At 40.1% G+C, this 65,844-nt stretch overlaps 1 protein-coding gene across 1 annotated transcript; it reads left to right on the top strand.

Moving 5' to 3' along the window:
* The first annotated feature begins 5,152 nt into the window (after positions 1–5,152).
* On the top strand, positions 5,153–54,195 carry LOC137262184 (uncharacterized). The gene is made up of 3 exons (XM_067799971.1): positions 5,153–5,292; positions 42,116–42,600; positions 47,365–54,195. Exons 1-3 carry the CDS (start codon positions 5,277–5,279, stop codon positions 47,482–47,484), a joined length of 621 nt encoding a protein of 206 aa, XP_067656072.1. The 5' UTR covers positions 5,153–5,276; the 3' UTR covers positions 47,485–54,195.
* Positions 54,196–65,844: the final 11,649 nt, after the last annotated feature.

Genomic DNA, 65,844 nt, shown 5'->3' with positions numbered 1-65,844 from the left:
CAACGCCTGCATTATCGATGAAATATGCTCGGAGACAACGTTTAATATATCAAGGGGAAAATTGTCTTAAGAGCACATCTGGGGATAAAGGAATTATTGCTTTTTTGAAATATCAAAGGGGACTGCGCATGTGTACAAGAGTGTATAGCTTCCAGTGGGATATCTGGTTCAAGTACGGGAATGAAAAACTAATGATCAGATATTGAATTTTGAATTATATGCCCAAGCCGAAGCAGCTCTGTGACGTGATATTGACTGTTTACATTTTTCTAGCATGATTCGTAATTAATTTAGTATTTGACGTAGTTCGTCTTTTATATATTTTTCGAACATTGTACGTACGCCTGCGAATTGTGCCATATTGACAAAATTAATAATGACGATAATGAAACGTAAAGACGATGATGAAGACTTGCTGATCTTAGATGCGAGAGCAAGCACGTATAAACATTTATCTTCGTCTTTCGTTCTGTGTGACTTTCAGAATAGATTTACATTTATCACTTGCAACGGAAATTTGATTTGTTGTTACTGGTTATCCCAGAGAGAGACGCTCGTGAGTGCTTCCACGCTGCTATGACTAGACAGCTTCCCAGTATGTATCTTGGGGTCGTACGGTTCATGATTCACAGATTGATTTTTTGAAGGTTCCTAAAGTTTTCGCATCTTGCATAACAAGTCTGTTGAAATATATATACGCCTCCGCTTAACTTGTAACGTTTTTAAACGTTCAGAGTAAACAGGATTTGCAGGCAATCGTCCAGTGCTAATTTCACTCATGAAAACTCAGCTCAGCACCTTCTCTGCGTGAGATACTGCACAGGATTCTTTAGACATTAGTAAGCGATGTGGAGATTACTCATAGTCCCGGATAGGTTCAGAGGACCTCTGAGAGAGCGGTAAATAGACCCTCGGTTGCCTGATAATGAAACGCACTACTTACACAGGACTTTGTGTTCGTCGTTGACTGTGGCGGTGATGTTGATGTTGATGTTGCGGCATCGGGGAGTGGATGTTGTCGAGGGTGTGGAGAGTAGGGGTTGTGAAGGATGGGTATGGGGGTGAGGGTGTGGGGGAGAGGGGTGAGTGTATTGTGAGTGTATTATGAATTTGTTGGGTGTGGAGTGGTTGAGACACATTGTATTGGACAGACTGAGTTAGATCGTGTATGAGAGGCTGTGCTGTAAAGTGGTGGAGATTTGACGATGGGATATACAGCGCTACCACAGAGGGATCCCGAGAGACAGGGAATACAAGGTATGAGGTGTTACCCGGAGACGGTCACTGGCACTGGGAGAGTGTGTGTCGAAAGAGTCAGGGGTAATCGTGGGGTCAGCCGAGTAGACTGAGGTTCAGGTAGTCCTGTACGTGTTGACTGTGTACGTGTCAGGTGGAGAAGGGGAGGTGATTGGGGTGGGAGAGACTGAGAGTGCCAGCTAGGTACGTGGCCTTCAGTGGACTGCGTGTGAGATAGTCTAAAGTAGACTGTGTCCTGAGGAGATTGTGTCAGGTGTCCTCAGAAGATTGTGTGTCCGTCGTCATCATGAGATTGTGTGTCAGGTGTCCTCGAGAGATAGTGTATCAGATGTCACCATGAGATTGTCAGATGTCCTGAGGAGATTGTGTGTCAAGTGTCCTGAGACGATTGTGTGTCAGGTGTCATTATGACATTGTCTCGGATGTCATCATGAGCTTATTTGTCAGGTGGTCCTGTGTTGATCGTGTGTCTGGTGTCTTCAAGAGACTGTATCGGCGCAATACATTATATTCCAGATGGTCTGCAGAAGACGTTGTTTCATATGCTCTTAAGCAATGTGAAGATCGAAGAACATGAACATGTGTGTAGACCGGTCCTTAGTCGATTGTGTTTCAGGTGGTTCTAAGGATATTACAAGGGGGTGTGTGGGAGGGTATGACAGGTGATTTGGGTTGGAAGCGTGGTACTGCTGATGCAGAGAATATATGTCACAGGCTTTGTGAGCACAGGTGATTGTATTCCTCAGTGTTAATGTCAACACAACGTGATATGTAAAACACGCATGTCATTTAAGAGTTTAGACACATTGCGTTGTGTGAGAACTGCCCCACAGTGTACTACAGGATGCATGACATTTCAAAACACGTATGACATGATTATTTGATTATATATAATACCATCGATTACCTGAAAAACGACACTGCGTATCGGTTCTTGTTAATTGTTCTGAGCACATACATCCAGTACAAGAAGATATTAATACCTTTTGTAAATATTGGCACCACTAATGTCTTCATCACAGTTCAGTTATCCATAAAGGTTGCTCGAATGCTAAACCATTCATTATAACCTTGGTGAATTCAACACCGCATGTGGTACTCTCCGATTGATTATTTCAACTGAAGAGTGATTCGTGGTTTGAAAACATAGCTCGCGGTATATCGACATGAAGAAGTAAAAACTACCCTGCAAATCATTATCGATTTACTGAAACAAGATTAAGTGACGACAATAGATTTTGAATTAGGGACTTTCTTGAAAACGCTAACAGCTTCAGACGTTGTACAAGTCGGTACGTTACGGTAAATATGTAAGTGTTAAAAAGCCTACGCTATATAACAGCGTTAATGGTTTTACAAGCATCAAGTTTAAACTAATTTACCAGAAGTTAGGCACATTAATTGGAATTTCAGTTCCTGAAGGCCATATTCCTCTCTGTTAGTTGTGTGACATTTACCTGGATATATGAAGGATAAAAAATTAAAGCTTTCGCAAACGCAGATGGATTGTATTTATATTTGTCGTGATGCAATACTCGGTCTTGCATTGCGTTAGCTGCGATTTTATATTTATCTTTCTCACTTCAATGCTCGTAACCTTCATTTTACCAAGTTGCTTAATAAATGTCGAGATTTGTGTGTGAAACCCTCATGGATGAAGGAATAATGCGTGAACTGGGGTAAAACACTGTGAAAAAATTAATTCATTGAATGATGCATGACAAGATTGTGGTGAAATCACCACTACATGAATTATTGCTGCATGCTGTATATATTATCACAACGGCAAATTGTGGCAAAAAAAGTGATACTGTAATGCAGCTTCGCAGTGAATTATGGGACCACCTCAGGTAAATGTAACACTGTAGTGAATTACGTCACCAACACAGTTACATGTGATGTTAAGGTGAATTAGGACACGATCGCGACCACAGTTAAATGTAATTAACTTTGTAGTGAATTAGGTCACGACCACAGTTAAATGTAACTTTGTAGTGAATTAGGGCACGACCACAGTTAAATGTAACATTGTGGTGAATTAGGTCACGACCACAGTTAAATGTAACATTGTAGTGAATTAGGGCACGACCACAGTTAAATGTAACATTGTAGTGAATTAGGACACGACCACAGTTAAATGTAACATTGTAGTGAATTAGGTCACGACCACAGTTAAATGTAACATTGTAGTGAATTAGGTCACGACCACAGTTAAATGTAACATTGTAGTGAATTAGGACACGACCACAGTTAAGTGTAACATTGTAGTGAATTAGGACACGACCACAGTTAAGTGTAACATTGTAGTGAATTAGGTCACGACCACAGTTAAATGTAACATTGTAGTGAATTAGGACACGACCACAGTTAAATGTAACATTGTAGTGAATTAGGTCACGACCACAGTTAAGTGTAACATTGTAGTGAATTAGGACACGACCACAGTTAAATGTAACATTGTAGTGAATTAGGTCACGACCACAGTTAAGTGTAACATTGTGGTGCATTTCATCACATCACAGTTGTAACAAATGTCACAAATGTAACCAAACACCATACAATAGATTATATGGTCTCTGATGTAACATTGTACAGAATCAGGTCACGATCACAGCTACCTGCAACGGTGTGGTGTGTAATGTAAACACCACAGTTAAATGTAATGTGTCAGCCCCAGAGATATTAATCAGAAAACCCTCGATTTTCAGTGTAAGCAATGTTAAAGCACGGCCGTACTACGGAGTACTATAGCAAAGAGTGACGGTGTGTCAGTTAATTCGCGGTATCCCCGAAACTATAACACATGCCCATGATATCAGAGCCTCAATTTATAATCTTGTAAGCCACTATAGCTCTCTGTACGCCTTTAAGAAATGTACAGATTTCGTCAGCTTTACTTCTTAAATCTATTTATATACTCTGATGTAACTCTGTTTGTGTGTATTATGTTTATTGCACATTCACATTGGTGTCTATCGTATGTAAGTATACAGAACTCCTGTAATCAGTACGTTATTTTAATATAATAATAGTTTTAACGAAATCTAGAGTCGCCAAGTCCTGGTGGTCGAATGCCGTTTTAGTATATGAGTTTGGTTTGTGCAAATGCATGTTGGTAAATCGGTAAAATACAATATGTTTCTCATCCTCCCTGCTTCTCTCCTCCTCCTCCTCCTTCTTCCTCTTTTTCTTCTTCACTATGGCGGTGTGTTAGTCTAGTGGTTACAGCGTTTGCTCGTCACTCCAAAGACTCGGGTTCGATTCCCCACATGGGTACGATGCTTCAAGCCCATTACTGGTGTACCCCGCCGTACTATTGCTGTAAAACCATATTCAATCACTCACATTTTTCTCTATACATAGCTAGGCATACGCCATAGGAAAATAGTTGCTGCTATTTTAATGCATGCATCTCTGAGTCAGATGGTTATTCAAGCGTGTATAACGATCAAACCGTCATCCCTTTTCGTTCGATATATCTTAATCATCGATGATGTCACAGATTAAATTATTCTGCCTTCAAACACTAATGCAAACGACTAAAATCTCCTCCTATCCCCAGGAAAACGATTTCATTTAGTGTTCAGGACAAATAGCTGTGCATGAATGAACTTCTGGACGTAAGTGATTGCACCAGGTGTTTGCGAACAGTGTAAGCATTTTGCTGTTCGACCAGTAGCATCCGCATACACCGAGGGGACATTGAAATGTTAATTCATTAAAAATCTTTCGATTCCTAATTGAAGAATTTTAATTGCGTTTACATTGTCCTCAGTTCAAATCGTCACGGGGCACCTGTTCTCTGTGGCAGTCTACTGTTATTACCCGCAGTGATAATTTACGATCGATGAACCAGCCGCTCTCCCACACAGTCCCATAATGCCTTTCCATAAACATGACCTACAAGTGATATCGCGACGGAGTAGCGGTGGTTTTGGTCGACTCGGGGGTGATGTGAGGGAAAACATATGTAGCACACGTTGACTGAAGAACCATCTGAATGTGGGGCACCCACACATATGTCCCAAGAAAGAGGTGAGTTCTCTTCACTCGTACTGTAAACGTCTACGGCTGCTCGTCGAATTATCCAGTATTAGCATAGAGTCAGTCTCGCGCGGAGGCTGGTTTGCGAGAGGGAACGCACACTTTCTACTGAATGGGAAGCGGTGCGTGTGTTCGTACTGAGAGTATTGATCTGGACCATCACATACATCATGAGGTTTGATATTTATTTCATTGATGTTTGACTTTTATTGCACCAGTGGGACGATCGTGGTTCTTCTGGTAGCCATGGAGGTGTTGGTACCGATTCTAGTGTCATCCATTTCTTGATCTCCCTTGAACTTTGGCATGCTTGTAATTAGTAGATGCAATGCAACCCACTGGTGGATATGTTTATGTAAGACCGCGTGTCTACAGTGCTCCCTTGTGTCCAGAAACTGTGGGTTTCGACTACGCGGCTCTGTTGTACAATGCCTATTTTGCAAATGTTCCAACATTGTAATGACATCAAATCTGGTATGGATTGACACCAATCTGGTACAGTGAGTATTTGTTAGACTACGAGTTACGCCCCTTGCGTATCGAGACCGCAGCCTTTCCTACTAGGATTATTGAAACCAAAGATGCTTCATTAATAATGGCTCCTGTACCTTCACAGCTTAAAGAACGACCCGGAAATGATTTAGTACACAGCCGAGCAGAAAACAGTCTATGAATCATGGTTTCCTCCTCTGTGCTGCCTTGGTAATTGATATAGGTATCTTTAAGCTTAGCATCTCATCAGCATGTGGTGTCAATTGGTTTCTATAGTAACTGTGGATAGCATCGTGGATCTTCCTTGAAACATAGTACAGGAGATGTTTTACCCAAACTCTTTGATATCACTAATATTTTTAAGACCGCTAATATATTACAGGTGCATCACCATATCTTGGTTAATATAATTCCCACAATTATTGTTTCGATACCATTGAGGAGATGGGGATGACGCACTCCTCATTTAGGGAGACGCTTCCTGGCTAGCGTGCCCGGTATGAAATGATTGCTGAGGGCTTTAGGTCATCGATACGATGCACTCAAGATAAGGCGATTCATGAATAAATCATGAATGTTATGGTTGTAGCCAGGTTGAGTTGTAACTGGCAGTTCCAGGTGTTCACTTAAAGTATCCATTGTAACCATTTTCAACTCGGGTTTCCCACATCTGTAACAGCTGCTGGTAGGTCTACATCCCGGTCATCAGCTGTTCAGGTGTTATTAACACGGTTATCCCCAGCTAATGGAGTTACAAAAGCTCGTTATTGGGGTTCAATTAAGATTGCTGGAAGCTTGCCGTTCGCGGGGATATTTACATAACAAGTTTCCCTGCTAACACCTATAAGCATTTGATGAATACCGGTATCAGGTCATGACCTCGTATGACGGGTTCAAGTCATGTCAGTGGTATAGCAATTCCACACATGTTCATCTTGATATATACATGCATTTCGGATACATTTTTCACATATTTCGTATCTTGATGTATTGTTTCCAAAGTATATATATCACAGGTATATGTATATGTGTAATATATCTTGATGCAGTGCATATTTCGATACGCCTCGTTATCAAGGTATGGAGGTATTGATGAAAGCAGTCTCCAAATATTGATTGTCAGGATATGTTGTTTGTGTTTCATATTCCTCAGAATATTTTGTTCATCAAGATGTATTGTTTATCTTGACACATTGGTATACGTGAATGAAAACCTTTATTCGTTGTCTGTCAGTATATTATCAGAATATCGGGAAATATATGGTTCACTGGACATAACATTCATTAGGCCTGGGTACTCATCTGAGTAACAGGATATTATATTTTAATAGTGTTTATTGGGATATATTGTTCTTCAGGGTATATTGTTCATCGGAATGAATTATTCATAACATGGCCTTGCTTATTTGGATTATCAGCGTGTATCACTCATTAGCATATATTGTTTATTAGGATACGATGCTATTATTGAAATTCAGACTTTATTTGTCGTTCTTATAGATGTGTTGTTCGTCTAGACATATGTCTTTTAGGTGCATGATCAGACTGCGTGTTCGAATCCCAGATTCTCTATGATATTGCCTGTGAACTATGTTGCGAGTTTCATTTAATTCTTTGAGAGAACTAGGCCTTTTGGTAGCGTCATAGCTATGAAACTCATACTGATCACTACATCTAGAAGAAAATATGAAAGAAAATATTAAAAAAACATCTCAACCTTTTGATGGTGAAGAAAAATCACAGCAGATGTTTATCTCGAGATGAACAGTATTTACCAAATGGTGATCACTGAGTCAATATATATCTGTACAGCTTTCGGGAACCCAGCTGATGCCCATGGTGTTGTGTTGTGCATTTCGCCATTAATTGATCAAAATGCACTTCAACTCGTTTTTCGTTTCGTTAGGTTTTACTCCGTAGCACTTTTTGGATGACCACCACAATCCAATTTTCGTTTCGTTTGGATTTTATCGCTTTTTGCATGACCGTCTCATCACAGTGTTCACCGTTTTAATGAGAAAAGAATGCTAAACATCTCTAAACTTCAAATCACTCATGTCGTCTAATTACATGTGCTTCTACGATCCCTCTCAAACCAAGGATGGTCTTTACAGAGATGTGTGCTTTTCAAGACAGCTGCCTCCTGGAATGTCGATAATTGTATTAACGGCTTTTTGGTTAGTATAATCCGTCTTTTGGAAAATATCTAAAAAAAAGTATCACGAAAAAAGTGTTGGAATCAATAATGTGCATCAACTTTTGAAAATCTGTTTTTACAGTAAAACAGATACGGCTTTCTTTGATGTATTTTAAGAAAGGCGTTAAGAACTAAACTAGAATCGGTTAATTGACAGAAATAGAGTGAAAATGTTATTTTGCTGTCAGTGAAGGCGTTTAGACATATATGTATGCAATGTATGTGTAGACTCCAGTGAAAATTACACTGATATCAGTGAAGAGACCAGCTGTTGACAACTTGTAAGCAAGGTAGTGTAAGCTGTAGGGATATCAGTAAAGCTAAGCGAACCACTGTAAACACGTGGTGTTGACACCTTGTAGACACGTGGTGTAGACAACTTGTAGACGTGGTACTGTAGTGATTTTAGTTGCGAGACTTGGTGTTGAGTGTGAAGTGGGGAGGTTTCAGTAAAGAGAACTAATGTTGGCACTTGGTGCTGACATCTTGTGGGTAATATTAAGTGTGAAGTGCGGAGATTTCTGTGACGGAAACTAATGTTGGCACATGGTTTTGACAACTTGCATTCATAGTAGGTTTGAACTATGTAATATCAGTAAAGAGAATAAATTTTGTCAACAACTTGTAGGTATGGTACGTGTGAATTGTATTGATTACTGATTTCAGTGGAGCGAACCACTATTGACACATGGTGTTGACACCTTGTAGACACGTGGTGTTGACACCGAATGGCACGTATGAACTGTGGTTGTTTTAGTGGTCGGAACCTCTATAGACCGACAGCGGTTGTTGTAATCTTGCTGGCATGTGATGATGATGATAATTATGATGATGATAGTGTCGTTGTTCATCATGATGATGATGAAAAGCCGTTAATATGATGATGATGGTGATGATAGTGTTGTTGTTCATGATGATGATGAAAAGCCGTTAATACGATGATGATGATGATGGTGATGATAGTGTTGTTGTTCATGATGATGATGAAAAGCCGTTAATACGATGATGATGATGATGGTGATGATAGTGTTGTTGTTCATGATGATGATGAAAAGCCGTTAATACGATGATGATGATGATGGTGATGATAGTGTTGTTGTTCATGATGATGATGAAAAGCCGTTAATATGATGATGATGATGATATTGTTGATGAGAATACACATGTGTTCTACTATCGACTATCAACACACAATGTGTCTACTGACGTGCCAGTTAGCTGGCAATACCAGTATGGAAACACTGTATTGTAGACACTGTATCCAGCGCTTGATAGCGTATGCATATGTTGGGTAATTTCACATGGCCCATCTCGTCAAAGAGCATTGGCTTTAACCTGTGGTAGAAATGTCACGCTTCCTTTATTTTCATGTAAAAGTCATCCAATATGCACAAACTGGTGTACTGCTTTTTTAAAATTCCACTTGCATTGCGTAAGTTACGGCGGTTGTGTAAAAATGGAGATTTGCGACTATCTGTGTTAAAGGGGCGAAGCTACGAACTCAGTGTCACACGGGGAAATATACGAAAGTCTATACATAATGATTAATGGGTGTGTATTTCGAGGTGAAAGTTACGATGGTGTGTGAAAGGAGAGCTTTACGACAGTCTGTGTGTTAAAGGGAAAACTTACCAACATTTACGTTAAACAAGGGAAGATACAAAACCATACAATTTAACGTTACGTCGGTCTTCGTTGAAAGGGGGAGTTGCGAAAGTCTGTATGAAAGGAGAGATTTACGACTGTCTGTGTTAAAGGGGCAAAGTTACGAAACTCTATGTTAAACAAGTCTGTGTCTGGGAAATTTCCGACCGTCTGCGTTAAAAGGGGGAAGTTACCACCGTGGATGTCCTTGGGGAGAGATACGACAGTCAGTGTTGAAGGGAGGGAGCTACGAAAGTGCGTAACGGCGGAGAGTTACAATACGATTAGCGTACACAAAATCTCCGTCAGTCTAATGTCATCACACAAAGATAACGACTGTCGCGTGTCTGTGTTCAAGATTGGTTGGGTATCCATCTGTTGCCTATCTAGGATCGCGTTGCAGAACACGTCTCCAACTGGCGAGAGGAACTATTCCAATTACACCAGAATGTGTAACGACTGACGTTCCTTCAGCAGATGCTACGATAAGATGTCACATAGCTACGTACACAACCAGGACTGTGAGCGATGCTGGAGTCTCTTCGTGCAGTTGCACCGCTTTTATACACACTCGACTGCCAGGCACAACGAATGACAAACATTCGTGTAAGAGTCCTTGTATAGCGGAACGGCAAACCAGAGCACTTAGTGTGTGGGCACAAGTACATACCGAACCAACAGTGCAATGAAACGAGTGCGTTTCTGCTAATTTTGTAAAGATGTGTGTAAGTCTATCGTCACGTGGTCCTCCTTCGTGCTTGAGTAAATAAACATAGGTATACAGGAAGATAGGAAGACAGGGTTAGACTGTCTTCAGCGACCTGAACGGACAACTGTACTCTGTCTCAGAGTCCCTGAACCGCATTATTTTCCCTTCTCCCTGTCCGTCTCACAATCCCTGAACCACATTATTTTCCCTTCTCCCTGTCCGTCTCACAATCCCTGAACCACATTACTTTCCCTTCTCCCTGTCCGTCTCACAATCCTTGAACCACATTATTTTCCCTTCTCCCTGTCTGTCTGACACTCCCTGAACCACATTATTTTCTCTTCTCCCTTTCCTTCTCACAATCCCTGAACCACATTATTTTCCCTTCTCCCTGTCTGTCTGACAATCCCTGAACCACATTATTTCCCTTCTCCCTGTCTGTCTGACAATCCCTGAACCACATTATTTCTCTTCTCCCTGTCCGTCTCACAATCCCTGAACCACATTATTTTCCCTTCTCCCTGTCTGTCTGACAATCCCTGAACCACATTATTTCTCTTCTCCCTGTCCGTCTCACAATTCCTGAACCACATTATTTTCCCTTCTCCCTGTCTGTCTGACAATCCCTGAACCACATTATTTTCCCTTCTCCCTGTTTGTCTGACAATCCTTGAACCACATTTTTTCTCTTCTCCCTGTCTGTCTGACAATCCCTGACCTATATAATTTTCCCTTCTCCCTGTCTGTCTGACAATCCCTGAACAACATTTTTCTCTTCTCCCTGTCCTTCTCATAGTCCCTGGAATGGTAAAGTCCTGAATGAATCAAGTCTAGATTTCCCCAGGTCTTAAATCTCCCATCTCATCAGGGCTCCTTTTCGTTTCAAACAGGCTCATTTGATACTATCAGTAGTACATATATATTAAGCAACTAAACATTTCTCTATCTTTTCCCTTGCCATTTTCTTCAGTGTGAAAACCGTAAATGAAATGTGTAATATTTCCTCAGGTTCTGAATCTCCCATCTCACGGGGACTTCATTTAATTTTAAGAGGAATTGTTTGTTTATATCACAGACTAAGCACTGGTCTAGGAAAACTGGATGCAGCCACTCACAAACTTCTGGGTCCAGCTGCATTCCGTTATTAACAGACCGTGCTGATGTTTGCGTGTCTTCTAGTAGCTTTCAACCATCATATGATCAGTGCCTATGTACCCTACACTCGTCCAATCGAGTCGACTTAAAGACAGACCGTCTGTGCAGTCTGGGCGTGCATCCGTTCTAGGTCTAGACCGTGTGATTAGTTTCCTGTGTGAACTGTGTTAACTATCTCCTGAGTGATGGTAACCTCGAATTGCATGACCTGCAGGCTTAAGGAGTTGAGTGTCACGATGGGGAAAGTGTAGCATGGGTAACCTTGGTTCGTGTGACTATCCTTTCATATATTGCCGCGGTGAAAGTAGTTTTAGGGTTGAAATGTTTGTGGTGACTAGAATGTACATGTGTATAGTGTATGTACTCTTTGTAGGTATTTCGAGGAAAGCTGTGGTCTAGGAGTAGAGGAAAAAGATTTGGAATTGTGGGTTGACTGTTGATGGAAGAAGAATGAGGTTTGCTATTGACCGATGGTAGGAGAAAGTACCGCCTAGTACAATGCTGAAGGTTGTCTATGGATAACTGTAGAAGGCAGAACGTGACGACTGACTTTTAACCATTAAAAGTACAAAGTTTACTTTAAGTTTACCTTTCAACGGTTAACAGTAGATGGCACAGAGTTGTTGCGGAATTAACGTTGATGGTAAACAGTGATGACACAATACTGAGGACTCATTGATGACTGTTAACAGTGATGACACGATATTGAGGACTCACTGATGACTGTTAACAGTGATGACACGATATTGAGGACTCACTGAGGATTGTTAACAGTGATGACACGATATTGAGGTATCACTGATGACTGTTAACAGTGATGACACGATATTGAGGACTCACTGATGACTGTTAACAGTGATGACACGATATTGAGGACTCACTGATGACTGTTAACAGTGATGGCACGATATTGAGGACTCACTGATGACTGTTAACAGTGATGACACGATATTGAGGACTCATTGAGGACTGTTAACAGTGATGACACGATATTGAGGACTCACTGAGGGCTCACTGAGGACTGTTAACAGTATATGGTTAACAGGTTAACAGGAGATAGCACACTGTGGAAGACTGTAACGGTTACCTGTAGATGGTACACTATTCAGTACTCACTACTGATAGTTAGCAATAGAGGCACAATGTCGAGGACTCACTGACGATTATTAACAGTAGGTGACACAATGTTGAAGACTGACTTTGAACGGTTAACAAGACATAGAACAAAGCTGACTTTAAGTTTACATGTTATAGCTTGAAAGCTGGGGGTGTTTCCCCGATGTTAGATGGTGGTGGTTGGGTCGAATGTGGGGCGTACATGTTAACATATACAAGTGCAATTAGAAGTATTCACTTTCTGAACATCATTTATTCACGTCCATCATTTTTGTCGGCTTCGGTTCCACTGGCCCAGATTTGCTATCTGAAAATGCCATTATCCCATTCTCCCGAGACAATTAATTGTCCGGTCATAAGTGTCGATGATAATATAAAAGGGGACTCAAAGCCCCTTGCTCATGTTCGGGAGTGATATTAAGCCATGATGATGTATGGCTTGCCAGTAGACGTGGGTTCTTAATGAAAATGAGTAATAACACGGTGTAATGGTTAATTAATATCACCAAGACGTATAAAACTACGTGAAATGCCAACCCAAGATATGAATGGATAGTTGGATCAAATCACGTTTTCCACCTTGTCGGATTTTGTCATTATCAAAGTAAGGTTCGATGTGAAATAGATTCTGGTACTCCGGGCCTTGTATCCTTTTAGACAAGCCGCTCGGGCTCATTGGAAATTAGAAAACTGATGTCATATAGCAATAATTAGACAAGAAGATAATAAATGTATTATTAGTTAGTTGTACCACACTGTCGAGGATGTGAGATGAAAATGAGTTAATGTCGATTTGAGATCAATGCAGACTACATGGTGAGTGAGTGAGTTAAAGCTTATAGTCAGAGCGGCAGTATTGCAGTAATGTCGTGACTGAAACAGTGATCAACTCATGATAAATTCACAGATTTTAAAACCCTGTCGACGAAGGGCAATAGAAGTAACTATCACAGAACGAAGAATTTAAATATGATTTTAAATTACGACAATACAATTTAAAAAACTGGAGAGAGATGGAGAGAAGGAGGAAGAGAGGTAGAGGGAGGTTGAGAGAGAGACAAAGAGAGAAAGAGAGAGGTGGGGGAAGAGGATGTGTTTGCGTTTGTGCACGTGTGTGTGTTTATATGCGGGATTGCTATCTTACTAATCTGGATGTGCGTCAAGTTTATAGTAATAGCCCACAGCGATACCCCACATTTTACCAGGATTGATGCACCATTCAGACCCAGTATACAGGCCGATACTAGTACGTGGTCTCGTTATTCATAATTTACATAACCGCAAACCATGACCAAAACGTGACAAGTGTGACGTTAACAATTTGCCCTGCGAGCGAGATCTAGAATATATTACATATAACATATGCAAGTTTGATATGAAAACGTTTGACATTTACTTTTCCAGTACGACGTAACGCGTGGAAAAAGATTGTTTCGATGATTCCATGATAACTGACGTTATCATAACGCATAGTAAAACCCAGTCATCCGATTGGCTGGGTGACGTCATCTTCTTACACGTCATAACTGATCATCTTCGCACATGGGTGACTGTACCGACCATACTAGCAGTAACAAGGTAGATCGATTTGTCTGCAACGCGTGGCTAGGTAGTGATAATTCCAGACCTGTGTCATGTGTGAAAAGGCAGTGCTAATTTCGCCACAAATATCTTTAACATGTGAACAAGTAGTGATAAATTTGTTACACATATCTGTAACGTTTGAAACCTATGTGATAAATACCTTCGTCACACACCTTCTTCAAATGACAAGTGTAATTCACAGAATCCGGAGGCAGTCAACTTTGACAAGTGGACAACAATTCACTTCTTCGTAATGGTGTTTTTCGGTCTTCTCAGTGTAAGTGAGTTTAGGTTTACGACGCATTTAGCAATATTTCAGCAATGTCTCGGCGGGGGGCACCACACATGGGCTTCACTCTTTGTACCCATGTGGGAATTGAACCCGGTTATTCGGCGTGACAAGCGTACGCTTTAACCACTAGGCTACCCCATCACCCCTTTCGGTGTTCAATGGTGCCGCAATGACTTCTAAGGAGTTGCGTCCCTTGTGAAACCAATGATCTACGTTCCAACACGTTGCGCATTGAACATGCTTCTGGCATAACACCGATGCTCGATGGTTTCACCACGCCCGTGATCGTCATTTCTTTGATCTTTCATCCATCATTAATCTATCACGATATATTATGACTGAATGCCGTTTAAACCGACCTTGAACTAAACTGACTCACTCACTAATAATAAAGGTAAAAACAAGTCTTCACACCGTTACTGTGCGTGTTGGATTTCTAATAGACATGCCCTTCTATTAAACTGTCCTTGACATTTGTTTTGTGGTTATGGTGGCAGTTAGATTCCACAACTGAAAACACCAGCTCATGTGTGGTGCAGCAGAAACATTTCTACGTATCGCTGACAATGTCATGCCCAGTCCTCTCATTATAATCAAAATAGTTTAAAAATCAAAAGCATATTCTCTTATAAATCACGGTTTTAGTTTTATGATCCTTGTTGAACTATTCATAGTATTGGCTAATTGTTTTACAATATCTGATAGGTTCAACTCCGATGTCGGTGCAGGTACACGACAGGGCAAAGGAAAGTTTATACATAAAGCTGGATATGACCCTAGTCATAATGTAACGTTTGTAGGCAGGCGCCTGTATAGAATAAAACCACTTTCCTCATCCCATTTGTTTCGTCAGCCTCCATGAAACATGGGTATGCATTTCCAATCCCCAGGCAATGCATCATCATCCACCCAAGGGCATTGGAACATCAGCAAACACTAACCATTCCCTGAAGGATTTTATCAGATTCAACCTATACTCTTTCAAACTATATCCCCTCAAAAGTGCTTGATATCTTTACGTAAATTACCAGAACCCTTCACGTTCTGTGTCTGTTCACTGACGCCAGAGCATATGAAGACATGTAGATCAATAATGGATGTTCAACTAGAGTGTGTGTCATATCTAACAAAACACTATCTAGGATAGATGGAAAATGTCTAAATCGATGTGCGAATTCTTGACATTCGTGCAAGCAGTTTTTCAAGAGAATTAACGCCTTCGCGGTTGGTGTTATTCGTTGTGTTGAAATATTAACATGTTTCCTCTAAAGGCACTTCATTTGTGGAAGAATGCATGATATGCACATATAGTTTCAACAACTTGGCCTTGAAGTACATCTACATGCATGGGTCTGTAACGAAATGGCTAAATAATGAACCATAATATCTTCTTGCCAGCACGCCATTCATGGAGGATGAAATCACCGCTTACTAAATATATATCCCGCGTTGTGTGGGGCTTGGAATTGAAATGTTAAGCTCAAATATTTATTTTTGTAAATTATGGCTTTGAAGAGGTTCTTTCTGGAGTTGTTCAAGTAAACGTGACCAGGTTTCGTTGGAGCTATCATTACCGTGGGTGTGTATTACTCAGCGTTCACTGACTGAAGGATTGCCGTGATTACTCCTCGGTCCAGATGCGTGTTGAAACTTTTGGGAAATAAAGAGTTGCTGGGGTAGCAGTACGTACGATTACTGTGATCCAATATTTGAATATTCATACAAACACAGCTTATTCAGCAGCAAGTCATCCTCAAGATCTAGAAATAATGGACAATAGTGCTACCACAAATTCAAAAATACAATTCCTGTTATCACCATCTTCATCGTTACTGTCACCTTTGGCAACAGTATCTGTTGCCTAATAATGATTTCGTTCACTATCAACCGTCATCACAAGCCAAATGATTATCACTGTCACCATTCTCCACTGCATCACCATCGTCACCATTTCTTTCACTTCAAACCGTTATCACAATCAGGTTCACTATCACAGTCGCCATTGTCAACTGCATGATCATCGTCGCTATTTCGTTCTGTATCGACCGTTATCACCATCATAATAGTAACATCCAATAGCGTAGATCGATGCTCATGCTGCAGTTCACTTGTTGTTGTCTTGCCAAGAATCTTTCATTTACAGATCGCTTCCATTTAGCTAAAATAGTGTTGAGTGCGTCGGAAAACTAAACTCACTCACTCACTGACACCATATAGGTGACATATATAAACTATCATAACGATGAAACAGTCATCACAATCATCTCTCACTACAATCAAATCCACTACCATAACAATTATTTGTCGTCAAGTTAATCATCACCACTACCGTCTCAATTAAAGGGACCCGTGAAGGTAAGGGATAGAACAGACATTCAGCAAACCATGCTTGCTATGAAAGGCGACTATGCTTGTCGTAAGAGGCAACTAACGGGATCGGGTGGTCAGGCTCGCTAACTTGGTTGACACGTGTCGTCGGTTCCCAATTACTCAGATCGATTCTCATGCTGTTGATCACTGGTCCAGACTGAGTTATTTACAGACCGCCCCCATATAACTGGAATATTGCTGAGTGCAGCGTGAAACCAAACTCACTCAATTAAAGGCCACTGTTACCATAGACGCACATATAGATAAAATACCATGCTCACTTCTTTCGGGCAAATTAGGAAATTAAAGCGAGGCCGTATTTGACATATAAGGTGGTACTATAATCCAAATCATTTGCTTGAGTTACATCATTGTGCGAAGCTGTCACGTGTTTGTCGTTCTGTTTGCTAATATGGCGAAGTTTATCGAGGTTTGCCTGCAAAATGATTACAAGTCAGTTGTTCCAACTACCATTATCGTCCATGTACATACAAGTCACGATATGGCTGAAATATTGCCAATTTGACGATAAATATTAACTCACTCACCCATGTATGTACAATGTGCGCATTGATATTCATGAATAATTGTCAATACGCCATGCAGCATTGTATTTCAAAATGTGAATGTATGAACATAATTACTTTTTATTTTCCTTTCTTTTTGTATCCCCGAGGACGAAGTGATGTATATTTATACGTTATTTTAAAAGCCTTATGAATAGGACCTTAATGAGTTTCTCTTTTAAGACTCTTTCTCCGGCGGGGCGAAAACAATAGCATTTCAAACGTACCCTAATCCAAGAGACTGTAGGAGTACTGCGTTGTCTGTCTGTAGTCAATAAAGATGCCATGTTTCAGTGGAAATGGCTACATTTCAAGTACTACTCCGATTCGAAATACATGAAATATATCAAACATGGACGGACGAGTGTCTATACTTACTGATGTAGGGCCGTATTCCATATCGATTTTATCCTCACCATTTGGAAAATATTTTTTATCCTGTTTTATTTGTATAACCCTGTAGACATGGAAGCTCTTGCAAATCTTCCTTGTGCATGATTCACCTTACATTAATGTTATCGGCGTCAGCTGTGAAACCAATCGGTTGTGTGAGGTTGAAATCGGATTATCATTGCATGCATTATCTATGTTCCCTCCTTAATCAATGAGATCTCTTGTTGGCAGCTTGTCAATATCAGTGACAGATGGAATATGACATATGGTGGACTGCTTCTTTTCTCCTCTGATATTGATGTGATAAAAGGGTTCAAAAGACACCAGCACAATGCGTATAGAAGTACTGGGTTATGTACCGTTACTGTTTCTAAACAACAGTTACTTAAGTGGACGCAGCGCTTAAGATCACATTGCAATATTGTGTGTCCAAGTCAAAAGAACAAATAAAGCAATACTGTTTTTCATTAACTGCATTGTGGCCAATAATTGATAAATGAACCGAAAGTGTCAATCGAGCATTTTACCGAACCAGTGCTAACCTGTGTCTCCAAATGTTGCAGGGTGTCAATATATTACAATGACTCCTTTCGTACCTTGAATACTACAACGCAAGTGTCATAAAATGAATAATATATCAAATGGAATCGTCTATGGCATCGATGTATAAATATATTCGAAGTTGTAATTGTGGTTTCACAACAACTGATAAGGTCTTATTCGTTTGATGAAATAACAAATACATGACGTGGCAGATAATATGACGTAAAGTTCATATGTAATTCAGCCTTTTGTTTCTTGAAAGTGATGATATTTTCCTATACCCTGTGTCCTTACTTCACTGAAAAGTGAAAGTAACTTGCTATACCCTGTATCCTTACTTCACTGAAAAGTGAAAGTAATTTGCTATAATCTGTATCCTTATTGCACTGAAAAGTAAAAGTAATTTGCTATAACCTTTATCCTTACTGCACTGAAATGTGAAAGTAATTTGTTATAATCTGTATCCTTATTGCACTGAAAAGTGAAAGTAACTTGCTATACCCTGTATCCTTATTGCACTGAAATGTGAAAGTAATTTGCTATAGCCTGTATCCCTACTGCACTGAAAAGTGAAAGTAATTTGCTATAATCTGTATCCTTATTGCACTGAAAAGTGAAAGTAATTTGTTATAACCTGTATCCTTATTGCACTGAACAGTGAAAGTAATTGGTATAACCTGTATCCTTACTAAACAAAACAGTGAAAGTATTGTTTAAAAACCTGTATCCTTAATGCATTGAAAGTTGAAAGTATATTTTCTATACATGTCCCCTTACAGTGCTACACTCCAAAGGTTTGTTTCACTAACCTGTAGCCTCGCTGTACTAAAACGTAACTTTATTGGTGCTATAAGATGTTGGAAATATTTATATGTGTCGTTTCTTGTGACTTGCTTGTGACTTGTGACTTATGTAATAACAGAGATGCAATCCAGGTATTATCCCAATTACCTCTTACCTTGAAAGCATCTTACTGTGACCTGCAGCCTTATTGCACTGAAACCTTTTCCTATAACACGTAGGACATATGGATGTCGTTCCTTGTAACGTATTGTAACATAACCATTAACATATAACCCTTAAGCACTGAGCTGAACAAGTGCTGGGTCTATAACAGATGACACTAAAGCACTGAAAGGTAAAGGTATCGTTGATGTAATATACGTATGTTATAACCTTATAATGACATCATTTTGAGTTAAAATAAATGTCATTCTACAAACAGCTATTGATCCTAAAGAAACAAATGTATACATGTGGTAATTTTCCTGAAAGCAAACTTAATTAGCAAATTAGGATCATGATTAGCAATGACAAAATTATTCCGTTTCAAAGAGGCTTCAGATAATGAACAGCTAATTTATTCGTCCTTTGGCAAAATGCCCACACGTCAATAGCAAGTTATTATATTCATAATTAGAGCAACCAGATTCCTCGTGACGAAGACGCATGAAGCATGAAAGATCATTATTTGTGGACTGCTATATCCATGTTTGATATACTAATACTTTTAGATTACTAAGCCTGGGATTCAAGGCAGTATTGAGGTATGCATTAATGCATTTTATAACATGTATTTAATCTATATTCCTGCCTCACTCTGAGATGTTCTGTAACAATCATGAAGTTCAGAGGACCTAGAAAATGGACACCGATGAGTCCTGGTATCTTAGATAAAGACTGAAAGATTGAAAATATCAAGCCCGCATTTTCTCATAATTAAGCCTTTGAACAATGCACGATAAGATCTGCTTTCGGTTTCTGAGATGGACGATTTATTTATCAAAGCTTACCATTCTGGAACTTTTCCTTTGACTTCATGTTTTTCTTCTAATAACGTAATTACATATAATTTGCCTTGCTAGAGACAGGTCCTGGAGTAATTTGCTCCTTTCAAGATCACAGATGCTGGTTAAATATTAACATTTTCATCATCAGAGTTCACGTGAAAGAAATTAATTATTTAGAGCTGAACGTGCAGTGTAAATTAACCGTTTTGGGGTGTAAATACGGTACGGGCCGTTCATCAGTCTCCATCCAACGTTCAGTCTCCACATACTTGATCTACCCTGTTTCACCTATGTATAGGGACAGGCTCGTGACTTATAATTATCTCTTATTAGGTGTAGACCTAGAAAGCTAATTTGATAGCAAAGAGATCTATGGAGCTGCATGCATGGCCTCTGAAGTCTCTCGGAGATGAACGGAGTGAACGGAGATGGATTGGGAATTTCGTAGGCTTGACGTGAGTGTTAGGGGGAATAATCAATTTGTTTGACCTGTTTTTACAGTCATGAATATTCAGTTTTTGATTTATTTTCATGTCATGGTTAATGTCTATCCAGGATGTAGTACACAAATAAGTATTCCTATTGTGTGATGACAACTAAGGACATCGTTTTGTACACAGACGTATATTCTTATTGGTTTCAGAATATGGAATCACCACAATACTTGTTCCTTCAATAAAACATACAATAAACCAAGTTTTAAAGACACTTCCTTAAAACTATTTGACGGATATCACGAAGTGGACTTTAGTTGCCTTGACACTTAGCTTGATGTTAGTCGAAATATAACGAACTTCAGATATAACGAACTAAAATCTGAGGGGTTGAGCTCGTTAAGACCGTTGTCTACTTATTATCTGAAAGAGCGGAAAACACGATTAAGATATCACCGCAACAGAGTTGCTTCCCTTTGTTGTGTCAGGATGACGTAGGTAGTCACTGATTCGAATCCCAGTGGATCAATTATTATTTCCACATGGACGTATGTTCCATCATGCGGGTTATGGATACTCGTTGTAATGTATCAATAAATACTTTTAGTATCGTCATATAATATTGCGGGATACCCATACAATGCCCATTAAATTGTGATGCAGAATCTGAAGTGCATATAGTCGAATTTACGCAGAAGACGTGCTTTTAGAAGAGTTAGAAGAGCTTTTTGTCAGGTGTATTTGATGAAGCACGCATTAATTAACGAGACTCAGCTGTTCGAAATGTTTTTTTTCGTGCAAGACAGGCTTATTCTTGACATCCTAGACATAGTCCAGGCGTAGAGCTAAGGTTGCTTTGGCCACACGGTGCTTCTTACATTTAAGAAGATTGTGGGTAGCCTAGTGTTGGAAGCTGTGGTTTGTCAACCCGACGATCCGGGTTCGAGTCCCCACATGGGTACAATGTGTGAAGCTCATTTCTGATGTCTCCCGCTAAAAATGTTGCTGGAGTATTTCTAAAAAGGGGCGTAAAACTAAACTCACCCACCCTTCAGTTTGAGACATATGTACATCATAACATTCACGAAATCAGTACCATGTGTTTAATGGGTAATGCACCTTGGTTTGTCCTTTCCAGAGATCATTTTCATAAAATATCGAGCTATGTAGTGAGGCAGGGAAGAGATGCAGGCAACAGATCACGAACGAGCCAATTTTCTGCCAGCATTAGCTCCAGTTGATGTCAGTGGATCAAAGGTCTTCTTATATTACTCTGTCAGTGGAGGAGCAAAACCCGTCACCCCTGACAGTGGTATGGGAAAATGAATCATCATCTCCACATGATTAGATAGGCTATAGTGAGATCCCCTTGTTCTCTGGGGCGTAGAACTAACGGTAAATTATGTCCTCGGCTTTATTCTGGTTGGATCATTGCAGGATGGTAAGGTGACGATTATGAAATGGACTACTCTTGAATTCGACCTAGCGGTTTCCCCACTAGGCATGTTTAGTCATTTTATTAAATAACTCTCGTGTAAATTGTTCCATTGTCATTAATAGAGACAGAAAAAAACGGAATTATTTTATATCATACGACGAGGTAATATAATTCGTGTCCGTTGTCCCATAGAAGGAACCTTTAAGGGTCTATTCCCAGCACCAGACAGTATGGTACAGTACATTTTTATACTTGGTGGCCCCACTGTGACATTTAGCATTAAAACAATTTCCAGACCCTTTATTATGTATGTATACAAGTAGATAATGTGTTAAAGCATACGTGGGCTGGTATTTTTTAAAAGAATGTTATTGTTTGCTTTTTGTTCAACATTTCACTCAGCAACATTCCAGCTAAATGGTGGTGGGGGCAAACATTTGAATCTGGATTAAACAAAGCAGTGATTGATAACAGGAGCATCGACCACGTCTACCAAATGGGCACCACCAGATCATAGAGACTAACCTTGCTACGACGATATCAACCAAATCACAGAACTTGACCTCACGTTCGTCGCCTGTTACAAACATCGGTTGCTAGGCAACACTGTCAACCAATTCACAGAGCCTGACTACCCAATCGTGTTGCCTCTAACGACAAGTATCAGTTGTTGTTGAAAACATCATACTAGGCCCCACCAGGACTTATAATGCTTTTCAATAATATGGTACATATTGAATGTGCAACTTCATGGCATCTTGTGTTGAGTAAATTAAAGGGATTTCGCTGTTTTCCGACACATGCTGGTATTAACACTCGCGAAATGCCCCTGGCATTTTTGTCTTTGTCGTGATTCCAAATGACGTTGAAAGTGTTTCCATGTTCAGCTGAAAAGCGATGCTTCGACATTATTCGGAAATCGCAGAATTTACGAGATATGAAATGAAAGGCCCTAAAGAAAGCGGTGTTATCTGTTGATGTAAAGATATCTCCTTTTATGCAGATTCGGTATGACATTTGCGCAAACATGGCTTCCCTTGAAAGAGTTTCCTTAGGACAAACAACAGATGAATACAATAGAATGAGCTAACTCTTTCGACTACATCATTGATGAAAGCAAATATTTGAAAAGGAGTCCCATTAAGATAGGTGCTTCAGAACCCGGAAAATATAGACTCGTTTCATGTAGGGCTTTTGCATCGACATATGGGTTAGTGTGAAGGATGATGCAGTTCAGGAATTTGGGAACATGGCAATGAGTGAATGTACTTTGTTGGTGCAGGTGTCGAATCCGGCGTTAACAAACATATATCCATGATAGTCACAATTGTACAGGGGCTGTGGGGTAGCCTAATGGCTAAGTTGTTTCTTCGTCAGGCCGAGGACCTGATTATCATGTGTGGAGCCCATTTCTTGTGTCCCCTGCCGTGATTTTTTAAACATTGCTAAAAGCGACGTAAAACTACATTCACTCACTCACTGACTCACAATACAATTGTACATTCGACTCTGCTTTCAGCAGATATTACTTATTAAAAAGTAAAGAGCTTTGTCGTCTGTATTTACGAAGGGATACGGAGGTATCAAGTTTCAGTTTTGAGACAAACACGGGTTCCACACTTGCAAGGTCGAACAAACAGTCTGTCCGTCAGATACAACATGTTGATGTACTCTAGGACAGAATCCCCACGCAGCAGTGTTACGGCTAGATAACGTTTCATCACAGATACCATTTCATCCCGAAAACGTTATATTTATGTTAATCACGGGTATATGGAATTCATAGGTCTCCAGCAACCAATGCGTGTCGTAAGAGGTGACTTTTGAGATTGGGTGGTCAGACTCAATTCTTTGGTTGAAACATGTCATCTTGTCCTAAGTACAGACGACTGGAATATATACTATCCTTTAAAAGTATATACACACACACTATATAATATATGGTTATATCTAGAATGAATTATGCAGATGCGTTGCACGAGGATCATGCATCAAAACGCTGAAAAGTATAATACAAATATCGTGCATGTGAACAGCTACGTTTTGGTGTAACATTTTGTTAAGAATTTGCCAACTGTCACTCAGTTTCATCATATTTTGAACTCGTGACAAAAATCCTTTCAACGTTACGAATTTGTTTTACGATATATCAGTTTATGTGTAAATAGTATCCTGAAAAAGTATGGAATATTTTACAAAATCTAGTTTAGAAGTGTTGACAGTAGTAAATGGCTACATTTACACTACTGAGTCTAAACTTTGATGTGCAGTATAGTTGAAGTGTTGCGTTGAACTATGAACAAACTGGAGTTACCAGCCACTGAAACATTCTCAAACGTTTAGCGATTATGAGAGGTTTTTCCAAATGCAATCTACATTCGGTGTGTTGAAATGAACACTGTCAGTGTTAACCTGTCGACATGCAACAGCGGACCTATGGCTGGAAATAACAGTAATTGAAATATATTACAAAGTATTTGCTATATTACCAGCAAGTAGAACATACATACACAATCAGACACACATTCTGTTTTTCTCCTCAGTTGGTTTGCTTCACATACAGCCCAGTGAACCAAACGTTAATGCCAATCTGTTTACGCATTAGAACTGCAAAGAGATATGTTGGGGAAACAGGAAGGGGTTTCAGATGATGAAGTAAGTATGTAAATAAACCACACGATAAAAGGAGCACCGCATCGAGTAGGCTTTCTCTCGGGGGAGCTTTCAAAATAAACAAATGTAATTTCAGCTAATATGTTGTCTAGGATAATGAAAACGCACGTGGTAATATACATAACACATACCTGTTCACAGAGAACAACTATATTCGCAGGTCCATGCAGCAATAATCAGTCCAACAATGGTTTACCATGCGGTCTAGTGTTATTTGTTAATGTTATTCCAACAATTTATATTCAGTATGTTATCTGAAGTGGATCTGTAAAGGGTAAAGCTTAATCCTGGATTTCATTCTCCATAATATGTTATTTTATTCTGCGGAAAACACCGTTGCCACCATGCCTTGATCCTTGCTTGTTTTAATCATTTGATTGTCTGATTCAAGACTTAAAAAGGCTTAAATACTACCAAGCTGCAGCAGCGTTACAGAGCAAAGTTAACAAAATCATTAGTGCACAGAAAGAAATTCCTCTTGTCATCAATTATTGAAGAAAAAGAAGCTATTCTAGAATAACATCGCCGCAAGGAAAGACACCCCTAAAGTGATGACCAACTGCAAGTTGGGTTATTTCCGTTAAAAACAATCTATTTTATTAGTGCAGGAAAGCCACACTTACGTCAGTCTTCACACCGACTCTAGAATAAATTGTATCAGTGAAAGCAAGAAATAAATTCTTGTACTAATGAATACAGACCGTTGTTTTAAGACGATAAATCAATAAACGGAGCCCTTTTTCCGATGTTAATTACTGTAAATCAATACAAAGACACCTTTCTTTTTGTGTTTGTTATTGTTTTATCAACATCGGAAAAACTTTATTCCTGATTTTGTCGCCACACGAGTGATTGTGTTTAGGTCACGGTGGATGGAACGGACAGTTTAAGTGCTACGTCTGCAGATAAGAGTGAGTAAGTGAGTTTAGGTTTACGCCGCACTCAGCAATATTCCAGCTATACGGCGGCGGATGTTATTCTAGAATCGAGTCTGCACCAGACAATCCAGTGATCAACAACATAAGCGTCGATCTGCGCAATTGGGAATCGATGACATGTGTCAACCAAGTCAGCGAGCCTGACCACCCGATCCCGTTAGTCGCCTCTTACGACAATCATGGTCGCCTTTTATAGCAAGCATGGTTTGCTGAAGGTCTATTCTACCCCGGACCTTCACAGGTCCTGCATATTCTGGCTGCCTGCAGTTAATAGTGTGCAAGTAGAGAGTGATGTGTATCACATGAGTGTCTCATTATTACATATACCAGAAGATGTATGTATGTCTTTGCAATTATTCCTCAATACATATATGTGATCATCAATACTTTTGATAGTTCATCAGTGCATGGACATCCGTGTGAGTATCAATACCTTTACGTGTTAAATGTAACGGCGCAAGTGTGTTCGTCAAGATTATAGATGTTCGTAAGAGCAAGGACATGTGTGTTCTTCAAGACCTTTAGATGTTCATCAATACCAGGACATGTGCATTCTTCAAGACTTTGGAAGTTCCTCAATACAAGGAGATGTCTGTGACCATGCAAGCTCATATGTGGACTAAACACGACACGTGGAAGTGTATGAATGCATGTCATTTGTGATCTTCAGGACTATGGACTGACCATGAATCCAAGGGCGTATGTGCAGTCATTAAGACGTGTAGCAGGGTGTCTGTGTGTTCATGAATACTTATCGGAGTTGATCAGTACAATGCTTTGTGTGGTGATGAAGACTTCCTCCAAGAAGGCACATGCGTGTGACCATTAAGACGTTTGTGATTCCTCCAGTGCGTGATGTCATGCATTTGTTTCTCACGATTTGGGATCCCACAATGTAACGACGTGACTACGTTCATCAAGAGGAGTACACAAATGAAAAGACATGGACGTGTTGATCAAGACGTTTGGAATTTGTCGATGCAAGGCCATGTGTTTTCATGAAGACTGGTAGTTGTTCCTCAAAGTAAGGCCATATGTGTGAGGATCAATGCATTGCGGAGATCATAAGTGAAAGGGCAATTGTTAGAGACTATTCTCCTCATGAATGAGTCAGTCAGTGGGTCTAGTCTAACGCTGCTGACACAGGATTGAAATCTGGTGAAGACAAGGCCAGAGGACAGTAAACGCCAGTTCAATACCTCTTTGTCAGGAAGTACTGGAAATCATTCCAAAATAGTCTAGACATATCTGTGGTTCGTAACAAGCGGTTTGACCACCCGCAGGACGAAGTTCCATATAGATTCTGAAGAATCCAAGCATTTTATAGTCTTAAATCATCGGTCTATGAGGTTCACATATAATTATATATTGTTGTTTAATTATAAGTTAATGGTTCTGTTTATGTACACCCAAACCCAGGCAGCTTGCGCCTCCAGTATTCACTGACACAGATGATGTGGGTTAAGTGATGAATATTGCTTTGTTTCTGGTTGAATCACCAGCTAACTGAATAATACCAAACCCCGTAGTATACTGTGTGTCCTAATTATGGCACAAATTAAATTTGCCACAAGCTGGTCCCAGACTCCCAAACACTAGCGCTGTATCCGCCAATCACAAAATATGGAAGAGGCGTTCTAATGCGAAGCGACCAGTCTCGCACTGTGTCTACGCTGAATTTAGAAGTACTCCGCCGATCCCAAATGATTTCTACATAGGAAAATATATCGATTCACGTTCACGAGTGACTCCATCCCGCTTTCTTGATATAGCCGACCCCCTTCAGATCCGAATCTACCAACGACCCAAGGGCCATTCTCGGCGTACATTGGCTTTCAGCGACAGTAAGCAAGTGTTGGGTATGCAAATTGACTAGTCAGAGATGCCTGTGGAGCGCCGGGAGGAAATATACGAAACTATGCAACAAGGGTGTGTGATCATTTGGGAACCCCTTTTATGATGCTGTGAATTACCAATTTTACAACAAAATTACTCAATTCCCGCATGTGTTTCCTCAACTTCTCGAACTGCAAGGCATGTACAGATGCCCTTGGCTATTTGCGAGGTCCCTTAAAGAATTGTCTCGAATGACCTCATGACGGGTTATGTTCACTTTTCAGAATTAGTTTCGTACTCTGGGGGTCTAACTCCTCGCCTATCATAAAAGTTCAAACAAAGCTTCGGGCACATGCGGCAGTGCAGAAAGGCTCCCTACTCTGTCATAGAATTTTAACGACCGACTTCTCCCACAACCAAGATACTACATCCGAACGCAGGTGCTCTAAGGAAAGGTGGAGCAGATTAAGCTACTTATACCAGTCTCGTGTGCTGGTCAGCTGCATCGTCGTGCAGGGGAATCGATTCCTCGAAAACTTAACGCGCGAACGGTTTATTCTGTGTTAAATGAGCATTCCCCTTGATGTTCACAGTGGGGCGATGTTAGTGTCTGTTATTATGGTGGTGTTAGATTTTGTGCAATGTCATGGTGTTTTGATGACACATTGAGTCATGAATTAATCATACATAGGCTTACCTTGTTTCACAGAGAATATTTAATTTTAGTGAACCATTGTCATTGTCATTGTTACTAATGGTATGTCATGCTTGTCCTTTTCGTCAACACCCGATGTTCTCGTGGAATTTCAGTGTTCATTCGTCCGATTATTTTCTTTGCGATGGAAACAGACTATTTTGGCATATCTCGATCACTGGTATTGTTCTTATCAAGCTCCTGTAGCACATATTACTTTATAAGGTGTGCGTTGTCATAATTGTCCATGCTTGATTTAGTCTTGTGTTTGCATGTGTCTGTTATCTAGGTGCCACTTCTAAACAAAAGGGGAGGCTGGGCTCATTTGCTTCACATGTATACTCGTTTTGGAAATGGTCCTCCATTTACCTTGCATAATGGTCCGCCGTTGTATTTACTAAAATTTAGATAATTACTAACAAGAGACAAATACTTACACACGATCATCGCGCAAGAACTTTTGCTCATCCATTTAAGGGGACGGTGGGATAGTTTAGAGGTTAAAGCGTTTGCTCATCACACCGATGGCTCGTGTTCGAGTTCCCATATGGGCACAATGTGTGAAGCCCAAGTATGACGTCCCCTGCCGTGGTACTGCTTGAATGTTGCTAAAAGCTGCCTAAAATCCCACTCACTCACTCACTCATCCATCGGAATGAACCAATGTGTCTAAAATCTGCTTTCTAGAACACAGATAGTTTTACTTCAGGTAATATATGTAATATAACATATTAAATCGAAGACTGCGAACCAAAGAAGTGATACAGAATTATGGCATCGAGAAAGCAGACGGTGCCTTTATATCTAAGCACAAAACGTCAATATGAAATGTGATTCAAGAACATACTGTATGCTATACGCGTTCAGATAGTGTTACTATTAGTTTTTTCTAGTGTATCTAGTTTCTAACTTATGAATATAGGGGATGCATAGGTTTCAGCATCGGTCTATGTTTCTTTCTTCATATGTACGAGTCTGTTTTTATTCACCCTGTCATGATTTTATGATAATGGACACATAGACTCAGTAAGTTTAAAGTGTTCTGTATACAGAAGCAAGGGAGCGGAAAAGCATTCATATGCATCGATTCGTCGTGGACTCGTAGTTCGACTTAAGCGGTTTGTGTCAATCTTCGACTTAAAGAGTCCAAACCAAACTTTGACTTAAACGGTTCTTCTCAAACTACGACTTGAACGGTTCTACAAAACTTCGACTTAAGCTGCTCTACTCGAACTTCGACTTACTTGGCTCTAGAAAGACTCTTACGAAAGACGGATTCTGTTCATACTGTTGATAATGTTGTTTCGTGTGAACAGAAGTTTAGTTACTAATGTTCGAGTTAACAATATGTGACTAACATTCCCGATGTCGAATGCTTACTCAACCAGTGTTGCTATTCACGACCAATATCAACACCACAGTGAATGAAATGTTAAATCCTATTATAGTACACACGACCTAAAAACATAGCCTACCCTACTGAACCCACACAATTATATCCTCGAAGTCAAACGCCCTATTTTTAATCAGATGTTAGCAATGCGATCAATGGCAACAGCAACATAAATGGTCAGTCAATGGCTGACCAACACATGACCAGAATCTACCTCACGCCGCAGATGATTATCTGGCGATCGACCTCCACATACTACAGTCACACTGATATCGACTATATTCAAGGCACGACGTTCAGTCCGTATAAAATGCTGACTGGTACTCTGCCACTGTTATATACATTGATTGACAGCTATGTAAACGCTATTTACTAGATGTGTAAGGTTTTATTGAAGTGTTGAGCCCCAAGGCATATATTTATTAGGGTGTTTATGCCTTCTTGAGGTTTTCCCCGTTGTGTTTATCTTGTGCTAAGGAACGGACGTCTTCACATTTCCCACTGGCTACGCGGCTGATGTTATTCTAGGCTGAAACTGATAAGAAAAGGTAAGGCTGAAAGTTAATACTGGAAGTGCCAACATGGAAAGAGTATACGACTCAGTGTAGGTAAATGAAACTGTACATGTCAGTGTTAGGGACGAAATTAGACACATGGTCACTTATCGAGGAGGCAATGGAAGAGGTTGGGTTCCGAGTAACCATTCAACTAATGTATAGTTAAATGGAATAATCATTCTTGTGGTAGATCTGCCCGTTCGTTTATTGTGGACATGCTACGCGTTTATTAGGGACAGAATGTTTCAAACTTCAAATAATCAAACGGATGATAAGCTGAAACAATGAGCCCAAGGCCCAGATCCACTAAACATACATGGCACTACGACTGGTCGTAACGTTAAGAACGCTTTGTGGATCTGAACCCATGAAATTTTGCAGTAATAATGTGTGCAAGTATATTGACTCTATATCCAAGGCACATGGTCCATGCGCTTACATTATCACCTAGGTTAACGGGTGAGTGTGTAATCGATTTACCTTTAAATTTGTTCTTAGTGAACTACCTAGGCTTGATTGGGTTGGGGAACAACAACCACAATACTAATTATGTCAGTTCCTGTCAGGTACCCTTTTCATTACTGGGTGAATGGAGGCATGTTTGAAACAGTCTCTTGTCTAAAAGCACACCACATGTGATAATGAGTGAGTTTAGTTTTACGCCGCACCCAAGAATATTCCAGCATATGAAGGCGGTGGGTAAATAATCGAATCTGGACCAGAAAATCCAGTGATCATCAGCAAGATCATGGATCTAATCAGCTGGGAACTGATAGCACGTGTCAACAAAATCGGAGAGTCTGACCACCCGATCATCCATGAAATCTCCAGGGTATACGTTCCGATAAATCTCCTCTGTACCCTGGAACACTTTCTACCTCTTTCATAGTTCTTCCGCATGAATTGTGTTGCCTAGTTTAAAAGATTACATGATGTAAAAAGCGAAATTGAGGTGTGATTGTTACTCTAAAGTTCCCAGCGTAGACACCTGACCGGATGAAAACGAAGCCATAGATGCATCAAGGGTATAGTGAACATTTATCGGAACGCCCTTGCGATAGTTTGACAAGCACGAGCTATGGAAGATCAAATTTAGCCCGATCCTTCACGGGTACCACATGTGATAAATGTACTTCACAAGAGTATATTTGGTTTATCTTATTCAGTCGTGCGTAAATTCATTGGATAAAAATAAACTGTAGTTTCGAAATTGAATGACGTCATAACAGTAACAAGACTATATGTCCTAGTGTAGTAATCTACACAGAAAGTATCATGCATAAAGAACGCTTTTCTTCTTCAAATTCGACCAGCGAATTTCAAACAGTTAATAAGCTGTTAGATTAGAACGTTTTCCTGTACAAATAAATTCATTACCACACTGATGTTTCAAGAGACGGCAAGGAGGTTCAGTGGTCCCAGAGATACCATGAGGAGTTGCTTCCCTTGGTTTCAAGTGTCCTTCGTTGGTTTGGAATCCCAGATTCGTACCGATGATAACTCTTGATCTTCAAGTTATACAAAGTAGAGACGCCTATCCTCTCACAAATTAATTATATATAGCTATACCCCAAAATAGCCTCCAAAGAAAACATGCAAATTTCAATTACGTATCTTTTATCATCCGAAGGTCGTTTTTGCGCGTCACCTAAAACCTGGATTTTGTAATCATGATATTCCACTGCCAGAGATAGAGTCAATGTTGTGTTCAGTCAATTGTTTTAGCATGCACTGAGTCAATATATCATGACAACTGAGAAACAGAGAAGCTTTTTACCGGACATGATTAACAGGATTCTCCTTTCTGTCTTCATTATTATCAGTTCGCTGGCTTCATCTCCCACTTAAATCAGAGAGTTGCGTTATATCGGTTACACAGGCCTGTAAAGTCTGGGCGCTTAATTGACAATTTCCAAATTTACCATTATTGGATATAGAGCAGTGTAATCAGTCCAAATGCCGTCTGTAGTAGTATCATTTACAGAAAGTCTTTGGAGTCATGCAAGGTGCTTATTAAGTCGGGTTTTATTTCGCGTGCGAGACTGTGACTCTCCATCAAATCTGTAGTTGGTGAAATTAGTCACTCTTAGTTTCACTAAATAGAACCAGCTATTGTTTAGAGGAGATTGATGACTCTACTCCCATATTTTGATATATGTGACATTTGGTAGAGAACGTTCTTTTACCTAAGAACAATGATCTAAACATCAATACTTCTTCTAAAGTAACTTGCGTACATTTGATTTGTGTACCATTAAAGTTGTATATACCAATATTTATTACACTTTTCTCAAGTGTACTGCACGGAGTGTATTGGTACGTTCACGTGTACTGAAGACGCTCTGGTCATTTCTGATGCACAGGCAGTAGGGTCATGTGTATATCTGACACATTTTACAAAGGGACCGCTAATCACTTTGATCTGATACTGCTACAGTAGAACGCTAATCCTGTATGAATATGATGCATTTTACAAACAACCGCAAATGGTTTTGATATGATACATGGTACAATGGACCACTAATCCTTTACGAATATGGAACAGTTTACAAGGAGCCGCTAAACCTTTTGAACTGATACATGCGACAAGGAACTGCTAATCCTTGATTAATATGGTACATTTTACAGGGGACCACTAATCCTTTATTTATAAGTATGGTACATTTTACAAGGGACCAATAATCCTTTATAAGTGTGGTACATTTTCAAAAGAGTATACGCTATTCAAGGAGTTCATGTCAAACAGAGAGGAACAGTTTCCAATTGGGACGTGTAGTGTGATACGTTATACACAACACAGGCAATGCTTATAAATGATGCAGGTCATCAAAGTTGTATAGTAATCTTTTTTTTAATTTGAGCGTGGACGGCAAGATTACAGTCGATCGGGCGATGACAAACACTGAAGGAGAAAATGTTACCCTTACGACGATTCGGGGGATATCCCAACTCCGACAACGTTGAGATTAATACACTTTGGTACAGAGGAATAGGTTATGGGTACCGCTTCACAAGCAACCACTTATCGGACTTCATAATTGACTGTAATTTATTACTCTGACAAGACAGTTTACTCTCCAGCATACATCATTGTACACAACCATGTTCTGCTGTGATGAGAATTTTGCATGCGCAAAGGGATTCCCCCACTCAACGAATGTACGTGCTACAAAAATACGTCTTCATTGAATAACGGTAGGGATGGACGACTATGTAGTTCGCTGAACAATAAAGTGTAAACTGCTATCAGGGTTCGTAAAGGACAATACATTTCATTCTACTGGCATCGTCATGTCGTGTTTCATGGTGTGACGAATGCTGGTTCTATTAACGTTGTATTGACACTGTCAAGCGATAATTACAGGCACAATGATGCACAGGATTGATTGTTAATCCGTTGGTCTATGTAAACGTTTCCACCGTCCATCATGATGTGAAATGTAAGCATGGTTGTTACTGTAGCCTGTAAGCAACTGTTGTTACTGTGTGCCTGGTGATTAATGAAATCTACGGGGCTGAGTGTTGTCGTGACGTTGTACAAAACCAGATGCTTTCCCATTGACTTCTGTATGAACGTAGTATTCATTTTTATATCAACCAAGCCCACATGAGATGTGACATGTTCCTGAGTCATGCATCAAAACAGAACGAAATATACTCACAGCCCAAACCATTCAGTCAAAGCTGTCAGATGATTGATTTACCTCTGGTGATTGCTAAACGACTGATTCTGAATGTAGTTTGTTTGTTTGTTGTTTAACACCACACTCAACAATATTCGAGCTAAATTACTGTAAATAACTGAGCCTGGACCAGGCAACACTGTGATTAACACCATGAACACCGGTATACGCAGATGGGATGCACTGATAGTGTCAGCCACGTCAGAATAGCTGACCACCCGATCCCGTTAGTTGCCCCTTACGACCAGCATGGATTGCCAAGACCGGTTCTAACCCTGGTCTCTGTACATGTATTGACATCTGGATACAAGGCATGCTTGTTGCATTAAGGGTTTGGCACGATCACACCGTTCAAGCAACGATGAACGGATAGATAAATTAACACCTGTAAGCTCAGAAATAAGATCTGTTTAACTAAAAACGCTTGTCGAACTGTTACATTTTGTCGTTGTTGTTGTTTACTATTATGAAGGTGTTGGAATTCTTATGGAATGTTTTTCCGAATTTGTCTTGATGGAGAGTTTGGTTGGACAATGTTCAGTGTACATGTACATATGTTTTACAGGATGGGGCACAGTAGAACTGTGATAGGTTCAATTCAGCACAAATAAACTGTTGTGTGTTCTTTTCAGAATGCATGCATCATCTGTGACCCTTGCGTGAACAAAATATCACCCACCACCCACCCACGTCGGCAAACCCCATCCACTCCCCACACACCCGACATCCTCATCATTTGTATCCACACAGGTCGAAATGAAAATCCGCCTTATCCTAATACCCCCCTCCCTCCCACCACCCCTCTCTCTCCCCAGCTCTCTCCCCTTCTCCTTTCTCTCTTTTTCTCTCTTTCTCCAGCTACCTCACTCTCTCCTTTCTCTCTCTCTCTCTCTCTCAATACCTGTTTTGTGTTTGGTCTTATGCCGCCAATTATGCATCACAAGCGAGCAGGATCAAACTTGCCGAAAACACTTCAAACAGCACGTGACAACTGCGTTAATAAACAGAAGGTCGATTAATTGCCACGCAGTGCATATCTTACTCAACCAGTATGATCACTTTCCAAACTGCTATGAACGTTACACCCATTATTTCCTCATCTGGAGAGCCTACTGGGCTGTGAGAGTGTGCAAGTTAATCACTTTACAAACACGTGTTGTCAGCTAAACATTTCCCCCTTAAAGAGACCAATTGTAGATGCGCGTGCGCGGCAGACGAGAGCTGCAGCAGCAGACGACATTAGAAACAGGCATTCTCGCAGCCGACACTTGACGACGAGAGTTAGGTGGGGTTATCCGAGCGCTGACAGCTCCTAAGGAACACTTTTTCTAGTATTCACATGTTGAGTGTAATTCCTGAGAATATTCGGATCGAACTGAACAGAAGAATTTAACGTGATACCCTCACGACAGCCAACAAAGACCGCTGTTCTAAAAGGTAGGTCTGAGGCCTATATTCAACCATATTAACGTCATGTGCTGTATTTATATCCACCGTGTGCGTAGCGCTGATGTCTTAGGGTTATTTTGATACACTTTCTGGAAGCCCCGGAGAGCGTGTTCTTGTATTTGGTCGTGCGAGGGCTAGAAGATGTTCCACCAGAAGTGTTGTTATGCTTTAGTTGAGGTCAGTGTGTGTCTGTAATTCAGGGCAAACTTGTTCTCCTGTCACACCCGACAAGACTCTATTTAAAAACCACGGGAATTATTCAGTTGAATTGTCATGTTGTGTATCTACACCAAACAACTTCACCATATTGATTTATAAAGAATGTAGATCTATACACCCCATTAAAAGTTTTGAGTGACTAGTTTAAACGTAGCCTTTTACTTCAGTGAACTATTCAAAACTAGATTTTGCACAATAGTCCATATAGTTCAAATATACTGTTTACACATGAACCGATGCATTATAAAACAAAGTCGTAATGTTGAAAAGATTATTGTCATGAGTTCAATAATTGATGAAACGCATTAAAAATTGGTGAATTCTTAACAAATCTTTACACCAAAATGCATCTGTTCATATGCATGGTATTTGCACATGCATTTCAGCAATTTGATGCGTGATCTTAATGCTATTCATTTGCATAAGGTTTGCAGTTGGTTCACTTAAGTTAGTGGAAAACTTCAACTTCTATTTAACCATATACATATGCATAACATATAGAAAATGTTTTAAGCGAGTCTAAACTTTTGATATTTACTAGTACATGTATATATGCTGCAAATATCATCTAACATAGATCATTGTACTCAGTTCCATCAAAGCCTTGGTTTAATCTGGGGATATTGTGAAATCCACTGCGCTCGCAGATGTGTGTTCTCATGTTAATAATGCATTGGTCTGTGTGTGTTTCTCCATCCGTGCTGTGCCGAGTCCAAATTAAGAAGTCTTTATTTCATTAATATGTGATTGTCTTGCTGTGAATGCACCCATTAGGCGTTCCTAGGTGTTTGTGGCTTGTAATCGATAGACTCTGGCGTTGAGATAATACACAAGTGCTGAAGTACCTTGAACAGGTATAGACTGGCTTCCTATATGGGGATATAAATGTAGAAGGAAAACCTGAATATTTGATTAAGGGTTGTACAATCGCGACCTCGCGGAATGTTTGTGCCCCATTATTAAAGCTGTGCCGCATGAACGGTTCGACAAAGCTTATGAAAATTGGTTTAGACTGAATCGTTTTTGGAAACAATACACCCCTGTACCCACCTCTACACCCCTCCATTGTAAATACACCAACACGGAGCTAATGTGGTGAAATAATGCGTTTCGGAAATCAATCAAATCATTACGGAAAATGAGACCGTGACAATATATGCTTTTCAACTTCCAATGACAAATTATTAACAAGCTGAATAATGAAAACGCCCTCTGAGCACTTCGAAACTGCAGTCGTTGAGATGTGGCTTCTAATATCTGTATGGTAGTAAATACTGTATGTAAACGTCTACTGAATTTAGAAAATCAATGCATATATTTGCTTCAGCTTATATGAAAATGTCAAGCCATGTTTGTACATGTCACCGTAACTGCAGTTGTGCCTATGATACGTTTATACGAAGTACTCCATGGATGCTGAGTAGGACGAAAGTGTTTGTGTATAGTCTAGCGTTTGAAATCTTCGCATGTTATTGATTGAACTGCCATAAAAAAGAGTTATTTTGCGTCACAGAACAGCGTGTATGATGTAAGCAACGTCGCAACTGTCTACATCACTGTCGAGTACGGCAAGCTGGACAAAATGAATATGCAAACCAGTCCTAATGGTGATTGTTTAGACGAAATCTTTGTGAATGATAGGGACAGTCAGGACTCAATATGACGTCATAATATTATGACGTTATACAGTCATTCAAAACTCATGAAGATCCAGCTTATAGTTATTCTTCAGTAACCCATGCTTGAGGTGACTGACGGGATCGGGTGGTCAGGCTCGCTGACTTAGTTATCGTAATTGCATCTGTGGATGCTCATGATGTCAGTCACTGTATTGGTTCGTCCAGATTCTGTTATTTAACACCATATAGGTGGAATACTGCTGAATGTGGAGTTAAACAACAAACAAACACGTAAAATGTAACACTAATACGGCGCACCGTCAGTATCTGCGATCTTGAAGATGATCTGCTATAGAGGGACGACATTAGATCAACTCACTTGCTGAGGAATGCGGCTGGTTGAAAGACTGGTAGAAGCTACGCAAAGGCCTGATTCACACAGATACCAAAGACTTACTAAACCTACACTTCCACTGAACACTAATTAAACTACGTTGTAAGGAAGGAATAGCACTCTTACCACTCTGTACCCGGGAATTAAAGATTAACTGCAGACTGTGACGAACTGGACGCGATAACTGAGCTGATCAGCTTCTCTACTGGAACCACTTTTTATGATGTGGTCGATAGGTAGACCAATGAACAAAGGTGGTAAAAGTGCTGGCATTTCTCATGTGAAGGTGCGACGGGGTACCCTGGTAGTTTTTAAGCGTCCTCTCGTCACGTCTGGATTCAATGTCCCATGGAAACAATACATGGAGTCAATTTCTGCTGTACCTCCCCTGGGCCCACTTGCATAGAGCGATCTTATCGCTACCATGTTTGTAATTCCCATTCTCCAACATAGGCTTAAGATAGTCGTAGCGCTAAGTTCGCTTTGTGCAAATGGACCAGGGAATAAAAAAGCGTCGTAAAAGTAAACTCACTCACTCACTCACTCACTCACTTACTAAAGCTTTCACTCAATCACTCACTCTTCGTGTAAGGTGCCTCAAATGGTATAGAAGGATGACCGCTTTTGTGTGTGTTCAGTTCCTAAGTAACCGGGTTCGAATCCCCAAATGTGATGTTTGGAAGACTTTATCAAACCATCAGTTCGAAAGCCGCTATAGTAAATGCATTCCATGTGAACATCATCTATCTATTGCAACGACGTGCACACAGACCTAATTTTAGGACAATGACAAGTGTGAAGGAAAACGTGGCGATCCCTACTCACGTGGCTGCAACAGACATTCTCTCATCACCACGTCTCCAGGCCGCGGAGGCTGCAAATTGAATGTACAGTCATTAAATAACTGTTGTTTGTTTGTATAGTACAGCAGCTTGAAGGCATATTTATATAACATTTCAAATGGCGGCAGTACACTTCCTCAATTATCGATATGATTAATGGAGGGTTCGAAATCCTCTTCACGCATAACCTGAACCGGTAGCATCAGCGGTTTGTTTACACACATCACGTAAACCTTCAAACTCCGTCCACATAATTACCAGTTCTACTGGGGTTGTAAAAACATGATTAAAAAGTATCGACATTTGGTCTACTCAGCGCAATGGTATGGCTTTGAAGCTGAGAACTGACATGTGTTACAATGAGGAGGTCATGTAAACAAACCTTATTCCGATTTCATGACTAGGGTGTTCATTTTGTTAGTTTTGGAGCAAACTGTGATAGCGTTTCGACGATGCATCAAATTTACTACACATGTACCCCCATACAAAAATGCATGTGTTATAACGAGGGCTGCTCCGTACGCTGGCATCTATTTTAACAAGGAGATTATTTTTATCTATGGACATGCGTCATACTTTGTCCATTGCGCACGTTCATTAATGCAGTTCGTTAGAGTTATGCCTTTGTGTTTGTAACATACGATCGGTAATTTAAGCACTACTATGTACATGAAAAATAAGCCCTTCATGTTTTGGATTGGTGTTTCTTACACTGAGGAGGTTTATTAATATACCGAGGAAGTTGTGGAAAGGTTTATTTATTTTGAGAACGCTTGAAAATGACTTAGAGCTTGGTAAGTTCAGGCTGGTGTAACGACGGGTAAACGCGGAACTACTGGAGGTAAACACAATAAGCACTGAAAAACATAAATATTTGGAGGAGGGGATTTGTGGAAATTTGAGTACTGAGCAAATTTTGTATCCTAATTTGAGATAAAATGTGAACCGTAAGTAGTCTGTGGAGGGGATGAAAGGAGAATGTGGGTGGATAAGGGTCCTAGGTAGGGGGTTGGGGGACTGAGGGAAGAGAGAACAGAGCAGACATTGTTTTTGTGTTAATAAAGAGAAGTTACAAGTCATGTAGTTTTGCTGATTTGCAGATGTTCATTGATTATGCGATCCCCGTAAATGACAACAGTCTCGTTTGCATCAGATTCCTTTCAAAAACCCTTCATCCAATGTCATATTGATACCTTATGCCTCTTTTCTTTTAGCAACCTCTTTAATTCTCTTTAAACACCTATATCAAAATGCATGCACTCTGTGCCCTTTGCACTCTTCTAAACACCTGTCACCTCAATGCACCCGTGTCAGGTCACCTGGATTTCGATCTTGCAAATTATCACCACAGTTGTGCTCCAGCAACCAATGGACACCCCCACCCCAACCCCCCATCTCACCCCACCCCCATCCCCCACTGGAGACAAGATCAAGTACGGTTTATCGCTCTGTTGAAAGGGAACTAGCAGAAATTACCCTTTTATTGTTAGAAGTCATGACGTAAATGGTCAGATTGTATCTTGGTTGACGTCATGACTCGGGAGGTACCACACCAGATGATGATTGTTACGATAATGTTGAAAAGGGCAAAGTGGAAGTTGTACCTGGCCTTCTGTCTGCCCTTACCGCCTGGCTAGGCAGCACAGTGGTAACCCTACACACGAGGAATGGGAATTGCAGCAAGTTCCTCTATGTCGATGTACTCTGCGTTCAGCATGGTTCCTGTGCAACAGTAAGAAGTTCGTTGCTTAATGGAATTGGTGAGATGATATGGTAGAGAGACTGAAGAGGGGGTTCAACTCGACTAGAGCAATGAGTTTCCCACTCTAGGACGCTGATGATGTGTTTACCTGAGATAACAAAGAAGTTTTATATGTAAGCTAACCTGAGAGTTCCTTACTTTTTCAGGAAGCTTTCATCATCTTCCCGTCTTCGAAAGTGCTACGATTGTTGTGCGGTTGAGTCACTCTCTGTATGTATTTATAGAGTGAGATTGGATGGGGAGGGGGATAGATCAGATCAGCCACAATCTTCCAGGCTAAATATCTCACCGGGAGAATTCATGCGCTAAATATTAAGGGGTTCTGTCGTGAGAATTCCCTCACGTGCGCTGAATACTAAACACTCCCTCTGTGAGAACTCAGTCACATGCTCTGAACATTAAGAATCCCTGCTGTGAAAATTCTGTAATAGGAGCTGAACACCAAAATCTCTGCCGTGAGAATTCCGTCACATGAACTGAACATTGTGGATCCCCCCTGTGTCACCTCAGTCATATGTGCTGAATACAAAGGATTTCAGTTGGGAGAATTCTATAACAGGCCCTGTACACAAAAGGATCTCCGTTGAGAGAATTGCTCCACATGAGCTGGGCACTAAGGATCCTCCCCGTGTCAACTCAGTCATATGTGCTGAACACAAAGGATCTCCATTTGCAGAATTCCGCCTCATGCACTGAACATTAAGGATCTCCGTTCTACATAAACATGCTGTAACCTGTGCGGTGCGCAGAGGATCTACGGAGTGAGAAATTCCGCTATATGCACTGTATACTAAGGTTCCTCGCCGTGCGAGCTCTGTCACATGCGCTAGAGTAAAAGTATCGCGTTGATTCAGCCAGTGTCACACCCTTGATTGACATTTGCTATACAACTTTGTGATGGTGTAATATGTATGTCATTGCGTGATACACTGGAAGGTTCAACTTGACTTAATGTGAATGTTGTTCCTGGCCAGTAGCCAACTGTCTCTTCCATATTTAACTAACGTCACAGTGTTTTAGGTGGATATGAAAATATAAAGCTGTTGATGGGATTTGGATTTCTTTGTTTTTTTAATATAATGGCGATGTGTAGGTGGACTGATATCTGCGTGTCGTGTTCATGACGTTCTGCTTCTTGAAAACAAGACCAGAAGGTTAATTCTGTTACTGCGAGGCCGTTATTTGGGATTGTCTGTGAGTACCCGTGACCAGTAAACAATATCCAAACCATTACGGTAGTTGTCATATTTGTACCTTGTTCAAGTGCTTATTTGTGTACAAATAGAAGTGACCATTTGATCCACGTGCTTGTTTTGTATACAGGAGTGAGAATTTGATCACAGTGGCTCTGATTGACAAAGAAGTGTCCCAGCATTTTTCGAAATGAAACTGGAAAACGGGTGATAGGGTACCCAAAATGTTGGTTGTAGCCAGTAGCATTCTTATCATGTAAGTGATCGATTACCATGGGATGTGAGTGATCGATTACAAGGATGCCTCTAACATGAACAGTTATTGGTGGCCACCCGCACGGTGGGTGGCAGATGCCTCACAACAACAAGCGAGTTCTGCCGATCCATTCAGTCAGTGTTTTTCTACAAGAAATTATGTATCAGTGTTTGACTGATTAGATACCATAGTGATGTAGTCAAGTGATGTCTTTCCATGGTTTCTGGTAAGAATGAATAGCCGGTGACATGACAGTAATTTCACAGTGATTTATGTGTGGTTCCTTTATACGCCCCTTGTGACCGATACGAAAGTGATCAGTCGAAGGCTTTATGGCTTATCGTTGTGTTTCTTGAAGACATGCATAGCTATATAACGTCCAGGGGTGGTGGAATGGCCAAGTGGTTAAAGCGTTCGCTCGTCACGCAGAAGGAATGGGTTTGATTCTCCACATGGGTACAATGTGTGAAGCCTATTGCCGGTGTCTCCTGCCGTGATAGTGCTGGAATATTGCTAAAAGCAGCGTTAACACCATCTCACTTACTATTGCTTCATATACCAACCTTTGTTCATCTGTTTGCAGGACCCGCCACTCAACAATCTCCACCGACGTACAACGAAGCACTGAACTACCCCAAGTTTTCATTTGAGCATGTGACAACATTTCCTAGTGCCGAATCGTGTAACTGGTCACGCTCCACCGTGGAGCCTACACAGACCCCCCTAATCAGCTCCCTGGAAGACATCCATGATGAGAGTCGACCCCACGACTCGGACAATGGCGGGACACATCGCTCCTCAGCCATCAGCCGGGGGTCGAACAGCGGGGAGACAACCGCTGAACTCCTGCTGGATGTCCCTTCCTCGTCCAGGACGGACTCCACGGGGCTGGAGGATACAGGGAGCAAAACATCAAGTGGGGAGACGAAATCAAAACTTAAATATTTCTGGAAAAATGGGAAGATTCAGAAGAAGAGGAATGGGAAGAAGGTGAGCCAGGAGGACGAAGTTCGTTACTGCTGGAGGAATGGAAAGGTCATTGCAATACGAGGAATTGGGGATAGCTATGTAAGTAGAGTACTGTGTCTTAGTGTACATCTTAGTGTTGGGCTTAATGCCCGTATAGTGACTGCGAGAGTTTAGTTTTATGCCGCACTGAGCAATATACCAGCTGTATGGCGGCGGTCTGTAAATAATTGAGTCTGGACCAGATGATCCAGCGATCAACAGTATGAGCATCGATCTGTGCAACTAGGAATCGACGACATTTGTCAAATAACACAGCGAGCCTGAGAACCCGATCCCGTTAATCTTCTCTTTCTACAGGTATGGGCTACTGAAGGCCAATATTCTAACCCAGACCTACAGAGGGTCAATGTCAGTATAGCATGTTTTAATCACATGTCGACAGTCCCTTTATTGTTGGAGAATATGAATATTGTACAAGCATTTAACGGCATAATACCGTCTAACACGGTTGTGTCGATGTCGAAGGCATGTCAATGCTTCAAGTTATTCACTGTTCGAAAGATAAACAAATTTAAAGAATTCAAGAAACTATGATTTGGAGACAGTTGAAATTTCGACACATCAGACTTCGACTCAAAGGTGTTTGATCCTCTTTACAACCGAATATGAGATATATTTTGGTCCACAAAAACGTAACTGTAGGAAAGGTTTAGATTTGTAAAAGGATTCACACATCGGCAATTCTCTGTTACACAATAGGTAAACGAACAAGTTGGTATCAGTGTTATTTGTTTACCTTACTGAAAGTATTTCATTCTAGTTTACATCATTTACACATGTCTATTCTTTCCTCCATATTTAAGAGCCTCGTTTATGGAACTAATCACCAATGATATGTCCAGATGTATTTTATAATTTACTTATGTGTACTATCCTAAAAGTATACGTCTCAAACATACAAATTAAGATCGATTTGAAGTTTTCATATCACTGCCATTGCCAGTTTAATTAAATTATTACAAGTTAACTATTTAGCATTACAGGGCCAGATAGATGGATCAAGACCTTTATAAGGGTATATTTGCACTGAAGGCAACCCTTTTGAAAACAATCTCAATCAACATTTTTTTGTTCAGTCCATTTCCCTTTGAAGACGCTGACCTGGCCTCCTGATTGGAAGTAAAATTGCTTCCTTTGTAGTGAGTGAAAGAGTTTAGTTTTACGCCGCACCCAGCAATATTCCAGCTATATGGCGGCGGCGTGTAAATAATCGAGTGTGACAATTCAGTGATCAACAACATGAGCATCGATCTGCGCTATTGGTAAGCGATGATATGTGTCAACCAAGTCAGCGAGCCTGACCACGCGATCCCGTTAGTCGCCTCTTACGACAAACAGAGTCACCTTCTGTGGCAAGTATGGGTTGCTGAAGGCCTATTCTACCCCGGGTCCTTCCCGGGTCGCTTCCTTTGTAATGCTGATAGGCAGGAGTCCATCATTAGAAAACTAAATTGACTTGATAGCCGTTCTGTATAAACCATCACGAGCACGTTGTGTGGGGAATATACGTAATGCAGTTGGTCCTGCAGACGTCAGCAGAGTCGTGGTGAACGGCAGTGCGTCTGAGTCTCGCAGGGCGCTCTATCTCCTGGCAGTAAGAAATGATCGGCACATCCCGACTGGAACATCACATGAACACAGCCGGGCTGTTTATTCTGAAAACAATTAACTCGGAAGACTTATTCTTTCCGGAGTTATATTGCTGGCGATCGATATGTCTGTGATAGTCACATGTGGTGAATGTTTGTTAGGTTTTCGAAGGGGAATGTAATAATATGCAATATAGCTTCAACAAACACTTTGAAGTCCACAGTTGGAGCGAAATGCACAAACCGGTCGGGGTTGTCATAGTGATAGGTCCGGCAATGGTCATCTAGAGTTACATACAAAGGGTCACCTATTATTGTACATTGCGGTTCACCCGTAGTTATATGCAAGGGTTCACAGTCAGTTACATACACGGGTTCACATGTAGTTACATGGGAGGTGTCGTCTTCAGTTACATAGAGAGGCTCACTTTGAGTATATGCGAAGGTTCACCTTTAGTTGCATACAAGAGTTCACCTTTGGTTACACAGAGGTTCACCTATAATTAAACATAGCGGTTGACCTTTAGTTATACTCAGCAGATCCTAAAGATATTCCTTATTCTAACATAGCTGTATCGACCCGTGAAGATCTGGGATAGAATAGATCTTCAGCAACCCATGCTTGCTATTAAGGCAACTATGGTTGTCGTTAGAAGCGACTAACGGGATCGGGTGGTCAGGCTCGCTATCTTGGTTTACACGTCATCGGTTCCCATATTGCGCAGATCGATGCTCATGCTGTTGATCACTGGACTGTCTAGTCCAGTCTCGATTATTTACAGACAGTCGCAATATGGCTGGAATATTGCTGAGTGCGGCGTAAAACTCAACTCACTCGCTCATTTAGCTATGTCATTACTACAGGAAGTTGGGACGGATTGATTAAGTTGTGTTGATGACCATTTTGACCTGTGGTAATAGATTGTGGGCGGAAATCCCGAAATGATGTAGGTCCTCGTTTACCATTGATAAAACCCGAGGAAACTAGTATGGTGCTGCAAATTCAAGGATCATGATTTTGGCACTTTGCAAACTGAGATGTTCGTGTGCTTCTTGGTCACCCGTCCTCCTCACGGGATTGGATGTTGCCGACCAAATAATACTGTAAAATATATAAATATGTCCACGTTTATTGCGTTAAACTCCCCTGGGGCGTGCTCATAGCGCTGGCAATAGTCCAGAAAAATTGGTGGAAGTACAAGGACGCTTTAAAGGTATAGATGGAAAAGATGACACATATTGTTCCAACGACTGAACGTCTCTGAGAGAGTCTGGCAGTGAGTTTCATTTAGTGGCAGCTGTAACACTAAAAGACTTTCTTCCATGGTGGCACTCTGAATCTCTGCTGATTCGCTGATCTGAGAGAACGTACATGCATACGAGGTCACGCAAATATGATGGGGTCAGAGCTGGTATATGATTCCTGCGAAATGAAGACACAGGTTCCTAGTTGTTAGATGGGCGCCACACATTGTGAAACGTTATGATCCGAGTGCGTGTTTCAGCATGAATACAATGTGTAAAGCCCATTTCTTACTGGCATTACTGGCAGTGGTGCAGTGGTGCAGCGGTAAGGCGAGTGGTAAGGCGTCTGCGTATCACACTGAAGACCAAGGTTCGATCCCCGGTGGAGGCTGTATCTTTAGTAGCATACTAGGAAGAGATACTTAGATCCACATTGTGTCAGTTCACCCAGCTATAAAATGGATACCCCTGAGAATGTGATGGCAATGTGAGCGTGTAGTTCAGCCTATAAAATGCAGCACGGCTGTATGATCCCCAGGCAAGTGAAAGAAGTATCGGAGAGTCCTGTGACAGTAATGCACGCAGCGCCGTGAGCAGGCGATATGCCTGGATATGAGGCAAATTACAATTACGCTCTACTGACATAGCATAGTCACTCTCTAATGGTTTTGCAATATCTGGGTCGTTAAGTATATAAAACGGACTGAAATGATCTCCAAGGTTCGTTCGACAAATCGATCTCTGCTCCTAGCTGATCCTAGCTTCCATGACATAGATTTACGATGATCTAAGCTCTTAAATCCCTTGTTGAAAAAGCCAAAGGTATACGTCGAGAAGCGACTATTCCTTTCTTCAGTGGACCTAGCCTGTACACAAGTCCTCGCTGGACAAGTCTATGGTTCTAAATCGAGCACTATAGTGTCTTTATTGATTGAATGTACTACATATATCGACCTCTGACGTCGTGTAAACAGTCCAAGTTCAATGTGCAATTCCATTATTATCAAGCTTTACATATGCTCTCGGAATAATCTTAGACCATGAAATAGCCATTGTTCAGTCAAAGAAGAAATGTAAGTATGTGTGCGTGATCAGTAATTGTTTGAACTGTAGTGTTGTATGTATTGCTAGTCGTTACTATTGCTAGTCTGATATCAGTTGAGTGCTACAATGCATACATATGGACACACCCGATCACGGAAATGTAGGTTTCGATTTATACCCTATCCAGCAAGGTCGGAGTTCGAGTTTTCCTCAACAACCTTTGTCACTGGGGCCACTGATCGGGTTGTCAGACATGATCGATGTATATCATCGTTTGCCAGTTGCGTAGATCGATGCTCATTATGTCTGTCACTGGTTTTCCTGGTTAAGGCAGACTGCTGTAGTTTTAGCGGAAACCTGATGAGTGTAGGCTTCAACACCATGCAACCATGCGACACCTGTATCCACACTGAGTAAGCACTGACTTTTAATCATGTACTGACAGAACGAATAATTTAGGGTGAGTGTGGGTTTGTTTTACGCCACCCTCAGTAATATGGCGTCATCTGCGATTAATCGATTCTGGACCAGATAGTCAAGTGATCAACAGCATAAGCATCGATTCTGCACAACTGGGTAACCGATGAGTACATGTCAACCAAGTCAGCGAGCCTGACCACCCGACCCCGTTAGACGCCTCTTACGACAAACATGGGTTGCTGCAGATCAGTTTTAACTCAAATCTACACGTGTAGAATAATTTAGAGCTGACATTTTGAGGGGAGTGTTTTACTCAACATCCTCCGTTATTATTGGACTTTATTTCATCATTATGAACCTGCTAAATGTTCCCCCATCTGTAATTTTCACTTTGTCATTTTATGAACATCTTATATTCGATAATCGATTTATGCTCACATATATTGTTGTTTTTCCACCTAATAGAATACAAATGAAATACTTGACAACTATTGTTTTCTTTCAGTCGGAATCAGAAGCCAAGTCCAACCCCCGAGTCGTCACCTGCTTCACAATATCTGTCTGGCTAGGTTTCTTCTTTTTTGTTGCCGTTGTCGTCATCGTCCTCTTCTTCCTTCTTTCCTGATTTGACCGGAAGTTCCCGGACAATGCCGCTGCAAGTCCTCACGACGTGAAAAAATATTCAGCGATTCTTGCGAGACACCACAGTAGGAGGGGTAAATGTGTACACCACCTCCACTCTGGATAAAGAACATTTGAAACGGGTTATTTGCAACACATTATCATCTCAGGGTTGTCTCTGAAATATGAAGATCGTGATTGCCTGCTAGTTATGATATTGTGTTACAGTCTGACTCCTAAACATCATCTGCAGCGACATGAACTTGTGTTCTGGATCAGCGAAGAATGTAGTCTCGAGAATGTTCTGCACAAGGACCTTCAGATGCAGCATGTAATAAACAGTACAACGCCTGTGTCGTCTACATTGGTCATCGATGACAAGGATGTCTCGGGATTTTTGCCAATGCAGGGTGCAGTATACTTGGGTGACTCCTGGTTGAAACAACTACACTAGAATTTGGCTCATTTCTTTGTACGGATCTACTGACAAAGCAGTTCTGACTTTGGAACATACTGTAGTTAGCTTGTTTCATACGCCATTCGGTTCGAGATTAGTTTTGACATTGTTTGCAGTTATAGCAAATATGAACAAAATGCGCTACGGGAAAAACAACCGACGTTACAACGCCATCATGTTGTGTGTCGTAATTTTGATAAGGGATGTTAAGGATTGATACAAGGCCACCCGACTCCTGTGCGCGTGCGGATGCGCAGAGTGATAGAAGCTCATCATGTGTGTTATCAGTGATGATGTCATCGCTGCAAGCTTCAATGTCGTTTTTTTCTTTACAGTCATACTCTTCTACATTCCCCGATGAATGACATTTCGTAATTTTGGAGTTTGTTTTGGAATTGTGGATTTAATTTGAGCCAGAAACCATCACCAGTACCCAACCCTAGATATATCAGTCGGTGTTTAGGATTTTGTGACAGCACAAGAACTGGTGACCTTTCACACACTTTTTCATACACGATTTTAATATCAGCACTCTTGAATGATATTTATTACAAAATGTATTGTTTCAATCTTCAACACTTCTCACTTTTCTTCTCACTTAATTAACAGTCTTCTACATTACACAAATACCTTTCCATGGATATGATAGTGTAGAGGGTTAGAAGCTTTTTTACCTGCTTTATATATTAAGCATATTGATAGGTAGGTTTGGTGCCAATGGCGTCTTACTTCTTTATCTGCCCTTGCACTAGAAATTCATGTTCATCCTTTAATCTACAACATACGCTTAGAGATGTTTTAATCATCCCATTTTCAACGACGTGATTCAACAATGTTGAAGCGACACGTGATGCGAACCAGTTTGATCTCCCGAAATGAGTATATTTAATGTACATAAGTCACATTTTGCCAGTGACGTGAAGAATGATGCTATTTAATTTGGATTGTATCATTGTTGAAGTCTCAACTTTGTAGGACAAATATTCACCTTCAGTTAAATGTCCATGAGGAAAGACGCACTCTTGCGATACAGTATATTTTACCACGGAAAAGTACGTTGATAGGTAAAAAGATCGTCAGTGAAATGTTTCTCAGAAATTTACTCATGTTCCTGCAATTTATTTTCTGCGATAATGATGACAGATTTTAATGAAACTTCTATTCAAGAATTTTGTCTGTGATAATACCCCGCGTTTAAAGGAATGGAGCTTAATTTATTACCTGTAACTATTTTTAATGAAGACATGGACTGGAGACGTATAAGCAAGCGTACGTCATACGTTTATACAAGTATGTTTATACGTTGAGAACAGTTCAATACTTTGTAATATGTAATTTTTAAACCTATAAGTTCCTTGTTTCAGTATGGAGAGACGTTGACATGTTATTTAAATGAGTTAATTTCAGAATGGTTTGAAATATGTTATTTACATTTATGACACATTTATCTATTTACAGTGAAAGCTGTCCAAACCGGCATTTGTCCAATCCGGCAAATTATCAACACCAGCATAAAATCTCAGTCCCGACCGTGGCATGTACATTTATCATCAGCTCTATAAACCGGCATGTTGTCAAAACTGGATTATTTCTTCAGTCCCGATGAGTGCCAGTTTAGACAGCTTCCACTGCAATTGTTTTTTAACTAAAACATGTCTGACGTCATGCGGTAGTTATTTTGTTGATCGATTTTATATATTCCAGTGCCATGGTTATAATGCTTATACTTGTTACTAGTTGTATTATCGTTACTACTGCGTTTCCTTCAGAGCAATTTTGTGAAGCAATATGTTGAATAGAGTGTCGGTTTCTTACAAGGCACGGAGACCTATATGTTACCATCTGTACGTTTTGTCTTCTTTCTGGTCTTGCGGGAAGTCCAAATGCCAAAATCTAAGAATTTCACTCCCTAGTATGTATAAATGAGTCCCATTCTGACGCAAACAACTCCAAAATCTTACTTTGCTATTAATATTGTCGAGGATATGACTAATTTCAATTATTTTGCCTTGCACCATTGTGTAATGTGGCAAGGGTGCAGGGTTTTAAAGCGTACTTTCGCCCAAATAACCAGGTTTGATATAATCCAGCCCTGGAATGATTTGAATATTGCTTACAGAGTTAAAACAATAACTCACTTATGTCCATAACTGATTGCTATCGTGACGTAAATGAAAACTAACACAACCTTTACCTTTAAGACCACCTTTCACCAAAACATCAACGGCGATATTTTATACTTGACATTGCACACTGCCATATATGTAGGCGGGGGTTCAATGTGTGTGTTCCCAGATTATTGGTGAAAGCAGCATAACACCATACCCACTCACATACGAAGTTCACCTACGTAAAATTAACCTCACTCACTCACGCCACCCCACGACAAGCAAACATGTAAAAGGGATACTGGCATTAAAGCAGACTCACTCAGTGACATCCTCACACACTCAGTACTATAGAGCACAATATGAATACAGTATACAAAGCAACGTTGATGCTGCGTATTAATGGAGTCTGAAGAAGTAATAAATAGGAAGTCAGAACTATATGAAACACGAGTCGTGTTGAATTGCGTTATCAACCACCCGATCTCAAGTTTTCCATTTATGTCCAGTCATAATCGATTTCGGCTGATTTCTGGAAAGAAATCGTGTCTTTATGAGTGTGTCACATTCGATAGCAAAATTCCGATTTGTCCCGTCTGACGAGCTAAAGAAACTATATCTCTTTAATGAGTTTGTCATATGTGTGACTTGCAGCTGAAACTATCTTACGTTAGAATTGTTTTACCCCTAGAAGGTACTGGACAGGATCTCGGTAATGAAAATACGCTTCTCGATGATTTCACTTGTAAAACTTAAATTTTCAATAAAAACGTTTTGATGAGAACAAAAGCAAATTTAGACAAGCGTAATTGCTGATGTAAAATGAGTTAATGATTAAAAAGACAGGATCAATTTGACAACGCTTGTTTCATGTTTACATAAAAAAGAAACTGGAGGTTATTTGTTTTGCCCTTCAGTTTACCTGAACACACGGAGATACTCAGAAACATCATGTAAGGTTTTGCACTAACTGAAACATTGAATTTAAAACAGCTATTTTGCGTTATATAAGTATGCCAGTATACAGACCTCATTTACTTGGTCCTTGATTGAACAACATGTATAAATTTCCAAATATAGGAAATGAATGTAAACAAATATGCAAGGTCAACTAACCTGTTAGTTTCACTTGTCGTGATGTTGTGTTGGTTTTTCAAAAGAGATTCATGAGTATGTACATATTTCACTGTTTCTTCAGACTCGTTTTTTCTCACCGCATAATATTGGCCACCTGGACCGCGTTCACAAAGCGAACTTAGCGTTAGGCTATGGAAAACTCCGAATTCGAGCATGAAGGGGTGCAATACTTGTAGCTGAGATAGCTTTGCACTGGTAAACAATCTAAGAAAAAATGTATTAAAACATGTTTGAAGTTTGATGTTGTGTTGACTGAGAATATTTGATATATGCAGGCGGGCACATCCCCTACCTCTGATGACGGTAGGATAACCATGTGATGAAAGCGTTCATAAAGAGAAATATTGGGTCTGAATCCGTGGTTATGCCCCACTGATATGGTTTGGCTATTTCAAAAAGCGGCGTAAAACTGCATTTGCTCATTTAATCAATTGCAGTGATGTCACAGATGGATTAGCCGGATAGGATTAACGATTTCAACCTTGTCAATGGAAAAATGCATTTATTCTCAGCCATGTTTACCAGTATAACGGGTCGATGTTTTTTTGTAGTAGAGATACTGATCGCTGTCATGTCGTTTCAGATGTTCTACACTGTTTTGTGTGATTCAAGAGACGATATTGCATGTACATGTCACTCAATATGCAACGGACAATATGTGTGTATGTAGGCGAAACACTTAGAATAACTAACATTCGCTGAGCACGCACCAGGATACAGTCCAAGTAAGGTAATCAGTATACCCTGTAGGTCAGTAGTGTATCGATACGGCTTTACGGTATTGTATTACGATACGAGACTCGCGATACTTCGATTTGCAACACTATCGCAATGCATACGTTTCATCACAAAATATGTAAAAACAGATTATACAGACTATTTAGTACTTCCTGGATGGCCGTAAAGAGCAAAATTTGCACAGTGCCCCCCAACCTTGTATCTTTCACCCCAACACTACCCTACCATTGTCATCTGAAAATTGAAAACATTTGATTCAGGTATGTTTTTATTCAGGTTTTGGTTTCAACAAACATACGGGAATATGAAGTCCCCTTAAAGATACGAAACACGGGTATGGTATTTAGGTACGTATCTCCCCTCACCCCTGTATTATCGGAATATATTATCGTACTGTGGCCTCGCCGTATCGTTACACTTCTACTAGAATAAGGTTTCAATACTGATGTACAATATTCAATGTTTTTCAATTATGTTTTCAGCCTTTCAAAAGCTCATCTGTCGTAGGTGCTTATTTTTAAAGACTTTCATTATTCAGTCGAACCAGAGTGTGATGAAGTTTGTTACTGTTTACCATAAGTATGTCACTGTGATAAATTTGTTTATTTACTTCTGTGGAGTGGTGTTAAGTCGGAAATCCCAATACGTCACCTTAGGTTCAGACAGAGAAGATGGAGGTTCGCTTGTGATCAAATACATAAAGCTATTGTACTAATATCGAAACATCAGATCTGTAAAAAGACGGTCCTAAAGTTCGGAAACGTGTGTTTGGTACATGTGGTAAAAAATATACCTCCATTTTGGCTGTTTCCGCATCAATCGAATTCTTAGATCATATTGTGGACAAGCTACGTATAGAGCACTAATGCTCCACGGCTTACCTCCCTTAGGTATCGACCCGTTGTTTGATATTTTTGAGGGAATAGTGTAGGACATTTAGCAGTTGTTGCTGTTTGATAAAATCGTTTCCACCATGATTTCAAACTGCTTTGTACTTAAAGGCCTCTGAATGAAACATTTATACTGAGGTGTTTCTGAACTCATCACATGGAACAAACTTATAATCACATCCCATTATCGACTACTCAGCTCAAAGATTGATAAATGGAAATAAGCCTGTTCTGACCTCAACACTATATTATATATATAGTAATCTAGTACACTACCCCAAGTGTTATATTTATGTTACTCTTTCTATAGCTTATTTTACAGTTAAATGTTGCTTAAATTATGTCTTTCAACATAAGCGAATTCCGATCCGAACCTTTTTCACTAGTTATGTAGCTTCTGTTTTCACTAATCACTTTGAAACAGAATCGTGGAAAAATTTCTTTTAACTATTTGAATGATCCTTCGCGCACAATCCTTCGCGCCAGCGTGGTACAGCGATTAAACGAGGTGTGTGTGTTAAATTCTCGATCTAAGATGTACTAGGTTCCGCAGGTTTTAAGATCGAAATTAAAAAATACATGCTATCACAAAAACAAGTTTGAGATTCATCTTGCAATAAGATCAATCCAAGGATTGTTTATGACTAAAATCGTGAAAGACACTGTTAACTGTATATCGTCAATATCTTCGCTGATATCACCTGCGATCCAAATCAAACCATGGATTGATTAAAAATGCCCTGTGCATTTGTAATATATGTGTTGCCCTATCGATCAAATATATCTCGATCAAAATCCGTAACCCCTCTCCCTCGTCCCCACCACCTCCTCTCAAACTGAATATATCTGGCTTTATTTGGTTAACCAGCCTGAATATGTTAATATGCCCTAGCCGGACAAAATCAGTACAGCGGAACCCGAGTTAATCCAGAACTTGTACGTCCGTACACACCAACCACCGCTGTGACACGGTTCAAAACTTGTTTTCGTTGCACAAGTGATTTGTTAATCTGGATATTTGTTAATCCGAACGAGTTTTTACGAACGACCGGTTTAGCGGGGTTTCACTTTATACGGATCTTTACCTTGTCATTTATCTTTGTCAAATTGTTGCTCAATATTACTGATATTAATGCAGCAATCTAGTTATACGAAGGAAGTGGATAGCGAAAGACGCCATTGTAGTCATCCTTGGTATTGGTTTGGAACTGCTGTAAGCCACTGCTATAGAACACACAACCCCATACACGTAGACCTGACCCACACCGTTGTTCACGTGTTTTTATATGACTGATATACTCTGATATGTACGATAGAACTGATTGTATAAGTACATGATATTTGACTGAATGATTTTGAAAATAAAGTATTCGCCTAATATGAAACCATGTGCTTTTTGTATCCAATTTATTTGAAATCGTCTATGTTGATGGTTTGTCTTGTGCTGTAGAGCACAGTGGAAGTGCATTGTCTTTCATATATGGGCATCTTGAAGTAGAGGAATTGGACCGAGTAGAAGCTTTGATGAAGTGAGAAAGCAAGTAGAAGAGTATACTCAGCATCTACTCCCGTGCCAAACCACAGTTGGGGTAATGGATGAGTATATATGGTTTTACCTCGCGTTTAACAATATTCAAGCGATATCGCGACGGTGGACACCAGAAAAGGAATGTTGTACCATGCAGAGAATTGAAACTGGGTCTTCGGCTTGACAAGCGAACGCTTTATCCACTAGGCTACCCCACCGCCCCGCAGTGTGGGAATCTGTCCTCTTGATCTCGCTTGTTGGCACATCTTTTGCATGTCGCGTACCTTGAAGTAGAGGATTTTGAAGCGTTGATGAGAAAGACAGACATGTATGAGACACAGACATGTAAGAGAGACAGACACGCAGGAGGGATGGAAATGCCAAGAGCGTTAAAATACTCTCAAACTACGCTGCACCACTATGTGGGAAGCTATCTCCTTGATCTCGCAATGTAGTGTATGTACCGTTATTAATACATACATCCTATACACTGTCCGCAAATATTGCACTATAACTACATGAAGACAAGCTAGAACGTCAGCGTTACCAACTGCAGGCACGTCGTTGTCAGGCTCGATGACCACAAACCAAGATGTGTATTGTCAAAATATATTTTCACTAAGTTAATGAGTAGGGTTAATTTACTCTTCCACCTAATTTTTATTACGTCTGTCCAACAAATCAACATATCAAGTCTGGACAAGACAATCCAGTGATCAACAGCATGAAAATGGATCAATGTAATTGTCAACCAAGTCAGCGAACCTGACCACCCGAGCACGTTAGTCACCTCTTACAACAAGCGACCCGTGAAGGTCCCGGGGTAGAATAGGCCTTCAGCAACCCATGCTTGACGTAACAGGCGACTGTACTTGTCTTAAGAGGTGCCTAACGGGATCGCGTGGTCAGACTCGCTAACTTGGTTGACACAAGTCATCGGTTCCCATTTCCACAGGATGATGGTCATGCCGTTGATCACTCACTCTTACAACAAGCAAGAGTTACAGTAACTGAAGATAAACTCTAACCGGGTTCTTCACGGGTTTGTTGACCAAGAGACAATATACCCGAGATCTGTTTTGTGGGTCAAGGGCGTTCTGTCAGCGCTCTACCATACTGTTCCCTCTGCAACACACAACAGCTAGATTCCTCTTGGTGCCAACACAATATGACGATGCGTTAGACACATGCAATCCAATGATAACTGCCAATGAAAGTACTTAAGCAGATTAACGGCTGGGTTACCTATGGGGGCACTGGCTTACACCATCACCCAGACATCAATTACCATGTCCCGAGCTTGTGAGTGAATGACTGCCTCACAAACCTCATGCATGAGAAAAACAATACCCCCAACAGTGGTAGTAGAATCTCCGCGCTCTAACACCATTTGTTCTGTTCTGTGAGGCTTTAAAACAGAAAGGGTCTTTGCCAGACACAATGTCAATCGACATTTCAGTAAGGTTTTTGTGTCAGTGTTTGTTTACCATGATAATGTAATTATACGAGACAGGTATTACAGTATGGTTACATTTGCAACAGAGAAGGTGTTTTGTGTTTTATATTGCACGTGTAATACTCAAACACGTGCATCAGCTAAACTGGCCGTGGCCACATGAGCAGTGATATTTGCGGCAAGCTCACACATGCGGTAAAGTTCTTACCCTGTGTGCCACTGGTGGCAGCTCCAGGAACTAATATGTGCTGGATGGTGGAGGGCCGGAGCTGTGACGTCAATGCCCAGAAATATTTCTCATAAATGATTACAGATATCTCTCTGTTCACCTGTTTCTCGTATGGCCTCCACGTCGGAATACACACCCTGTTCTGTGAATGTAATGTTGATGCTCGTCCTTTCCGTGGAAAACGCTTACCCTTTTGGAGAACTCCTTGTGTCATCTTTGATTTCCGTGATCCCCAAGTGGATTCTAGTCGGACAATCGAGGCTGATAAACATATTTGTTACTTTCAGCCACACACACGACATTGTGCCATACCGGTGAGAGGCAATTCTGCAGAATGTGTGATAGTAATACAGTACTGAAAAAGATTCTTTTCATCAGTACAAAACCTGAATCTAATAGCGGACAGATACTACATTTCTGCCATATTGCAGGAAGTTATTAAATAACTCTTATATTATTAGGAGTTATTACACAACTCTCATATTGCTGGAAGTTATTAGATAACTCTCACATAGCAGACCTATATTTCATTACTCTCATATTGCTGGAAGTTATTAAATAACTTTTATATTGCCGGTAGTTATTACATAACTGTCATGTTGCTATAAGGGTAACGCCATTTTACAGGAAATTATCATTTGCATATCGTAATGCCCTGAAAAATAGCGTTACCGTTATTATAGCAAAAATGAATAGATTTTTATTAAAATAAGAATATAAATAGCGGCATCGGTTTATAGCATTTAATGCTGCCAACAAACGACGGAGGTCACTGACACATTTTTTATACATATGGACACGTCACAGAACAACACAGATGACGTCACTATTGAGAGTGACGGCATTCGACCTTGACCTTTGCCCATACCATCAGTCGCCATTGTTTTCAGTGTTCAGCAACATTAGACTTCCAGTCGATATTTTATTGCCTTATTTTGAAATTTATGGTACAAATGTTACGGTTGGCACAGGGAAGAAAGTGCGTAATGGCACAGATACATGTGACCACTGTGAGCCAGATAAATCGACAGTAATGAACCCAAGTTCAAATGAACCGTAGGTGATTGAACTTCAACAGCTGAGCTACTTATGACGTCATCTAACAACTGGTTTGATAATGGCTCGTCGTCAAGCATTTTGCGGGCATTATCAAGTTACAGTGGCTCTCATTACATTACATAACTCTCATTCAGCAGAGCGATATTTCATATTGCTGTAAGTTATACCATAACTCTCATACAGAGGACCGACAATACATTTCTGTCATATTGCTGGAAGTTATTACATAAGTCTCATATGGTATACCGACATTACATTACTGTCATATTGCTCAGTTGCATGGCTGGTCGATACTACAATACTCGTTGCAGTGCGGTAGCTGATGGTTAAAGTGTTCGCTCGTCACGCTGAAGACTAGGGTTCGATTCCCCACATGGGTACAATGTGTGAGGCCAATTTTCTGGTGTCCCCCGCCGTGATATCGATGGAATATTGCTAAAAGCGGCGTAAAATCAAACTCACTCACTCACTCACTAGAATGTGTGAAGTCCATTTCTGGTGTTCCCAATCGCGATATTGCTGGAACATTGCTAAAAGCGTGGTAAGATCATACTCATTCACTTTATGAGAATACTATCGGTCTTCTGGAAGTTATTTCATATCTCTCATATCATTTCATATCTCTCATATCATTTCATATCTCTCTCCGATATCACATCTGTGTCATACTCCAAAACATTTACATGGTTCTTATACACCTTCCCGTTATTACATTACTGTCCAACTGATGGTTGTTATACACCTTCCCGTTATTACATTACTGTCCAACTGATGGTTGTTATACACCTTCCCGTTATTACATTACTGTCCAACTGGTGGTTGTTATACACCTTCCCGTTATTACATTACTGTCCAACTGATGGTTGTTATACACCTTCCCGTTATTACATTACTGTCCAACTGATGGTTGTTATACACCTTCCCGTTATTACATTACTGTCCAACTGATGGTTGTTATACACCTTCCCGTTATTACATTACTGTCCAATTGATGGTTGTTATACACCTTCCCGTTATTACATTACTGTCCAACTGATGGTTGTTATACACCTTCCCGTTATTACATTACTGTCCAATTGATGGTTGTTATACACCTTCCCGTTATTACATTACTGTCCAATTGATGGTTGTTATACACCTTCCCGTTATTACATTACTGTCCAACTGATGGTTGTTATACACCTTCCCGTTATTACATTACTGTCCAACTGATGGTTGTTATACACCTTCCCGTTATTACATTACTGTCCAATTGATGGTTGTTATACACCTTCCCGTTATTACATTACTGTCCAACTGATGGTTGTTATACACCTTCCCGTTATTACATTACTGTCCAATTGATGGTTGTTATACACCTTCCCGTCATTACATTACTGTCCAACTGATGGTTGTTATACACCTTCCCGTTATTACATTACTGTCCAACTGATGGTTGTTATACACCTTCCCGTTATTACATTACTGTCCAATTGATGGTTGTTATACACCTTCCCGTTATTACATTACTGTCCAACTGGTGGTTGTTATACACCTTCCCGTTATTACATTACTGTCCAATTGATGGTTGTTATACACCTTCCCCTTATTACATTACTGTCCAATTGATGGTTGTTATACACCTTCCCGTTATTACATTACTGTCCAATTGATGGTTGTTATACACCTTCCCGTTATTACATTACTGTCCAATTGATGGTTGTTATACACCTTCCCGTTATTACATTACTGTCCAATTGATGGTTGTTATACACCTTCCCGTTATTACATTACTGTCCAACTGGTGGTTGTTATACACCTTCCCGTTATTACATTACTGTCCAATTGATGGTTGTTATACACCTTCCCGTTATTACATTACTGTCCAACTGATGGTTGTTATACACCTTCCCGTTATTACATTACTGTCCAACTGGTGGTTGTTATACACCTTCCCGTTATTACATTACTGTCCAATTGATGGTTGTTATACACCTTCCCGTTATTACATTACTGTCCACTTGATGGTTGTTATACACCTTCCCGTTATTACATTACTGTCCAACTGATGGTTGTTATACACCTTCCCGTTATTACATTACTGTCCAATTGATGGTTGTTATACACCTTCCCGTTGTTACATTACTGTCCAACTGATGGTTGTTATACACCTTCCCGTTATTACATTACTGTCCAACTGATGGTTGTTATACACCTTCCCGTTATTACATTACTGTCCAACTGATGGTTGTTATACACCTTCCCGTTATTACATTACTGTCCAATTGATGGTTGTTATACACCTTCCCGTTATTACATTACTGTCCAATTGATGGTTGTTATACACCTTCCCGTTATTACATTACTGTCCAATTGATGGTTGTTATACACCTTCCCGTTATTACATTACTGTCCAACTGATGGTTGTTATACACCTTCCCGTTATTACATTACTGTCCAACTGATGGTTGTTATACACCTTCCCGTTATTACATTACTGTCCAACTGATGGTTGTTATACACCTTCCCGTTATTACATTACTGTCCAATTGATGGTTGTTATACACCTTCCCGTTATTACATTACTGTCCAACTGGTGGTTGTTATACACCTTCCCGTTATTACATTACTGTCCAATTGATGGTTGTTATACACCTTCCCGTTATTACATTACTGTCCAATTGATGGTTGTTATACACCTTCCCGTTATTACATTACTGTCCAATTGATGGTTGTTATACACCTTCCCGTTATTACATTACTGTCCAACTGATGGTTGTTATACACCTTCCCGTTATTACATTACTGTCCAACTGATGGTTGTTATACACCTTCCCGTTATTACATTACTGTCCAACTGATGGTTGTTATACACCTTCCCGTTATTACATTACTGTCCAACTGGTGGTTGTTATACACCTTCCCGTTATTACATTACTGTCCAACTGATGGTTGTTATACACCTTCCCGTTATTACATTACTGTCCAATTGATGGTTGTTATACACCTTCCCGTTATTACATTACTGTCCAACTGATGGTTGTTATACACCTTCCCGTTATTACATTACTGTCCAATTGATGGTTGTTATACACCTTCCCGTTATTACATTACTGTCCAACTGGTGGTTGTTATACACCTTCCCGTTATTACATTACTGTCCAACTGATGGTTGTTATACTTCTTCCCGTTATTACATTACTGTCCAATTGATGGTTGTTATACACCTTCCCGTTATTACATTACTGTCCAACTGATGGTTGTTATACACCTTCCCGTTATTACATTACTGTCCAATTGATGGTTGTTATACACCTTCCCGTTATTACATTACTGTCCAACTGATGGTTGTTATACACCTTCCCGTTATTACATTACTGTCCAACTGGTGGTTGTTATACACCTTCCCGTTATTACATTACTGTCCAACTGGTGGTTGTTATACACCTTCCCGTTATTACATTACTGTCCAATTGATGGTTGTTATACACCTTCCCGTTATTACATTACTGTCCAATTGATGGTTGTTATACACCTTCCCGTTATTACATTACTGTCCAACTGATGGTTGTTATACACCTTCCCGTTATTACATTACTGTCCAATTGATGGTTGTTATACACCTTCCCGTTATTACATTACTGTCCAATTGATGGTTGTTATACACCTTCCCGTTATTACATTACTGTCCAATTGATGGTTGTTATACACCTTCCCGTTATTACATTACTGTCCAACTGATGGTTGTTATACACCTTCCCGTTATTACATTACTGTCCAACTGATGGTTGTTATACACCTTCCCGTTATTACATTACTGTCCAATTGATGGTTGTTATACACCTTCCCGTTATTACATTACTGTCCAACTGATGGTTGTTATACACCTTCCCGTTATTACATTACTGTCCAACTGATGGTTGTTATACACCTTCCCGTTATTACATTACTGTCCAATTGATGGTTGTTATTCACCTTCCCGTTATTACATTACTGTCCAATTGATGGTTGTTATACACCTTCCCGTTATTACATTACTGTCCAACTGATGGTTGTTATACACCTTCCCGTTATTACATTACTGTCCAACTGGTGGTTGTTATACACCTTCCCGTTATTACATTACTGTCCAACTGATGGTTGTTATACACCTTCCCGTTATTACATTACTGTCCAATTGATGGTTGTTATACACCTTCCCGTTATTACATTACTGTCCAACTGATGGTTGTTATACACCTTCCCGTTATTACATTACTGTCCAATTGATGGTTGTTATACACCTTCCCGTTATTACATTACTGTCCAACTGGTGGTTGTTATACACCTTCCCGTTATTACATTACTGTCCAACTAATGGTTGTTATACACCTTCCCGTTATTACATTACTGTCCAATTGATGGTTGTTATACACCTTCCCGTTATTACATTACTGTCCAATTGATGGTTGTTATACACCTTCCCGTTATTACATTACTGTCCAATTGATGGTTGTTATACACCTTCCCGTTATTACATTACTGTCCAACTGATGGTTGTTATACACCTTCCCGTTATTACATTACTGTCCAATTGATGGTTGTTATACACCTTCCCGTTATTACATTACTGTCCAACTGATGGTTGTTATACACCTTCCCGTTATTACATTACTGTCCAACTGATGGTTGTTATACACCTTCCCGTTATTACATTACTGTCCAATTGATGGTTGTTATACACCTTCCCGTTATTACATTACTGTCCAACTGGTGGTTGTTATACACCTTCCCGTTATTACATTACTGTCCAATTGATGGTTGTTATACACCTTCCCGTTATTACATTACTGTCCACTTGATGGTTGTTATACACCTTCCCGTTATTACATTACTGTCCAACTGATGGTTGTTATACACCTTCCCGTTATTACATTACTGTCCAATTGATGGTTGTTATACACCTTCCCGTTGTTACATTACTGTCCAACTGATGGTTGTTATACACCTTAACGTTATTACATTACTGTCCAACTGGTGGTTGTTATACACCTTCCCGTTATTACATTACTGTCCAACTGATGGTTGTTATACACCTTCCCGTTATTACATTACTGTCCAATTGATGGTTGTTATACACCTTCCCGTTATTACATTACTGTCCAATTGATGGTTGTTATACACCTTCCCGTTATTACATTACTGTCCAATTGATGGTTGTTATACACCTTCCCGTTATTACATTACTGTCCAACTGATGGTTGTTATACACCTTCCCGTTATTACATTACTGTCCAACTGATGGTTGTTATACACCTTCCCGTTATTACATTACTGTCCAACTGGTGGTTGTTATACACCTTCCGTTATTACATTACTGTCCAACTGATGGTTGTTATACACCTTCCCGTTATTACATTACTGTCCAATTGATGGTTGTTATACACCTTCCCGTTATTACATTACTGTCCAACTGATGGTTGTTATACACCTTCCCGTTATTACATTACTGTCCAATTGATGGTTGTTATACACCTTCCCGTTATTACATTACTGTCCAACTGGTGGTTGTTATACACCTTCCCGTTATTACATTACTGTCCAACTAATGGTTGTTATACACCTTCCCGTTATTACATTACTGTCCAATTGATGGTTGTTATACACCTTCCCGTTATTACATTACTGTCCAATTGATGGTTGTTATACACCTTCCCGTTATTACATTACTGTCCAATTGATGGTTGTTATACACCTTCCCGTTATTACATTACTGTCCAACTGATGGTTGTTATACACCTTCCCGTTATTACATTACTGTCCAATTGATGGTTGTTATACACCTTCCGTTATTACATTACTGTCCAACTGATGGTTGTTATACACCTTCCCGTTATTACATTACTGTCCAACTGATGGTTGTTATACACCTTCCCGTTATTACATTACTGTCCAACTGGTGGTTGTTATACACCTTCCCGTTATTACATTACTGTCCAACTGGTGGTTGTTATACACCTTCCCGTTATTACATTACTGTCCAATTGATGGTTGTTATACACCTTCCCGTTATTACATTACTGTCCAATTGATGGTTGTTATACACCTTCCCGTTATTACATTACTGTCCAACTGATGGTTGTTATACACCTTCCCGTTATTACATTACTGTCCAATTGATGGTTGTTATACACCTTCCCGTTATTACATTACTGTCCAATTGATGGTTGTTATACACCTTCCCGTTATTACATTACTGTCCAATTGATGGTTGTTATACACCTTCCCGTTATTACATTACTGTCCAACTGATGGTTGTTATACACCTTCCCGTTATTACATTACTGTCCAACTGATGGTTGTTATACACCTTCCCGTTATTACATTACTGTCCAATTGATGGTTGTTATACACCTTCCCGTTATTACATTACTGTCCAACTGATGGTTGTTATACACCTTCCCGTTATTACATTACTGTCCAACTGATGGTTGTTATACACCTTCCCGTTATTACATTACTGTCCAATTGATGGTTGTTATTCACCTTCCCGTTATTACATTACTGTCCAATTGATGGTTGTTATACACCTTCCCGTTATTACATTACTGTCCAACTGATGGTTGTTATACACCTTCCCGTTATTACATTACTGTCCAATTGATGGTTGTTATACACCTTCCCGTTATTACATTACTGTCCAATTGGTGGTTGTTATACACCTTCCTGTTATTACATTACTGTCCAACTGGTGGTTGTTATACACCTTCCCGTTATTACATTACTGTCCAACTGATGGTTGTTATACACCTTCCCGTTATTACATTACTGTCCAATTGATGGTTGTTATACACCTTCCCGTTATTACATTACTGTCCAACTGATGGTTGTTATACACCTTCCCGTTATTACATTACTGTCCAACTGATGGTTGTTATACACCTTCCCGTTATTACATTACTGTCCAATTGATGGTTGTTATACACCTTCCCGTTATTACATTACTGTCCAACTGATGGTTGTTATACACCTTCCCGTTATTACATTACTGTCCAACTGATGGTTGTTATACACCTTCCCGTTATTACATTACTGTCCAACTGATGGTTGTTATACACCTTCCCGTTATTACATTACTGTCCAACTGATGGTTGTTATACACCTTCCCGTTATTACATTACTGTCCAATTGATGGTTGTTATACACCTTCCCGTTATTACATTACTGTCCAACTGATGGTTGTTATACACCTTCCCGTTATTACATTACTGTCCAATTGATGGTTGTTATACACCTTCCCGTTATTACATTACTGTCCACTTGATGGTTGTTATACACCTTCCCGTTATTACATTACTGTCCAACTGATGGTTGTTATACACCTTCCCGTTATTACATTACTGTCCAATTGATGGTTGTTATACACCTTCCCGTTATTACATTACTGTCCAACTGATGGTTGTTATACACCTTCCCGTTATTACATTACTGTCCAACTGATGGTTGTTATACACCTTCCCGTTATTACATTACTGTCCAACTGATGGTTGTTATACACCTTCCCGTTATTACATTACTGTCCAATTGATGGTTGTTATACACCTTCCCGTTATTACATTACTGTCCAATTGATGGTTGTTATACACCTTCCCGTTATTACATTACTGTCCAACTGATGGTTGTTATACACCTTCCCGTTATTACATTACTGTCCAACTGATGGTTGTTATACACCTTCCCGTTATTACATTACTGTCCAACTGATGGTTGTTATACACCTTCCCGTTATTACATTACTGTCCAACTGATGGTTGTTATACACCTTCCCGTTATTACATTACTGTCCAACTGATGGTTGTTATACACCTTCCCGTTATTACATTACTGTCCAATTGATGGTTGTTATACACCTTCCCGTTATTACATTACTGTCCAACTGATGGTTGTTATACACCTTCCCGTTATTACATTACTGTCCAATTGATGGTTGTTATACACCTTCCCGTTATTACATTACTGTCCAACTGGTGGTTGTTATACACCTTCCCGTTATTACATTACTGTCCAACTGATGGTTGTTATACACCTTCCCGTTATTACATTACTGTCCAATTGATGGTTGTTATACACCTTCCCGTTATTACATTACTGTCCAACTGATGGTTGTTATACACCTTCCCGTTATTACATTACTGTCCAATTGATGGTTGTTATACACCTTCCCGTTATTACATTACTGTCCAACTGATGGTTGTTATACACCTTCCCGTTATTACATTACTGTCCAATTGATGGTTGTTATACACCTTCCCGTTATTACATTACTGTCCAACTGATGGTTGTTATACACCTTCCCGTTATTACATTACTGTCCAACTGATGGTTGTTATACACCTTCCCGTTATTACATTACTGTCCAACTGGTGGTTGTTATACACCTTCCCGTTATTACATTACTGTCCAACTGATGGTTGTTATACACCTTCCCGTTATTACATTACTGTCCAATTGATGGTTGTTATACACCTTCCCGTTATTACATTACTGTCCAATTGATGGTTGTTATACACCTTCCCGTTATTACATTACTGTCCAACTGATGGTTGTTATACACCTTCCCGTTATTACATTACTGTCCAACTGATGGTTGTTATACACCTTCCCGTTATTACATTACTGTCCAATTGATGGTTGTTATACACCTTCCCGTTATTACATTACTGTCCAATTGATGGTTGTTATACACCTTCCCGTTATTACATTACTGTCCAACTGATGGTTGTTATACACCTTCCCGTTATTAC

The sequence above is a fragment of the Haliotis asinina genome, chromosome 14, assembly GCF_037392515.1.
Source record: "Haliotis asinina isolate JCU_RB_2024 chromosome 14, JCU_Hal_asi_v2, whole genome shotgun sequence".
NCBI lineage: Eukaryota > Metazoa > Mollusca > Gastropoda > Lepetellida > Haliotidae > Haliotis > Haliotis asinina.
This window is presented reverse-complemented; position numbering and strand designations above follow the sequence as displayed.

Coding starts and splice junctions, on each gene's coding strand:
- LOC137262184 (XM_067799971.1), top strand. Junction 42,601..47,364: donor GAGGAATTGGGGATAGCTAT/GTAAGTAGAGTA, acceptor GTTTTCTTTCAG/TCGGAATCAGAAGCCAAGTC.